The 72,089-nt window shown below is 43.0% G+C and overlaps 1 long non-coding RNA gene across 2 annotated transcripts; it reads right to left on the bottom strand.

The window, feature by feature from the left end:
* Positions 1-16,266: 16,266 nt before the first annotated feature.
* LOC137097609 (uncharacterized) lies at positions 16,267-58,647 on the bottom strand. Of its 2 annotated transcripts, none has more exons than XR_010910303.1 (4): positions 58,527-58,647; positions 49,796-49,973; positions 26,799-26,882; positions 16,267-17,807 (listed from the first exon to the last, which is right to left on the bottom strand). It is a non-coding gene; the product is annotated as an uncharacterized lncRNA (long non-coding RNA). The 2 variants fall into 2 exon arrangements; XR_010910302.1 differs by lacking the exon at positions 58,527-58,647 and adding an exon at positions 55,234-55,342.
* Between the last annotated feature and the right edge of the window lie 13,442 nt (positions 58,648-72,089).

Here is a 72,089-nt window from a genome sequence, read left to right as displayed (position 1 = left end):
TATGAATTCCCTTTCAATTGACCCAAATGGTTCATGTATTAATTACCTTTTTTAAAAAATGTACACAACATTTTTATCATCTATTGTGCTTACATATAGTTGCAGACACTTTTAGCTTTCTGATTATAAGAAGGTACAGAGCATTTATTTATGAGAATTAATCTCTCCAACATCATAAAAGTCACAAACACAGCATACATTCTTGGTAATGAAATTGGGCTTTAAAAACAAAACAAAAACCTTCCTGGTCTGGAAAGTCAATATTATGTTAACTTTTCTTGCAATACGTAAGTGATGCAAAAACCTATTACAGTTGTAGTAAATTTTGATTACCAGAGTTGTTTGTTATTTTATGTCTTGAAGATAATATTGAGAATGCCTCCCCACTCCTTCCTTTCTCCTGTATAAATTACGTCCATAAAATACGATATTTTGAAAACACAACAATTACAGGAGAAGGGGGCAGGGAGAGAAATGGTTTTATAGGAGGACAAACCCGATCTACGCTTAAAGCACGATCCCATACATCAGGGTTTTAAAACAATGAGTCCATCTTGAGCTGGTTTTGGTTCTTGTCCTTGTGTTCATTCATAAGCTGATATCATTCCTCTTCTATATCAATGTGCTTTTTTTAAAAAAAAACCTTCACTAAATGGGTGCAAAATATTATTTTAAAATTCAAATTTCAGGCATATTTCTCACGTACACATTTTTTAATGCATTTCATTCAAATGAAAACTTTAAAAAATATTTTTGGTGTGTGTCATTTTTCTCCTTTTATTTCCTGGTCAGGAACGGCACTGAAAGATTCAACAAATTACAACTGAATTGGACATTAATCCTGGAGATGGGGATCAGAAATTGCTCATTATAATCCATAACAGCTAAATTCCTCACATTTCCCTACCTCTGGTTCAACAGACACTGGACAAAATGAGCAATTGCACGTCTTGTTCTTCTCTTCCTCGCCAGACCATCTGGTACGACTTACTGCTTGTTGTGATGTCACAGCATCTCATATTTCCATGCTCCTGATCTAAATCACTATCTGTTGCTAGCAGTGTGGGTGGGTAGACAGAGATGGTGGCAGAGAAACATGACAGATTCTGGACCAGTTTCCAGCCATAACCATAAGAGACAATGATGAGCCATGTGGTGCAGTGGTTGGATTTTCAGAGTGGGACTTAAGCAATCCAAGTTCCAGTCCTCACTAAGACATGAAGTTTGCCTGGGAACCTTTGACAAGGAACTTCATTGAGCTCCTAGAAAGATAACAGTTGTATGAGACTGCAAAGGACATCCAACCCCATTCTGCCACTGAAGAACACACAAGCTTGGCAGAAGGCTATCCATCAATGGTTTAAAAAGAAGAAGGTGACTACCCTGGACTACAAGGCAGCAGCATTTTCCACTGCTGAATAGCTTTTGTCATCAGGACATTCTTCCTTATGTATAATCCCTTTCCCTGTAGTTTGAATCCATGACTCCATGACTCCATGTCCCATCTGCAACAGTAGAAAACACGCTGGCTCCATCTTCAACATGACATCCTTTCAGACCTCTAAATATGGCTATTACCAGAGTTGTTTGTTAGCTGCGACCGTACCTCGCGAAGGCTGATCTGGCCGGGGTGGTCCATTGGATTACTGCAATGCGCTCTATGTAGGGTTGCCCTTGAAAATGGCTCGGAAATTCCAACTGGTCCAACGGGCAGCAGCCAGGATGCTAACCGGGGCTTATTACAGAGAGAGGTCAACCCTCCTGTTCAAGGAGCTCCACTGGCTGCCATTTATTTTCCGAGCCCAATTTAAGGTGCAGGTGCTTACCTACAAAGCCCTGAACGGTTTGGGACCACCCTACCTGCGTGACCGCATCTCTGTCTACGAACCCACACGCTCACTTAGGTCATCTGGAGAGGCCCTGCTCGTGATCCCGCCCGCGTCGCAAGCGCGCTTGGTGGGGATGCAAGACAGGGCCTTTTCTGTGGTGGCCCCCCGACTTTGGAACGCCCTCCCAAAAGATCTTAGACAGGCCCCTACATTGGCAGTCTTCAGAAAGAATTTGAAAACCTGGCTGTTCCGATGTGCTTTCTCAGATTAGGAACCCCAATACCAAGTCCTAGAAGCACTTTAGTAGAAGTAAGATCACTGCACACCGCACACTGCACTTACTTTATAATCCTACATTCCTCCTGCCATTTCAGCACTTTTAATCTTGTACCCACTACTCTGGCCGGCCCAGTTTTAAAGTGTCTTGACGTATTGTTATTGCTGTTGTTTTGCTGCTTAACTGTTTTTAATTTGCTTTAGGTATTGTTTTGTTATACTGTGTTTTGTTGTACTGTGTTTTGAGGCTTCGGCCTGTGTAAGCCGCATCGAGTCCTGCGGGAGATGCTAGCGGAGTACAAATAAAGTTATAATAATAATATTATGTTCCCTCTCAACCTTCTCTTCTCCAGGCTGAACATGCTCAGTTCCCTAAGCTTCTACATGGTTTCTAGACCTGTGACTGTTTTGGCCATACTCCTCTGGGCACATTTGTCCATATCCTTCTTGAATTGTGATGGACATAGTGTTTCAAGTGAGGTCTGACCAAAGCAGAATAAAGTAATGCTATCACTTAACTTTACTTCGTCACTTAGACAATCTGCTCCTTAGCTTTCACACGGATCAGAACATCTTCTATAATCACCTCCATTCATATCTATTTCGAGCACGAGTTGTCCAGTTTACCATTGTATGACCATGTTCGTCTTTCACATTATATGCCATACAGAAGAAATAATAATAATAATAATAATAATAATAATAATAATAATAATATCTTTATTTATATGCCATTTTTCTCCCACAGTGGGGACATCAGATGGGAGGACAATCTAGAGGCCTCGACCATCCCTGCAGGTATCATGCTATCATTTCCCTCCTAACTTGATGTCTTCTGAAAATGTAATAATCATGCCCTCTATTCCATCATGAAAGTCATTTATAAAGATGTTGAGTAGCATTGCACCCAAGACTGGACCTCGTGTCTCCCCGCTACAGTATAGGGAAAGGGTGATGGCAGCAGTGTTCATCTGGATAATAATAATAATAATAATAATAATCCTTTATTTATACCCTGCTACCATCTCCCGAGGGACTCGGTGCAGCTTACAAGAGGCCGAGCCCAAATACATCAATAAAAAAGCAACAACAATACAGACAATAAATAAACTCATAACAAAGCAATAAACAGTAACAATAACACCACGACGCATTAAAACCTATGGCGGGCAAATTGTAATAATTAAAATTTTAAAAATGCTGGGCATGACAAGGTGACATATAACTAGGGTAGGTATTTGGAGAGAGATGGGGCGAGCAGACAATCCTAGATCATTGGTAAAGTGTGATTAGGGACATGTTGCTTGGGTTTCCTTATTCTGGGAAGGCACACTGGAACAACCACGTTTTCAGGCTCCTCTTAAAGACTGCCAAAGTTGGGGCATGCCTAATGTCCTTGGGGAGCAAGTTCCAGAGTCGAGGGGCCACCACCGAGAAGGCCCTATCCCTCGTCCCCACCAATCGCACTTGCGATGGAGGTGGGATCGTGAGTAGGGCCTCTCCAGATGAACTGAGAGATCGTGTGGGTTCGTACACAGAGATGTGGTCACGCAGGTAGGCGGGTCCCAAACTGTTTAGGGCTTTGTAGGTAAGCACCTGCACCTTGAATTGGGACCGGAAAATGAACGGCGGCCAATGGAGCTCCTTAAACAGGAGGGTTGACTTCTCCCTGTAAGGAGCACCAGTTAACAACCTGGCCACCACTCATTGGACCAGTTGAAATTTCTGGGCCGTTTTCAAGGGTAGTCCCACGTAGAGTGCATTATAGTAATCCAATCTGAAGGTGACTAAGGCATGGGATCAGGTAGGATAGGGGATCAGGCAGGATCAGACTCAGTTCAGCTGTCCATGCTGTCCTAAAGTCTTGGGATAGTACATTGTTGTTGTTCATTCATTCAGTCGTCTCTGACTCTTCGTGACCTCATGGACCAGCCCACGCCAGAGCTCCCTGTCAGCCGTCACCACCCCCAGCTCCTTCAAGGTCAGTCCAGTCACTTCAAGGATGCCATCCATCCATCTTGCCCTTGGTCGGTCCCTCTTCCTTTTGCCTTCCACTTTCCCCAACATAATTGTCTTCTCCAGGCTTTGTTGTCTCCTCATGATGTGGCCAAAGTACTTCAACTTTATCTCTAGTATCCTTCCCTCCAATGAGCAGTCGGGCTTTATTTCCTGGAGGATGGACTGGTTGGATCTTCTCGCAGTCCAAAGCACTCTCAGCACTTTCCTCCAGCACCACAGCTCAAAAGCATCTATCTTCCTTCGCTCAGCCTTCCCTAAGGTCCAGCTCTCACATCCGTAGGTGACTACAGGGAATACCATGGCTTTGACTAGGCGGATCTTTGTTGCCAGTCTGATGTCTCTACTCTTTACTATTTTATCGAGACTGGACATTGCTCTCCTCCCAAGAAGTAAGCGTCTTCTGATTTCCTGACCACAGTCTGCATCTGCAGTAATCTTTGCACCTAGAAATACAAAGTCTGTCACGGCCTCTACATTTTCTCCCTCTATTTTCCAGTTGTCAATCATTCTTGTTGCCATAATCTTGGTTTTTTTTACGTTTAGCTGCAAACTAGTACATACTAGTCCAGATAGTACATACTTTCAAATAAACTCCTGCCTAAAGCAAGGCAAAGTTAGTTTACAGCCCAAAAAAGGGGGCTAGACACTCACAGAAGGCCAACGTGCATCATGAAGACTGAAAGCTGACCATTTGCACTGAATACTAGATTTTTGGGCTGTATAGACATGCCCTTCCTATTCTTTTGAATCTTTCCCTCTACCCAAAGAGTTACCTCATCTATTTCTGTGCTTGGGGCCAGCTCTGGCCAGGCCACTGACACTAGAAAGTGATCTGTGCAATGTCAGTAAGTCATTTTTATGCAAAAATTGCTTAATAAGTAACTTCATAGCTTGCAGATGTGCCATTTTCTACAAATGTTCCAAATCTGTCTTCTGAAACTTACCAATAGTCCCTTCCAGAATACAGGATGTTGTCCACGAAAATCTGAAAGCCAAAGTGTTCCCAATGCTTCCAATACGTTGCCAAGCATGAAGACTTTTCCATAAGTGCAAAGCAATAGCAGGACATTTCTGCAGGGCGTGTGCAGGCGGGTTGGAATAAAAGGAAGATTGATAAAGCAAAGCAATTGGAGTTATTTCCTATGCATGAAATTGATTAAATGCTTCACTAAATGGCTTATAAATTTCCCTCTCATATTTCTGTCACCCACTGAAAAAGATTACAGTGAGGCCCGTGATGACTGTGTTGTATACAATACCAAATTACAAAGGGTTGTAAAAACTAATGTTTTGTTTAAAGTTTTGAGCAGGACCATATGCCTCCAGTGACCTTGAGTAAGCTATTCTAATTCAAAACATTTCAAAGAGATGAAGGGGTGGAGGGAGAAGAGTGTGGAATCCATCTGCATAATAAGCCTCAACCCGTACAGTAGTTTTCATCATGAGGTAGAACTTTTCTGAACTTCCATGGCATGGCGCTGGGGAATGAATGCTGTGTGTTTACCCAACTCGGTGTAAGGCATGAATATAACATTTCAAAGGCTGTGGGACTTTATATCTACAATATAGGTGGGTGAGAGGCTGATAGATAGAAACTTTTCACTAAGAAACTCATAAATGCTTTAAAATGAGGTATGTGGAGGGAAAGGGATAGTATTACAAGGGATAGGGGAACATGAAGTCCTGGGTACAAAGATTTGAATGATTCAAGAAGAATTTGGCCATTAGTGCAAGTAGGCAACAGTGGTAGGAAAAATACAATATGGAAGCAGCTAGAAAGAGACTTGTTTTAAATGTCTCTACACTAATGCACAGAGCATGAGAAATAAATAAGATGATCTTGAAATCTTAGCATAGGAATGCAGATATGACTTATTATTTATTTATTATTATGATTTTTTTTACCCTTCCCTTCTCAACCCCTGGGGGGACTCAGGGCGGCTTCCAATTGGCAACAATTCAATGCCGCTTCATAAAATACAAATATCAAATACAAAAATTGAAATCATGAACATTAAAATAAAAATTAAACAGTATACTTATGATCCATTCAGCTATTGCCAGACTGGTGGCTATTTATCTAGCCATATACTAATGATTACTCCGCTTCACTTATTCAATTTCACTTCCAAGCCATAGTCAAATATTATCCACTGTCCTTTAACTTGATTGCCTGAATGTCTGTTCCCACAACCACAATTTTACCTTCTTTCTGAAGGTGAGGAGGGATGACAATGATCTAATTTCCCCAGGAAGTGAATTCCACAGGCAGGGGGCTACCACCAAGAAGGCCCCGTCCCTCGTCCCCGCCAAACATGTTTGAGACAAAGGTGGGGCCAAGAGCAGAGCCTCCCCAGAGGACCTTAAGGTCCAAGGTGGGATGTAGAAGGAGATACGTTCGGACAGGTATGCATCATAGGCATCATTGTATCCTCAAGGGATGAATCACATGATTGGAACTTAGCAATAGAGGAATATACTAGGCCTGGGTGGTTTCGTTCGTTAATTTCGTAATTTGTTATTAATTCGTATTTAAATTAGCTTACGATCCAATATTGAGCCATGCAGGAATAGTGTGAGGAGTAAATTAGATTCGAAACAATTTTTTCAATTTATTTCTTAATTGTTTCGTAATTGTTTCATAATTATTTTGAAATTATTTCGTAATTATTTCGTAATTATTTTCGCATGTCTGGTGCAAGTTTTATAGTTGTTGTTTGTTTTATCACACCAACAGTCAACAACAGAGGGAGAGGGAAGCTTCAGAAGTCCCCCCTGTCCCATTTGGAGGTGTTTATTTTTTTAGCATATTGCGCAATCACATCCACCATTAACAAATCGATTCGTAATATTACGAAATTTTGTAAATTTCGAAATTTTTAAAAGGAAAATTTCGGAATTCTTTAAAAAAACGAAATGCAATGGACCCCTAAAAACGAAACGAGTTTAGAAACAAATTTTTCCGTTGTTACACCCAGGCCTAGAATATCCCCTTTTCCAAAAAAATAGGTCAAATAGGAAAGGAGGAAGAAATGCATTATATGTTAGAGATATTTACATTTGTGAGGAGAGCCATGGATGAAACCAGATTAAAAGTGGTTGGGAGAAACATAAATGAGAAGGATACAACAGTGAAATCATGTTTAATATAATCTCCAGAACAAACTGAATCTACTATCTGTGTTTTTCTTGTGCTCAAAAGTGGTCACTCTAGTGTCTTTGGGAAGCCTATAAAGACCCACGAATGCAACTTATTAGAGAGAGCCACACAACTCTTCAAGTATTTGGAAGATTGCAAGAGTGGGTTGTTGTGTTTTTTCATTATGGTCTAAGTACAAATGCTAGTCCTGACTATAGTAACTCCATATGATAAATGGAATTTAACTCTCAAGGTTCTCCGGGATCCATTAGGTTGTCCGCAACGGGGACTAATATTTTTGTCACTAGCCTCAGCATTAGTGCCAGTGCATCTGGCCAGGGTTGGTGCAAAACAGGGTTGGTGAAATTCTAAGCTATGCCAGTTTTAATAGACTCCAAAACATTATCAAAACGTTTTGTTGTTGTTGTTGTAACCATTATGTAAATGGGTTGTTGTAGTTTTTTTCGGGCTGTATGGCCATGGTCTAGAGGCATTCTCTCCTGATGTTTCGCCTGCATCTATGGCAAGCATCCTCAGAGGTAGTGAGGTCTGTTGGAACTAGGGACCTCTGAGGACCTCACTACATCTGAGGATGCTTGCCATAGATGCAGGCAAAACGTCAGGAGAGAATGCCTCTAGACCAGTGGTTCTCAACCTTCTGAACACCTTGACCCCTTAATACAGTTCCTCATGTTGTGGTGACCCCCAACCATAAAATTATATTCGTTGTTACTTCATAACTGTAATGTTGCTACTGTTATGAATCATATTGTGGGGTTGGGTGGTGGGATTGATTTTGTCATTTGGGAGTTGTAGTTGCTGGGATTTATAGTTAACCTATAATCAAAGAGCATTCTGAACTTCACCAACAATGGAATTGAATCAAACTTGGCACACAGAACTCCCGTGACCAACAGAAATTACTGGAAAGATTTGGTGTGCATTGACCTTGAGTTTTGGAGTTGTAGTTCACCTACATCCAGAGAGCACTGCGGACAATGATGAATCTAGACCAAACTTGGCACCAATACTCAACATGCCCAAATGTGAACACTGGTGGAGTTTGGGGAAAATAGATCTTGACATTTGGAAGTTGTGGTTGCTGGGATTTCTAGTTCACCTACAATCAAAGAACCTTCTATACTCCACCAATGATAGAATTGGGTGAAACTTCCCACACAGAACACCCATGACCAACAGAAAATATTGTGCTTTCTGATGGTCTTTGGCGACCCTTCTGACACCCCCTCGCGACCCACCCAGGGGTCCCGACCCCCAGATTGAGAAACGCTGCTCTAGACCATGGCCATACAGCCCGAAAAAACCTACAACAACCCAGTGATTCCGGCCATGAAAGCCTTCGACAGTACATTATGTAAATGTTGAAATTTAGTAGTGGGAATGAATGTGTTGACCAGGATTATGGAAGCTGCTCTGTTGGAAATTGTGCTAAACTTTCATAAATAGTTAGTTGTTATTGTAATCCAGAATATGTGTTTTGAATAAATGTTGTGCTTTGCCATTATTCAGAAACTACACCACTTTGGCAGCAAAAAAAAGAGAGAGAGAGATCTGTCTCCTCTCTTTTCCCCTCATTTCCTTTCCTCATCTTTGAGATGAAGCTGTAAGTGGGAGAACTTAAGAGATGCCAGTCTTCCAGGTTGTGACAGAGATTTGACTACGACAAGAGTTTTTAACTGACATAATTGATATTTTTTGTAGGAGCCATTGACACTGTAAAGCTCTGTACACAGTCTTTACCTTTTCAACAGGCACAGTTAATGCTCTGTGACAAAGTATATTATTTCTTGCCTGTAATCCATTCATGAAAAGGTCAATCTCTTACCATTATTTTGTCAACGGAGAAGTGTTACCTTTAGGCAACAAGTTAATTTTCAAATTAAAGAAGGAGTTCCTAAGTTGTCGGATATTTTTTTAAAAAGAAAACCTTACACTTTAACAACCCTCTTCATTATAAAATGAATAGCCCAACTCTAGTAAAAGGATTTGCATTGAAAGGAAGTATATGTTCTGCTGAAAAATGCCCAAGATAAATTCAGTTTTAAATGTTCAAAGGAATACATGTGTGCAGAGGGGGGAAGTCTATGAAGACGTGACTTAGCTGTAAAGTAGATGGGCTTGAAATATATATATGAAGTTTTTACGCAATCCTAGAGCCCTGTCTACCATTTCCATCTTCTATGATTTTTCGGACTTTTGGAACATGCACTTAAATAGAAGTGGAGCATCCCTTATCCAAAATTGTTTGGGATTTCAAGTTTTTGAAGAGGGATTTTGGAATACCTGCATTTGCAGTTGTGTCCCTAATGAGATATACTAGAGAGTAGGCTTGGGTAACCACGGAAAAATTTGGTTCTAAACTCGTTTTGTTTTAAGGGGGCCCTTGCGTTTCGTTTTTTTAAAGAATTCCGAAATTTTCCTTTAAAAAAATTTGAAATATACGAAATTTCGTAAAATTACGAATTGATTCGTTAATGGCAAACACGATTGCGCAATATGCTAAAAAACCCTCCAAATGGGACAGGGGGAACTCCTGAAGCTTCCCTCTCCCTCTGTTGTGGACTGTTGGTGTGATAAAACAAACAACAACTATAAAACTTGCACCAGACATACGGAAATAATTACGAAACAATTTTGAAACAATTTCGAAACAATTTTGAAACAATTACGAAACAATTACGAAACAATACGAAATAAATTGGAAAAATTGTTTCAATTTTTAATTACTCCTCACAGTAGTCCTGCATGGCTCAATATTGGATCGTAAGCTAATTTAAATACGAATTAATAACGAATTACGAAATTAACGAACGAAACCGCCCAAGCCTACTGTCTACCATTTCCATCTTCTATGATTTTTTGGACTTTTGGAACATACCCTTAAATAGAAGTGGTGCATCCTTTATCCAAAATTGTTTGGGATTTCAAGTTTTTGAAGAGGGATTTTGGAATACCTGCATTTGCAGTTGTGTCCCTAATGAGATATACTGGAGAGGGGTCTTGATCTAAACATTAAGTTCGTTTGTGTTTCGTATAGGGTTACAAACATCCCGAAAATAATTTTATGCAGTATTTTTTAATAATTTTGTGCAAGAGGCAAAATTGATATGCATTAAACCATAGGAAAGCAGACATCCCACTATCTCACCACCGATGGAGACAATTGTGGATTTTGGAGTTTTTCGGATTTCGGAATTCCGGATAAGAAAAACTCAACCTTATCCAACATAAACAGACAATCCTAGAGCCCTGTCTACCATTTCCATCTTCTATGATTTTTCGGACTTTTGGAACATGCCCTTAAATTAAAGTGTTGCATCCCTTATCCAAAATTGTTTGGGATTTCAAGTTTTTGAAGAGGGATTTTGGAATACCTGCATTTGCAGTTGTGTCCCTAATGAGATATACTAGAGAGTAGGCTTGGGTAACCACGGAAAAATTTGGTTCTAAACTCGTTTTGTTTTTAGGGTGCCCTTGCGTTTCGTTTTTTTTAATAATTCCAAAATTTTCCTTTTAAAAATTTCAAAATATACGAAATTTTGTATAATTATGAATCGATTCGTTAATGGCGGACGCGATTGCGCAATATGCTAAAAAAAACCTCCAAATGGGACAGGGGAACTTCTGAAGCTTTCCTCTCCCTCTGTTGTTGACTGTTGGTGTGATAAAACAAACAACTATAAAACTTGCACCAGGCATGCGAAAATAATTACAAAATAATTACGAAATAATTACGAAATAATTACGAAATAAATTGAAAAAATTGTTTCGAATCTAATTTACTCCTCACACTATTCCTGCATGGCTCAATATTGGATCATAAGCTAATTTAAATACGAATTAATAACGAATTACGACATTAACGAACGAAACCGCCCAAGCCTACTGGAGAGGGGTCTTGGTCTAAACATTAAGTTCGTTTGTGTTTCGTATAGGGTTACACACAGCCTGAAAATAATTTTATGCAGTATTTTTTAATAATTTTGTGCAAGAGGCAAAATTGGTATGCATTAAACCATAGGAAAGCAGACATCCCACTATCTTACCACCGATGGAGACAATTGTGGATTTTGGCGTTTTTCGGATTTCAGATTTCCGGATAAGAAAAACTCAACCTTATCCAACATAAACAGACTGGCAGAACGTTGGATAAACAAAAATGTTGGATAATAAGGAGGGATTAAGGAAAAGCCTATTAAAGGTCAAATTGCATTATGGGTTTACAAATTAAGCACCAACACATCATGTTTTACAACCAGTCAACAGAAAAAACAGTTCAATACACGATAACATTTTGTAGTATTTATGAACTTAGCACTAAAACATTGCAGTGTATTGAAACAGCTGTGGATCCAGGCAGGAGGCAGACTACATTGGATAATACAGAATGTTGGATGAGTGAAGGTTGGATAAGAAGACTCTACTATATGACTAAATTTAGAAAAGTGAGAGAGAGGAAGGAAAATTCTGACTTTGAATTCTATGTTTGCCTCATTTGATTGAAGAATCCAGATAGTTTTGAGTTTTGTCATTGAATATGGACTGTATTTCGAAGGTATGCAATAACACAAGAGGAAAAAAGTTGATCTTACCTGTGATACATTCATTTCCAGCAAGTACAAGAAACATCCTGTACATTGGGTTGGTCCTCCCACAAGATGTTTGCTTCTCATCTGTTGGGAAATCATTTCTCTTGAACTGTTGTCACTGAGAAGCATCTCTTCCATTCCTTTCAATGTCCCAAGTGGGTTGCATTGTCAAGGCGGGCCAGGATATTTTGCAGTGAGAGAAATGGAATGAGAAATAGAATGATACCCTATTGGGTCTCATTCCATATTCACAAGCTCTTTCTGTGGTTCATTCCATCAGTCATTTCCGACTCTTCGTGACCACATGGACCAGCCTACGCCAGAGCTCCCTGTCAGCTGTCACCACCCCCAGCTCCTTCAAGGTCAAGCCAATCACTTCAAGGATGCCATCCATCCATCTTGCCCTTGGTTGGCCCCTCTTCCTTTTTCCTTCCATTTTCCCCAGCATCATTGTCTTCTCTAAGCTTTCCTTTCTTCTCATGATGTGGCCAAAGAACTTCATTTTGGCCTCTACTATCCTTCCCTCCAATGAGCAGTCGGGCTTTATTTCCTGAAGTATGGACTGGTTGGATCTTCTCACAGTCCAAGGCACTCACAGAACTTTCCTCCAACACCACAAGTTCTTTCTACTGATAATCAAATCTTATTTCAGATCTCTACTTCCCAGAAGACACCATGCTTTACCTACGGAAGGTCTCTGAGACATTTCAAAATCTTGCCCACAATAAATCCAAAATGGAAATACTACTAAGCCTACCTGTGCTAAACATTGCACAATCAGAGCTGTGGATTCCTCAACTGTGTCTACCTACCTGTAATTTGGCTTTCTTCTTTCCCTGCTGCCTTACCATCTTTTCAATGAGTCACATTGTCTCGTGATATGACCAAAATATGACCAAAATGTTGACATGTTGACCTCAGAACTTATGAACCCTTTTTGCCTGTGTACTTTTGGCCGAAATCTGCATCAGGCACCTTGCCACATCTACCCATGCTCTGTCTTAGGTGGTAGAAAGGAGACCTATAGAAATATCAATTCATCGAGTCCAATGCAACCCAAAGCTAAGAAACCGAATGAAGAGACCCTTGGGATTTCATATTTGCCAGGAAACAACTCAATGTTGGCAGTGTTGGGTTCTTTTTGTGGGAGACAAGTAAATCATGCAGTTCCAGATCAAAGTCTCACCCCACTCCTTGTCCTTACCCAACTGTTTGAAGGTTTCAGATTTGCAAAGTTCTCCCATGATTGCTGGGCTGATGTTCAAAGCTGCCCCGTGCACCAATAACTTGTCTGGCAACTGATCTACTGATTGCTCATGTCATTGCATTTTGGTATATATAACCCCCCTCCCTTTGCACTCTCACCCTGCCACCAACAAGAATGGAGAAGCCCTCCTTTATTCATTGTTAAGTCCCAAACTGGCCTGTGTCAGGTTGTGCTCGAGGCCCTGCTGATAAGCATCAGCAGATGATTGGACACACACATTCTTAACATGGCTGACCCATGGCATCTTAGGAGGCAACAGGGAACCTGTCATTATGTGTACAATGCGCTTCTTTCTTTCCCCTTATCTCGGCCCCAGATGAGGTTGAGATCCTTATTAACTCCTTAATGACTGAAGATGTCAGGATAGGCTGGGGCAGTGGGGAGTGAAAAGCAAAGCAGCTGCCTTTACTTGTTTATTTGACATTTGGTGAAAGAAAGGAATCCCGTCCTCATGGCCTCCAAGAAAAAAAAAAGGAAAAGCAGCAAGTGGAGCCAAGAATAACTTATTTTTATTTATTTATTTCAGATGTACCATGCTAATTGAGAAGAGAGTGTGGAATAAATAAACACTGGGGCAGAAAACTTTAGATACAAACAGAAAAAGAGAGAGAAAGATGGGTTGTTGTAGGTTTTTCCGGGCTATATGGCCATGTTCTGGAGGCAATTTTTCTCCTGACGTTTCGCCTGCATCTATGGCAAGCATCCTCAGAGGTAGTGAGGTCTGTTGGAAGTAGGAAAAATGGGTTTATATATCTGTGGAATGACCAGGGTAATGTTTCAGCTGATCACCTTGATGTGCCTGATTGTTTACTCTCTGTTGTTTTGCTGTTGTAATTTGTATGTTGTGTTTCCTCATCAGCTTCCCTATGCGGTCAGTGGTTCAGACTACACAGAGAAGCCATTGAAATCCACAAGCATGTGGACAATTTCAACAGAAAGGAGGAAACCATGAAGATGAACAAAATCTGGCTACCAGTATTAAAAAAAACTCAAAAATTACAACAGCAAAACAACAGAGAGTAAACAATCAGGCACATCAATTCACTCTCAACAAGAGATTCCCCCCAGGCACTTCCAGGCCATTGAATGCAAATCAAGGTGATCAGCTGAAACATTACCCTGGTCATTCCACAGATATATAAACCCATTTTCCTACTTCCAACAGACCTCACTACCTCTGAGGATGCTTGCCATAGATGCAGGCGAAACGTCAGGAGAAAAATTGCCTCTAGAACATGGCCATATAGCCCGGAAAAACCTACAACAACCCAGTGATCCCGGCCATGAAAGCCTTCGACAATACAGAGAGAAAGATGCTAGGCAGATTACTGAATTTTAAGGAGGAAGGGAAGATCTAAATGTAGAAAGAAACACCCTTGACTCTTCAGACAAAGGTGGGGTGTATTTTCAACAAAAAAATACATGAAATGATGCAAGTATATGAATCTTCACATCGCTAGCCAACAAGTTCTACCAACATGGTGCATAGGAAACAAATCTTGATCTTTCTGGATGAAACTAGATTCGCTTCAAGGCTATGAAAGTTGAGCTGCATTTTAGTGATGTGTGAATTTGGGCCAAAAGGCATGCTCTTTTCAGGTCAATTGCCATCTAACCCCTCATTTTGTTCACCAGGAAGTTACTCAAAAGGGGAGGGGTGTTTTCTGATTCATTCGGCAGAGATTCGGCCCATTGGCTAAAATGGGAATCTTTAAAGGCTCAATCATCCACCGGTGGCACAGTGGATTAAACCCCTGTGCTGGCAGGACTGAAGACCGACAGGTCGCAGGTTCGAATCCGGGGAGAGTGTGGATGAGCTCCCTCTGTCAGCTCCAGCTCCTCATGCGGGGGACATGAGAAAAGCCTCCCACAAGGATGGTAAAAGATCAAAACATCCTGGCATCCCCTAGGCAACGTCCTTGCTGATGGCCAATTCTCTCACACCAGAAGCGACTTGCAGTTTCTCAAGTCACTCTGACATGACAAAAAAAATCAACCATGTTAAGGCCTATCTGAATGAAATCTACCTCAGCTGTAGACCCAATTTACAACTGCAGGCTTGCCAAGTTTCAAAACGATTCACCAATCTACTGAATTTTAAAGAATTATTTTAAGTTTTAACCATAACATTTGGAATGGTAGTCGCTGGTTGTGTTCATTCTCAGCCAATTCGAGCATGGACACCACCAAGCTTTTTATTGGCTGAGAAACACAGCCAAAAAGGTTCCGAGAGGAACTTTCAATGGCCACCCTATGCTAATACCACTGGAAAAAAGCAAATTTCCAGGGCTTTCTCTGGAGGAGGTAACTTTCCAAGAAAAAGTGGAGGACTCTTCTTCTGCCGGGAGAGAAAAAGACACCGCAGAGTCCCCTGTCTCAGATATTTTGTGGACCTAACTCTTTGTGAAAAGATCATCTCTCTGAATCTGCTTTGTGGGTCTTTTCGTATCTCTCTCTTCCACTTTCTGTTCTCAGAAATTAAATGAAAATGGCCCTCAGTAAACTACAAACCCTTTCGTTAACAGTGATTCGGGTCCAGCTCTACTGGATAGTATGAAAGCATAGTTGTGCACTGAGCTAATGCATTGTCACACACTTTACAGTGGCTGCCCAGGCACATTTGGTTGGATATTTAATTGCACATCATAGTTCACTAACAAAGGTTAGTAATGTAGCCTGGCCCTAGTACAATGGCTATATAACTACATAAGAATACAATTATGCTTCATCTCTATGTGTGCAGTTCAAATCCAGATACAAAACCAAAAATCTCAACAGGTTCCTCAGTTTGGCCCAAGGAAACATTGTGCCTAGGAAACAAATCCCAAGACTCTGATGTAGCTTTGCTGACTTTATACAGTACTTGATGACTGCTTCTCAGCTGCTTTCCTTCCTTCAAAAATGTATCATATGTGTGATAAACAGATTTTCCTTGCCAGATCACTATATTCTGAAGTACAGTTGGTCCTCCACTTCCAGATCACTATATTCTGAAGTACAGTTGGTCCTCCACTTCCAAAGAGTCAGCATCCACAGGTCCAATCACCTTCAGCTTGAAAATACCAAAATCTATGGAAGCTAAAGTCCCACTTATACAACAATAATATAGTAAAGTGGTATCCCTTATATAAAATTGCAACATCAATGTTTGCCTATTGGAATATTTTCAAACCATCCATGGTAAAATCCATGGATGCAAAACTGATGATTATGGAGGACTTGTACATGGTCAGTGGGCTGTGCTTTATCTTTGTGAACCATTCCAAAGACAAACGTTGGGGGTCATGCTGTGTGGCAGACTTGATGTCCAAAAAAGTAACCTTCCTGAGCTATCTCAGCAGCTTCCTTGTTCTTTCATCTCATCTGTGGACTCTACAACCCATAACTACGTAATAAGACTGTCTGCTATGAAAGGTTTGGGCGGGAAACCTGTACCCACTTCTACATCTGGTCCTTCCATCATGGAGATGTCACAATGACTTTGTGTGTGCTTTGTGTGGACTCTACAACCCATAACTATGTAATGAGACTGTCTGCTATGAAAGGTCTAGGTGGGAAACCTGTACCCACTTCATCACCTGGTCCTTCCATCATGGAGATGTCACAATGACTTTGTGCGTGCTTTGTGTGGACTCTACAACCCATAACTACGTAATGAGACTGTCTGCTACGAAAGGTCTGGGTGGGAAACCTGTACCCACCTCTTCACCTGGTCCTTCCATCATGGAGATGTCACAATGACTTTGTGTGTGCTTTGTGTGGACTCTACAACCCATAACTACATAATGAGACTGTCTGCTCTGAAAGGTCTGGGTGGGAAACCTGTACCCACCACTTCACCTGGTCCTTCCATCATGGAGATGTCACAATGACTTTGTGTGTGCTTTGTGTGGACTCTACAATCCATAACTACGTAATGAGACTGTCTGCTATGAAAGGTCTGGGTGGGAAACCTGTACCCACCTCTTCACCTGGTCCTTCCATCATGGAGATGTCACAATGACTTTGTGTGTGCTTTGTGTGGACTCTACAACCCATAACTACGTAATGAGACTGTCTGCTATGAAAGGTCTGGGTGGGAAACCTGTACCCACCTCTTCACCTGGTCCTTCCATCATGGAGATGTCACAATGACTTTGTGTGGACTCTACAACCCATAATTACATAATGAGACTATCTGCTATGAAAGGTCTGGGTGGGAAACCTGTGCCCACTTCTTCACCTGGTCCTTCCATCATGGAGATGTCACAATGACTTTGTGTGTGCTTTGTGTGAACTCTACAACCCATAACTATGTAATGAGACTGTCTGCTATGAAAGGTCTGGGTGGGAAACCTGTACCCACCTCTTCACCTGGTCCGTCCATCATGGAGATGTCACAATGACTTTGTGTGGGCTCTACAACCCATAACTACGTAATGAGACTGTCTGCTATGAAAGGTCTGAATGGGAAAGCTGTGCCCACTTCTTCACCTGGTCCTTCCATCATGGAGATATCACAATGATTTTGTGTGTGCTTTGTGTGGACTCTACAACCCATAACTACGTAACGAGACTGTCTGCTATGAAAGGTCTGGGTGGGAAACCTGTACCCACCTCTTCACCTGGTCCTTCCATCATGGAGATGTCACAATGACTTTGTGTGTGCTTCCGTCCTAGATTTCCCACTGCAAAGAGAATGAGGAGTCCAAATCAGCAAAGGGGGTCTGGAGAAAGGTGACGACGCATGTGGAATATACAGTAAAGAAGCCCATGACAAGTCATGATAAATGGGTCATTATAAAATTCATGTTTAGGCCGCACCGGTCTGGGGATAATGCCATTTGTCATGGCAACACAGGGGCACTAATGAGCCCTCATTGCATATTCATGGTTCTGTGTGTGTCCGTCCCTCCCTCCCTTTCTCTGTCCCTCCCTAACTTAAACCAATGGCTGGCAAATATCTCCACTTGAAGCTAGAACTCCGCGCTCCCTCTCTCTTCCTCTCTCTCTCTTTATTTGTGAGGTTGCAGCAATTACACTGTAAAAGTGCTGCTCAAGATTGATTGCTTGGATCTGTAGTTCAATTGTAAATTAGAATACACATCCTCCCTGGGGATCCATGGCCCCCTATTTGTGATTAAGAAAAAAGCCCCATAATAGACTAATAGCCAAAAGTTCTCTCTCTTTTACTTTCAGGCAATTAGCTTGATGAAATGGCCTCTTTCTGTGTACGCTGGAAGTGTAAACCGATATCATAATGAAGTATATGATGTTTATTCTATTATTTTCACCTCCTTGTGTACAGGGGGGAGAGATGTGGCAATGGGAGGAGGTGGGGAAAGGAGGGGGAAAGAATGCATAAGTAATGGGCTTCTTTGTCTGGTACTTTTATAAACCATAAAGTAAAACTCTTCCTTAAAGAGGCAGTGCAGTTCACCCATGGTCTCTAAATTAAAGCCAAGTGTGAAGAGCAAGTGTGAGTCTCTCTTTGGAGGACAGTGCTTTACTTAAGGAATGTTCCATTTGGTTTGGGGAAGAGTGAAACAAAACCAGCAGAACTAGTCCTACCACCCGATCTGGGCATAGTGGTCCACGCCCTAGTCACCTCTAGGTTGGATTACTGCAATGCGCTCTACATTGGGTTGCCCTTGAAGACGGCCTGGAAACTACAGTTGGTCCAAAGATCTGCAGCCAGACTAGTCACGGGAGCTGGTTATAGGGAGCGGTCTACCCCCCTCTTTAAACAGCTCCACTGGCTTCCAATAAGTTTTTGGTCCTAATTCAAAGTGCAGTTTATTACCTATAAAGGCCTAAACGGTTCGGGACCTGCTTATCCTTGTGATCGCCTCTTCCCCTATGAACCAGTGCATAGTATATCTTGAGATCATCTGGAGAGGCACTGCTCTCTCTCCCTCCGCCAGTTGGTAGGAACGAGGGAGAGGGCCTTCTCAGTGGTGGCCACCTGGCTCTGGAACCCCCTCTCTAGGGAGATTAGAGAGGCTCCTACTTTGTCCTCTTTCCGGAGATAACTAAAAACCTGGATGTTCCAGTGTGCTTTTGAATAAGCAGTCCACTATTTTCCTGCCCCTGGCGCAGTGGGTTAAAGCACTGAGCTCCTGAGCTTGTTGATTGAAAGGTAGCAGGTTCGATTCCAGGGAGCGGTGTGAGCTTCCGCTGTCAGCCCTAGCTTCTGCCAACCTAGCAGTTCGAAAACATGCAAATGTGAGTAGATCAATAGGTACCGCTTCGGCGGGAAGGTAACGGCGCTCCATGCAGTCATGCCGGCCACATGACCTTGGAGGTGTCTACGGACAACGCTGGCTCTTCGGCTTAGAAATGGAGATGAGCACCACACCCCAGAGTCAGACATGACTGGACTTAATGTCAGGGGAATACATTTTACCTTTACCTTTTTACTCTAAGTTTAGCACTTTACGTTGGCTCTCTTATCGTCCACCTTAGCACTTTTGATGACAGATTATTGGCTCATGTTTAACTTGTTGTCCATGAGGACCCCAAGATCTTTTTCACACGTACTGCTCTTGATATCGGATATCACCTAGTAAATATGGATTTAACAAATTTGATACAACTTACGAGGACTAAAAAAATGCACACCTCTCTTGCCTACTCTTATCATAAAGAAAAAGGATGGCATTGGGATACCGGGGTTTTCTGTAGAGCGCCTGTTGTTCATTTGTTCAGTCATCTCTGACTCTTCGTGACCTCATGGACCAGTCCACGCCAGAGCTCCCTGTCGGCCATCACCACCCCCAGCTCCTTCAAGGTCAGTCCAGTCACTTCAAGGATGCCATCCATCCATCTTGCCCTTGGTCAGCCCCTCTTCCTTTTGCCTTCCACTTCCCCCAGCATCATTGTCTTCTCTAGGCTTTGCTGTCTCCTCATGATGTGGCCAAAGTACTTCAACTTTGTCTCTAGTATCCTTCCCTCCAATGAGCAGTCGGGCTTTATTTCCTGGAGGATGGACTGGTTGGATCTTCTCGCAGTCCAAGGCACTCTCAGAACTTTCCTCCAACACCACAGTTCAAAAGCATCGATCTTCCTTTGCTCAGCCTTCCCTAAGGTCCAGCTCTCACATCCGTAGGTGACTACAGGGAATACCATGGCTTTGACTAGGTGGATCTTTGTTGCCAGTGTAATGTCTCTGCTCTTTACTATTTTATCGAGACTGGACATTGCTCTCCTCCCAAGAAGTAAGTGCCTAGGGGACTACATGTCACAAGTGAAACTTCAGCAAACAGTTCTTCTTTCCTCAGACCACCTTTGAGCCTCTCTTGAACTGTTAAGGTCTCTTCCTCATTACATACAGAAGACAAAAGTAGAAGAGCTCGCCTGGGCATTTGTAATGCAAATGAGCATTTTGAACAGAGCTGGTTTCCTATTTGCATGGCAAACCTTGCCAATGAAGAAGCGTCATGTGCAAAGACACCCGGCCGGTCACTGCATTTTGTATAAACTTGTTCATCATTGTCATTTTTGCCTGACAGTCACAGCATTTAAAATATGTTGGGGTGGGGGGGAAGGTGACACAATCCTTTCACGCAGTGCAGGCATAGATCACACAGAGGATGTTCTCATAAACAAAGCACTGCAGGCTGAGATCTTATCGTTCTCCTCTTCCTTCTTCTCGGCTCCTTTCAATGACAAACATGCATCTCTGCTCAACTTTGCTCCAGTTTCTGCTCAGGGGGCAGGAAGGAGGGGAATTGTGTTGCTTTAGGAGCAGCAAACTATGCTGCAAATCTGGACCGGCAGGTTGTGTGATGGCAAAGTGGGGACAGGAGCACCGCATCGTTGCCACAATGTTTTTTCTTGAAGGTGTGAACCAAAAGGTGAAATCAAACAACCTCTTTGTGGGAATATAAGATCACAATAATCTGTCTCATCCTATATCAGATCATTAGTCTATTTCACTTAGGGATGGGGAGGGTGTAGACCAGGGGTCCTCAAAACTTTTGAAGCCGAGGGCCGGTTCACGATCCCTCAGACTATAGAGGGGGGCAGACAGGCCCGTAGCCAAGATTTCGTTTCGGGGGGGGGGGGGCTAAAAAATTTTCAGGGGGGTTTCGGGGTGGCTGAGTTTGGGGGGGGGGCTGAGTCTGAGTGAAAGAGGGTCTAGCCTAGCAAACCTTTTGTATCATTCCCCCAATACCCCCATGCATATGGGATATATTGAGCATGGTGATCAGATCATGATATGAATAAACATAACAGTTTAAATAAGGCACCAGTAAGGCCTTTTCACGAACCACCTTGAGAATTTCGGGGGGGGGGGCTGAAGCCCCTCAACCCCCCCCCCCCCCCCCCCCCGGCTACATGCCTGGGGGCAGACTATAGCTTGGAAAAGAAATGAACAAATTCCTGCGCACACTGCACATATTTTACTTGTAGTTCAAAAAAAAAAAAAAAAGAACAATACAATATTTAAAATGAAGAACAATTTTCACCAACATAAGTATTTCAATGGGAAGTGTGGCCCTGTTTATGGCAGATGAGAGAATTAAGTTAAGTCACAGGTCCGCAGCCTGGGGGTCCTCCTGGACTCAGCGCTGACGTTTGATGCGCAGGTGTCGGCGGTGGCCGGGAGGGCCTTCGCATAGTTAAAACTCGTGCGCCAGCTGCGACCATACCTCATGAAGCCTGACTTGACCATAGTGGTCCATGTCTTAGTTGCCTCTAGACTGAACTACTGTAATGCACTCTACGTGGGGCTACCCTTGAAGACGGCCCGGAAACTACAACTGGTCCAACGCTCGGAAGCGAGATTAATAACTGGGTCTAGTTATAGGGAGCGTATGACTCCCATGCTTAAGGAGCTCCACTGGCTGCCATTTATTTTCCGGTCCCAATTCAAGGTACAGGTCATCACCTACAAAGCCCTAAATGATTTGGGACCGCCTACCTTCATGACTGCATCTCTCTCCATGTACCAACCTTTGGGGGAGGTCTTCCTTTCACCCCTACCAATCTCACAAGCCCGTCCTGTGGACACAAGGGAGAGAGCCTTCTCCTCTGTGGCTCCCCGACTTTAGAACTCTTTGCTTGGAGAGATCAGGAAAGCCCCTTCACTAGAAATGTTCAAAAAGAACCTTAAAACCTGGATCTTCCACTGCACCTTTGGTGAGTAGGTGCACATCATGACAAAGTACTGGTTTGCTACTGTAGCTCGCACCCCCCAAATTGGAAGTTTAGCCTCACAACTCTATGTGTTTTATGAGTTCCCCATTAATATCCTGCTCCTATTTTATCTCATTACAGTCTTTTAATTGTTTTATCCTGTATAGGTGGCCTGCCCATTGTTATCGTTATTGTGATTGTGCTTATTAGAATGTTATTTTATGACTTTTTTTCTCTTATGTAATTTTGGATGTTGTTGCTATTTGTCATTTATGCTCTGATTTTATTGCTGTAATATGTTGTCCGGGCTTGGCCCCATGTAAGCCGCTCCGAGTCCCCACTGGGGAGATGGTGGCGGGGTAGAAATAAAATGCATTATTATTATTATTATTATTATTATTATGGATTGTTGTTGTGGTGTGCCTTCAAGTCCTTTCAGATCTAGGGTGACCCTAAGGCTAAAGTTTAAAGTGAAGGTGGGCCATTACATTGGAGGCCACATCTGAGCCCCAGGCCTTAATTTGGGGATAGATATTCTAACGCTATTGGACTTCAAAGGCTCAACAGTCTCAGCAGTACGGTCGATGGCCAGCGTGATGGGAAAGGAACTGGAGACTGAATTGAAACAGCTTGCAAGATTATTTCACACAAAGAAACAAACCAAAAATGGCATTAAGGCCCAGGGCCTAGATCTGACCCTCCAAGATGTAGCCCTCCAAGAAACAAACCAAGTACGACGGGTCAATGACCTTAATTTGAAGACCCCTGGCATAGATGTTCCAATGCTATTGCATAGGCATGGTTAGGTTTGGTCGGAATCTTTGTAATTCAGAATAAATTTGGAAATATTTGCTTTTTGAAGCGATTTTGAAGTTTTTAAGGAAACCGGAAATCCCTTTGCCCTTCCGAAGCTTTTTCCGCCATTTCTGTTATGAAGCAGTAAGTGAGTCGGAAATTATTTAGCTTTTCCCCACTTCTGGTCTCAAGCCTGGGAAGCATTTTAAACCAGAGTGGATGGATTTTCTGCCTTTCCTCTCCCTTCGCTTCTGGCCTCAAGCCTGGGAAGCATTTTAAACCAGAGTAGATGGATTTCCTGCCTTTCCTCTCCCTTCGCTTCTGGTCTCAAGCCTGGGAAGCGTTTTAAACCAGAGTGGATGGATTTCCTGCCTTTCCTCTCCCTTCGCTTCTGGTCTTAAGCCTGGGAAGCGTTTTAAACCAGACTGGATGGATTTCCTGCCTTTCCTCTCCCTTCGCTTCTGGTCTCAAGCCTGGGAAGCGTTTTAAACCAGACTGGATGGATTTCCTGCCTTTGCTTCTGGAGTAAAACAACTACTTTCAAAGTAAAGACCACCCAATGAAACAGGAAATAACACTTTCAAACCATTAAGGAAGGATTCGGAAGTCTCAGAAGTTTTGAAAAGTTTTGGACTTTTTTTCTGTGAAAATCAGAATTGACTTCCGAATCGAACCACCAGTGCCCCCCAAATCCGAAATGAGTTTTGAACTTTTTTTTTTTTTGGACCAAACAAGCCTACTATTGGACTTCAAAGGTTCAACAGTCTCAGCAGCATGGTCAATGGTCAATGTGATGGGAAGGGAACTGGAGACCGAATTGAAACATCTTGTATGATGCAGGATTGTTTCACACAAAGAAATAAACCAAGTATGGCGTTACAATGGCTAATGAGATAAATATGGATGCTTCCCCATAACATTGCACATTATTTTCCATGCAAGACATGCTAATTGAAATATTGAAATGCTATTTCCTGTGCAAAATAACCACATGTGAAATTTCTGCAGAAAAAGTCCGGAATTGTGAATTCCATTCTAAAACAGAGTGGCTTTCAAGGGGTGAATCTACACAGTAAAATGATGGCACTGGGATTGTGGCGCAGCTGGCTCAGAGTCAGCTGCATTAAGATCACTACTGACTGAAAGGTCATGTTCAAAGTCAGCCCGGGTCGGAGTGAGCTTCTGACCAATTTGTGTAGCTTGCTGTCGACCTTTGCAGACTGAAAGGCAATTGTATCTGTCAAGTAGGAAATTCAGGTACCGCTTATGCAGGGAGGCTAATTTACAATGCCATAAAAATCTCCAGCAAGCATGCAAAGAATGAGGAAGTACTTCATCAGTGTCACAAACTGACAGTGAAGTGACAGCTCCCCTGGTGGCCAGAATATCCTCATGAAAAAGCTGGAATGTTAAATAGCCTCTGTGTGTCTCTCTGTATATGTTGTGTGTCTATGACATTGAATGTTTACCATGTATATGTACATTGTAATACGCCCTGAGTCCCCTGCGGGGTGAAAAGGGCGGAATATAAATATTGTAAACAAACAAACAAGTGTTATGGCTCAATGTTATGGAATCACAGGAGTTGTAGTTTTATAAGGTCTTTAGCTTTCTCTTTGATGCCTCACCAAACTAATCCCAGGCTCCCATAGCATTGAGTCATGGGACTTAAAGTGGTGCCAAACTGCATTAATTCTACATTGTAGATGCACTCAAAACTTTCTTATGGCAGGAAAAAATTGCTCAGATGACTCATCACTATCTTTCAAAAGAAACTTAGTGAAGAATTCATCTCTATTTTTCCCTCAAGGAAAGTATGTAATGATGAGAAAAGGAAGAGGTTCCTACTTTGTGGATTTGGCAATCTATTCCATTCCAATTGTTTCTCCAGCAATATCATAATTTAAAAAGCAGCTGTTAGCAGCAGCTTCCCTCTACCCCACACCCCCCTCCCATGCCGCCGCCTTACTAATGGTAGTAGTAACAGTGCTTTGCCAAAAGTTAATTCCTTACAATAAAATTAATCCCAGAGGTGTAAATATCTTCAAGATCTGCCAGGTCTTTTAAGATGTGCCAATGGCAAGATCACACAATTACAGTCATTCCCCATAAGTGCCGGAGTCTTACAACATTAATAGATCATTTTAATGGGGACAATTTTTAAAATTTGTATTTAATTTACATGATTATGATGCTGAGTGGGCTGTAGACAGCTGAGTCAGGGAGAGATATATTACAGCTGGGTGGTTGCATGCTGTCTCAAATGATCTGGGCTCAGAGCCTTAAATTGGGCACACACACCCATCTCATCTTGGTGACTTGAACTTTGGAAGCAGTTCTTGTTTACTGTGCCAGATATTTTATCATTATGAATGACAAGGGAAAGAGAATCTGAATGTTTCAGAAGTAACACTCTGCCAAAAAGTAGCAGAATGAGCATCATGACAGTATTAACCTCAAGTTCATCATAGGGCAATGGTGGGGAGAGTCTTAAGCCACCATATAATCCATATCAGTGATGCTGTCTGCATTGACAGGAAGTTGGAAGGCCCAGATGTCTGAAGAATCACAGATTTCCCAAATCTACAGTTGTTGTGTATTTTTTCATTTAAAAAGTATATTTCCCGGTTATGGAAATGCTTAAAACAGATTACTTAGGCGATCCCTCATAGTCTGAGGATGATGGTCCTCAAAGTGTGGTCCATAGGTGACTGTGGAGCCCTATTCTTGATCTGAATCTTCTCCCACAGTGAGGGCATCGGCTTCCAGGTGGAAGGTGGTTCCGGTCGGGGTTGGCTTGACGCACCTTCCTCTTGGTACATTTCTTCCTTTCGCCCTCCATTCGTGCTTCTTCAAATTCTGCAGCACTGCTGGTCACAGCTGACCTCCAACTGGAGCTCTCAATGGCTGGTGCTTCCCAGTTCTCAGTGTCTATGCCAGAGTTTTTAAGGTTGGCTTTGAGCCCATCTTTAAATCTCTTTTTCTGTCCACCAACATTCTATTTTCCATTCTTGAGTTTGAAATAGAGCAACTGCTTTGGGAGACGGTGGTCAGGCATCCAGACAACATGGCCAGTCCAGCGGAGTTGATGACGGAGGAGCATCACTTCAATGCTGGTAGTCTTTGCTTCTTCCAGGACGCTGACATTTGTCCGCTTGTCTTCCCAAGAGATTTGCAGGATTTTTTGGAGGCAGAGCTGATGGAATCGTTCCAGGAGTTGCATGTGACTTCTGTAGATCGTCCATGTTGCGCAGGCATATAGCAGGGTTGGGAGGACAATAGCTTTATAAACAAGCACCTTGGTATCCCTACAGATGTCCCGGTCCTCAAACACTCTCTGCTTCATTCGGAAAAATGCTGCACTTGCAGAGCTCAGGCAGTGTTGATTACAACCAGCATTTTAATTTATAGTGATTTAATAATGACCAAGATCCTAGATCAACTACGTAATGAAGTAGCGGCTCCTGACCCTTATTTTGCTTTCTGTGGCAGCAGCTTCTGCAAGTGCTGGAGGTCTGTTCTTATGTCAATCGGGATGTTTCCATCCACTTCGTTTAGTGATTTCCAATGTAACAGTCAGAAGTAGGATTCATGTTGGAATTCATTCTTGCACCAGAGATATATCAATATACTCTGACCGGAGTGATAGGTGAACAAACCACTTGTCACTTGCAGCAACTGCTGCTCCTTAATGCAGGATTGGGGGACTTTGACAATTATGGCAAATGTTCTGCTTGACTTACCATGTGAGGCAATTGTAGCTTGGGCAGGCATATCCAGCTTCCATTTTCAATCCCCATCATGGATCTTCCTCCTCGGCGCACACCCTGTATTCATGGAGGGAGGAGCGAAAAAAGGCAGCTAATTACATTCAGACTTGGAGGTTGATTTGAGTGTACCTGAAGGAAACCTTGTCCCTCAGGTCCATTGATCTAGCATAAATAGGGGGCTTCCTGGTCCTTGCTTCTCAGTTGCCTTGCAGGAAGGTGGTCAGTTGAAACATTGAGCTCCAGCAGAGAAGAGCTCTTTCCCCACTCCAGCCATTCCACAGATATATAAACCCATTGTCCTAATTCCAACAGACCTCACTACCTCTGAGGATGCTTGCCATAGATGCAGGCGAAACGTCAGGAGAAATGCCTCTAGAACATGGCCCTATAGCCCGAAAAAACCCACAAGAACCTAGTGATTCCAGCCATGAAAGCCTTCGACAATACATTCATCCCACCCTTCTTTGCTCAGTCTTGTTCCCTTGCAGCATACTTGTTATTGTCACAGCTTCAGGGGTGGTTGTCATGGCATGGGTCCTGGATCTGGAATCTCACATTCAATGCCCTTCTCTCTAGGGGCACAAATAACAAGAGAGTCCGGATAGGTCATGGATGGACACCTCAGCAACACACCCTTCCTACCCTCATGGGAACTGGAGTAGAGGCAATGGTAACATACTAGTAGAGCCCTCTACCAGTATCCAGGCCTACAACTCAAGTGTAGAGCAGAATGCTCATTGACCAACAGGCATCCAGGTCAATGCTGAGATCCAGGACCCAAGTGCAGTTGCTAATCCAGTCATGAATCATAGAATCATAGAATCAAAGAGTTGGAAGAGACCTCATGGGCCATCCAGTCCAACCCCATTCTGCCAAGAAGCAGGAATATTGCATTCAAATCACCCCTGACAGATGGCCATCCAGCCTCTGTTTAAAAGCTTCCAAAGAAGGAGCCTCCACCACACTCCGAGGCAGAGAGTTCCACTGCTGAACGGCTCTCACAGTCAGGAAGTTCTTCCTCATGTTCAGATGGAATCTCCTTTCTTGTAGTTTGAAGCCATTGTTCCGTGTCCTAGTCTCCAGGGAAGCAGAAAACAAGCTTGCTCCCTCCTCCCTGTGGCTTCCTCTCACATATTTATACATGGGTATCATATCCCCTCTCAGCCTTCTCTTCTTCAGGCTAAACATGCCCAGCTCTTTAAGCCGCTCCTCATAGGGCTTGTTCTCCAGACCCTTTATCATTTTAGTCGCTCTCCTCTGGACAGACACATTCCAGCTTGTCAATATCTCTCTTGAATTGTGGTGCCCAGAATTGGACACAATATTCCTTGTGACCCATAACCAATACAAGTTGTGGCCTTGTTAGCCCAAAGAACTGATGCCTTGTGTTGTTATTCCGGACATAGCACTCCCCCTATACATGGAATAGTGCCACAGTGATAAATACATAAGGACGATGAATATGAATCAGTTACAGATGGATAACTTTAGGTTATGCATATGTAAATGTCACAGTGAATTCTAGCTATCTTTTCTCAATCTGTTGGGAGATAAAATAGAACATGCATATTATGCATAAAACCCAGAAGAATCATTGCTATTAATAGAATTCTCACGTAAATCAGATTGATGTTAAGTCTTATACCTCGGTGTCCGTTAAGTGACCTGACTATGGCCTAAATGAATTGATTTTAGATGGGGTCTTAATCTATTGTTTAACTATGTTTGTGCTAGTTGTCAATTACATTGATGTTGAAGATATATATAGATATAGATATAGATATATATACCTTTTATTAGATATGGTTATGATGATGTTCTTCATTTTAACTGTAATATTTTTCTACTTTATACATGTTGTTTGCCACTTTGAGCCCCGACTCAGGAGAAAAGCAAGATAGAAAATAATAATAATAATAATAATAATAATAATAATAATAATAATAATAATAATAATCTGACACTTGATCCAATACAACAGCCAGCAGTGTGATCTTGTCTGTGGACTCATCTTGCTGTGTTCCTAATAATAATAATAATAATAATAATAATAATAATCTGACACTTGATCCAATACAACAGCCAGCAGTGATCTTGTCTGATGTGGACTCATCTTGCTGTGTTTATAATAATAATAATAATAATAATGATAATAATAATAATAATAATAATAATAATCTGATACTTGATCCAATACAACAGCCAGCAGTGATCTTGTCTGATGTGGACTCACCTTGCTGAGTTTCTAATAATAATAATAATAATAATAATAATAATAATAATAATAATAATCTGATACTTGATCCAATACAACAGCCAGCAGAGTGATCTTGTCTGCCGTGGACTCATCTTGCTGTGTTTTTAATAATAATAATAATAATAGAATAGGGAAGAATTCAAAATATGGTGTGCCACCATGAAAAAGGCTCTGAAAATGTGCACTATTGGGGGTTTTTTTGGAGCCAAGAAGAGCATCACCATATTTGGAGACATCAATCTCCAAATGTAGATGTCCATTGTCCTTGAGATATTCTCTGAATACGGGATCATTTTGCCAAGTATTTGTATGGAATCTGATAACTACCAGCAAGTGACATTCGCTGATATTTGATTTCAGTATTTGATATTAGACCGCTGGTATTTAATAGCCGAGAGGCAGGAGAACCATGAAAGCTGACATTATCAGGTGGCAAAATGGATAAGAGAGGCTGAACTATAAATCAGAACATCCTTTACCCAGCTCTTGCTTTCCAAATACATACAGCTGGATTTTTTTTCAGTTTGCAGCTCCGTACTCTCAACATGGGTCTACTCAGGGACCACAGGCTTATTTAACACAAATATCAGAGGAATGCAGTGACGGAAGCATCAAGTAGGGCATAAAATGGCTGGAGGAACAAATATGGTTGCTCCACCAGAGATATATTCCTTCCCTTGCCAGAGCTATGTCAGAGAAATGGGAGGGCTCTGGATCCAAAGAACCCAAAGTCACTCTATCTCCCCTAATAGACCTTTTTCATGCTGTCTAGCCAGAAGGGACAGAGAGTTTCATCTATGCTGATGATCGTGCCATTACCACTCAAGCAGGGAGCTTTGAGATGGTAGAACAGAAGCTCTCCGAAGCTCTAGGTGCTCTTACTGCCTATTACAGGGAAAACCAACTGATCCCTAATCCATCTAAAACACAGACATGCACCTTTCACCTTAAGAACAGACAAGCATCCCGAGCTCTGAAGATCACCTGGGAAGGAATCCCATTGGAGCATTGCAGCGCACCCAAATGCCTGGGAGTCACTTTGGACCATGCTCTGACCTACAAGAAGCACTGCCTGAACATCAAGCAAAAAGTGGGCACTAGAAACAACATCATACGAAAGCTGACTGGCACAACCTGGGGATCACAACCAGACACAGTGAAGACAACTGCCCTTGCGCTATGCTACTCTGCTGCTGAGTATGCATGCCCAGTGTGGAACACATCTCACCACACTAAAAAGTAGATGTGGCTCTTAATGAGACATGCCGCATTATCACAGGGTGTCTGCGCCCCACACCACTGGAGAAATTACACTGCTTAGCCGGTATTGCACCACCTGACATCCGCTGGGAAGTAGCAGCCAATAGTGAAAGGACCAAGGCAGAGACATCTCCAGCTCATCCCCTGTTTGGGTATCAGCCAGCATGTCAACGACTTAAATCTAGAAATAGTTTTCTTAGATCTACAGAGACACTCGCTGGAACACCCCAGCAAGCGAGAGTCCAAAAGTGGCAGGCCCAAACCCAGCACCTGAATCCATGGGTAATACCAGATGAGAGACTCCCCCCTGGGCACTCAGAAGACTGGGCGACTTGGAAGGCGCTGAACAGACTGTGCTCTGGCACCACGAGATGCAGAGCCAATCTTAAGAAATGGGGCTACAAAGTGGAATCCTCGGCATGCGAGTGTGGAGAAGAGCAAACCACTGACCACCTGCTGCAATGCACCCTGAGCCCTGCCACATGCACAAGGGAGGACCTTCTTGCAGCAACACCAGAGGCACTCCAAGTGGCCAGATACTGGTCAAAGGACATTTAACCAACTACCAAATTTGCAAAATCTCTGTGTTTTTTCTTTTCTTTTTAATCTGTGTGTTTGTTTTGCTCTGTTAGAATTGTAATACAATGGTTGCTGATGACACGATAAATAAATAAATGCTGTCTTGCCTCTCTTCACTCACAAAAGACGATACTCATCAATGTTGCTGTTACCACAATGAGAAGAATTTGGGAGGTAGACCACCTCCTCTACCTATGGACAACCTTCTCCAATTAGTTCTTCAGTGTCCTATTTCCCTCAACCATTTCTAAAAGATGGTATAATTTAATTAAGACTGTTTTACAGAAAACTAAGTATCTGTCTATCTTCTAGCTAGGTGAAATATGAAGCAGGGACCAGCAATGACATATAAAATATCAGTATTTAATTGGCCAAAAAAGATACCCCCTGCTAGATGGCAACCCCAAGGTGAAATAGTCATTGTTCAAGAGTGAGGGCTTCTTAAAATAGATCAAGAAATGACAGCACCAAGATAAGTACTAATTGCTCATACTGAAGAATTCTTTCCTAATTAACTCTACATATATCTAAGCTGGAACACTGGTGTCTCCCCTTGCCAAGAGACAGTGGGTATATGTCCAAGCAAGCATTCCCACTGATAGGCATTCAGTTATCGCTGCTTGAGAACATCATTCTCCAAGGTCCACTACCATTCCCAATTAAATTCCAGTCTTGCTCCTCTTAAACTACCATTGAATGCTCTCACAATATTACTTCTCTGGCCACAATTTTGACTGATTGCTTATTTGGTCTGCTAAAATAAGGTAGACTGTTTTGCAGTGGCTCCGGTCTTTCCTAAAGGGTCGATCTCAGAAGGTGTTATTGGGAGACACCTGTTCAACCCCACAACCGTTGTTTTGTGGGGTTCCTCAGGGCTCAATATTGTCTCCCATGTTGTTCAACATCTACATGAAGCCGCTGGGTGAGATCATCCAGAGTTTCAGGGTACGGTGTCATCTGTACGCAGATGATGTCCAACTCTGTCACTCCTTCCCACCTGCTACTAAGGAGGCTGTCGAGGTCCTGAACCGGTGCTTGGCCGCTGTGACGGTCTGGATGAGGGCGAACAAACTGAAATTGAATCCAGACAAGACAGAGGTACTCCTGGTCAGTCGCAAGGCCAAACAGGGCATAGGGTTACAACCTGTGTTGGATGGGTTCGCACTCCCCTTGAAGACACAGGTTCGCAGCTTGGGTGTGACCCTGGACTCATCACTGAGCCTGGAACCCCAGGTTTCGGCGGTGGTCAGGGGAGCATTCGCACAGTTAAAACTCGTGCGCCAGCTGCGACCGTACCTTGGGAAGTCTGACTTGGCCACAGTAGTCCACGCTCTGGTTACATCCCGCTTAGACTACTGCAACGCTCTCTACGTGGGGTTGCCCTTGAAGACTGCTCGGAAGCTTCAAATGGTCCAACGTTCGGCAGCCAGGTTGCTAACAGGAGCGGCACTCAGGGAACACAGCACTCCTTTGTTGCGCCAGCTCCACTGGCTGCCAATCTACCGGGCACAATTCAAGGTGCTGGCTTTAGCCTATAAAGCCCTAAACGGTTCTGGCCCTACTTACCTCTCCGAACGTATCTCCTCCTATGAACCGACTAGGACATTAAGATCGTCTGGGGAGGCCCTGCTCTCGGTCCCGCCCGCATCGCAGGCGCTGTTGGCGGGGACAAGAGACAGGGCCTTCTCAGTGGTGGCCCCCCAGCTGTGGAATGCCCTACCTGTGGACATCAGACAGGCCCCCTCACTGCTGGCATTCCGGAGGGTCAAGACTTGGCTTTATGAACAAGCGTTTGGCTAAATTGTGCAATGAAACATAGTAAGATGGTACAACTGAACATAGGAATTGGTATAAAGGATTATGATTACGGATTCTGATTTTGATTTGTTTGCTGAGGCGCACGTCTATGATAATGATTGCTTGATTTGATATGTTTTGTATAATGTGTTTTAACTGCTTTTTTGATGTTGTTGTGTTAACCTTTACTATGTAAACAGCCTTGAGTCGCCTTTTTGGCTGAGAAAGGCGGTATAGAAGTAAAGCAAATAAATAAATAGACCAACTACATTTATTCTTAATATTCTTCTATTTCTATATCTTGACCACAAATACTTGATTCTGGACGAATCTGAGTATATCCATTCCCTCTACTTTGGAGCATTGACATCTTCTTTCTCTGTCGTTGCTGCCTGCATTACATCATGTGAATAATTCCACCCAGTCATGCAGTCAGTCATGAAGTAAAGGAGATAAGGTCATTAATATTATGTCATCACTCAAATTTAGGTTTTGGGATGTTGTAAAAGGCAAATATGAATGTCTGTGAGTCAAAGCAAGAAGGGGAAAGAGATCATTAAGTGAAGATTTTTGATAAAAGCTGCTCTTGAGTAAATATTTCAGGAATGGACCAGGTAGGAACCTAGAAGATCTGTGGCTCAAATTCCTACAAAGCTATGGAAATAATAATAATAATAATAATAATAATAATAATAATAATGCTTTATTTATACCCCGCCACCATCTCCCCGAGGGGACTCAGGGCGGCTTACATGAGGCCAAGCCCAACAAATACAAATACAACAATACAACAACAAAGCAAACCTAATGGATGTCCTTGGACAAAGCAAAATTAATGAAGGCAATGGCAGACCATCACTGGATAAATCTTGCCAAGAAGATTATTAACCATGTGTGCAAAATTTGTTCCTACCGTTTCTTTCGTGGCTTTGATTTTTTTTGGAAGCACGAAACGGGAAGCCCCTTCCCCACACGAAAATCTGCTCAACAGGAAAGCCTGCTTTCATATGTATTTAAAGTTGCTTCCTTGCCTTGGAAAGAGAGTACATGTCTGATGAGGCAGGCAGGCCAGGAGCCTGGCTGCAGGCGCACTCCAGGCCTGCCTGCACACCCCACTACACACATACTCTCACAGAGTGTCACGGCGTGTGTGTGGTGGGGCATGTAGGATGGCCCGGAGCACACCTGCAGCTGAGCACCTCTTATTCTAGAGCATTGGTTCTCAACCTTCCTAATGCCGCGACCCCTTAGTACAAGTCCTCATGTCGTGGTGACCCACAACCATAACGTTATTTTTGTTGCTACTTCATAACTGTACTTTTGCTACTATTATGAATTGTTGTGTAAATATCTGATATGCAGGATGTATTTCCAGTCACTGGACCAAATTTGGCACAAATACCCGATACTCCCAAAATTTGAATACTGATGGGGTTGGGGGTGATTGATTTTGTCATTTGGTACATCTGGAGTTGCTGGGATTTATAGTTCACCTTAAATCAAAGAGCCTTCTGAACTCCATCAATGATGGAATTGAATCAAACATGGCACACAGAATTCCCATGACCAAGAGAAAATACAGGGAAGGTCTGGTGGACATGAAGTCACACCAAACCCATGACATGAAGTCTTTCACCTTCTCTATTGATGCAGGAATTCATATATATTCCATCCTGCTAAAATGAAATAATCCCTCTCCTGAAATGAGCCACAAGCCTGGAGAACAAAGATGGAGAACCTCAAGTGGTGGAGCCAAATTGACCTTGAATTTTTGGAGTTGTAGTTCACCTACATCCAGAGAACACTGTGGACTCAAGCAATGATGGATCTGGATCAAACTTGGCACAAATACTCAATATGCCCAAATGTGAACAGTGGTAGAGTTTGGAGAAAATAAGACCTTGCCATTTGGGAGCTGTAGTTGTTGGGATTTATAGTTCACCCACAATGAAATAGCATTCTGAACCCCACTAACGATAGAATTGGACCAAACTTTCCACACAAAACCCCCATGACCAACAGAAAATACTATGTTTTCTGATGGTCTTTGGAGCCCCTTCTGACACCCCCTCGCGACCCCCACAGGGGTCCCGACCCCCAGGTTGAGAAACACTGTTCTAGAGTAAGAGGCACTTGGCTGCAGGTACTGGCAGGCACATGTGCTTTCTGGGTCTGCCTGCATGCCCTGCCACACAAGCATTCTCTTTTTAAGGAGAGTGCATGTGTGGCGGGGCATGCAGGCAAGTCCAGAAAGCATGAGCTCCTTCCAGTGCCTACAGCCAAGCACCTCTTATTATAGAGTCGAAACAGCTGGTGCCAGGTAAGAAGAAAACACATGGGGAAGGGGAGCCAGTGGGTGGGACCCCCCCCCCCCTCCAAATGGTCTAATTTTCAGGTCGAAAGAATGGAATGGATGGTTCCAAAACGAAAGAACTGAAAGTTCCAGGAGGCTTCCAAAAATGGATCAGGGCCCCCAATGAAAGCCGGGACATAAAATGGGGCAACGTTTATTCCAAATGCATATGTCTAAAGATTACCATAAGTTTGTATTGACTCCAAGGTCCATAACAACAACATATGCATTTTTACAAGGAGCATTGAAAAATCATTGTAAAGAGAATTTCTCTCCCTCACAAAGTGAGGGAGAGAGAGGAATTTGCCTCACCTCCCCCGAAAGAATGGAATGGATGGTTCCAAATGGAACCATCCAGAAAAGGGGGCATGGCTAGCAAAGGCCTGGCCTGCCTCGTGGTCCTCATTCAGGACCTGAACTTCGACCCACTACACCCGCCCATTAACAGTATAATCGTTGGTTGCCTTTTGGGGACCGGGTAGGAATTTTTTCCCCTCTCATGTTCTGGGAGGGGTTTTGCCTACGCTGTACTGTTTAGGGGCTAGATAGTATGGTGGGGTTTTGTCTTAAATAGGCTTAGCGGAAAATAGTTAGGGAAACACAAAAGTTTCGGTTCACACAAGACACCCCCCTTTTAGGGGTGTGGGCCATTTGCTAAAACACTCACCAAGTTAAGTTATTCGGTGAGGTCAAATTGGATGGCCCAGAAATGGGAGAGTCTGGTCTCAACAAGTTTGAGAAAGACCCCTTTCACGTTTCCCTTAGAGCAGCATTTCTCAACCTGGGGGTCAGGACCCCTGGGGGGGTCATGAGGGGATTTCAGAGGGGTCGCCAAAGACCATCAGAAAACACAGTATTTTCTGTTGGTCATGGGGGTTCTGTGTGGGAGGTTTGGCCCAATTCTATCATTGGTGGGGTTCAGAATGCTCTTTGATTGTAGGTGAACTATAAGTCTCAGCAACTACAATTTCCAAATATCAAGGTTGATTTTCCCCAAACTTCATCTGTGTTCACATTCGGGCATATTGAGTATTCATGCCGGGTTTGGTCCAGATCCATCATTGTTTGAGACCACAGTGCTCTCTGGATGTGGTGAACTACAACTCCCAAACTTAAGGTCAATGCCCACAAAGTGTTCCAGTATTTTCTCTTGGTCATGGGAGTTCTGCGAACCAAGTTTGGTTCAATTCCATCATTGGTGGAGTTCAGAATACTCTCTGATTGTAGGTGAACTATAAATTCCAGCAACTACAACTCCCAAATGACAAAATAAATCTCCCCAACCCCGCTAGTCTTCAGATTTGGGCGTATTGAGTATTTGTGTCAAATTTGGTTCAGTAAATGAAAATACATCCTGCAGATCAGATATTTACATCATAACAGTAGCAAAGTTGCAGTTACGAAGAAGCAACAACAATAATGTTATGGTTGGGGGTCACCACAACAGGAGGAACTGTATTAGGGGGTCACAGCATTAAGAAGGTTGAGAACCACTGCCTTAGAGGTTGCCCGGGTATGGTTACCAGGGAACCTAGGTGTTCACCCCAGTTAGCCGAGGGTATACCCAGCTGGGATACCTCTTCAGCTTCGTACCCAAGTTCATTACCCCTGTTAGTTTAGGTTAAAACAAAAATTAAATGTTGTTGTTGTTCATTCGTTCAGTCATCTCCGATTCTTCGTGACCTCATGGACCAGCCCATGCCAGAGCTCCCTGTCGGCCGTCACCACCCCCAGCTCCTTCAAGGTCAGTCCAGTCACTTCAAGGATGCCATCCATCCATCTTGCCCTTGGTCGGCCCCTCTTCCTTTTGCCTTCCACTTTCCCCAGCATAATTGTCTTCTCTAGGCTTTGCTGTCTCTTCATGATGTGGCCAAAGTACTTCAACTTGTCTCTAGTATCCTTCCCTCCAATGAGCAGTCGGGCTTTATTTCCTGGAGGATGGACTGGTTGGATCTTCTCGCAGTCCAAGGCACTCTCAGAACTTTCCTCCAACACCACAGCTCAAAAGCATCTCTCTTCCTTCGCTCAGCCTTCCCTAAGGTCCAGCTCTCACATCCTTGGTTACTACAGGGAACATTTAAATAGGTAACATTTAAATAAAGTTGCCCATAATTTAATCCAAATTATGGTGTGTTGTCTCTTTATTTCAGGGATGGGCAGGCAAATGATATGCTCAATCCCGGTGACATGAGATGCTGAACATTCCTGAACATGTTCTCTCAAAATTACGAATAGTGTTAATTCATCTCTCTGGACTGAGAACACTTCATGGGTCAACAATGCTCAACAATATATGCTTTTAACAAATGGGGTGCTCTCCCCTTCCCCATTCCTCCCATTTTTCCCCTGAAAACAATTACCATCCAGTATTTAATTTTTTTAAAGAAGAAATAAGACCAATTGTTCAGAAGACTCATCTTTCAACAGAAGCTAATAATCCTGGTCATGCCCTGGTTGTTAATGCAAAAGATGACCTGGAAAAAAAAGACTTCAAAACACTTTGGCTTGCTCATTCATTCCCATGTCCTCCATTTATTCCTTACACAAGGTGCAAATGTATGGAGCCTTCTAATCTCGGGAAAGAAAATATCACATTTCCCCTCGACACACAAGTGTTCCTTTTCCTTTCCCGGATGAGTTTACTTTGCTTGCATTTTCACAGCCCAAGGAAACAAAATGCGATTTTTCTAATCTTGCTAATATAATGGAATTTGTTAGGATGAAACATGAGAACTTTGAACGCTGAATTTGTCGTGTCGCTTACCCCGGAGGAAATGACATTTCTTCTGTCTGTAGCTGCTTTCATGTCAGACACGATTGTTTGACTTCTGCCACACTTTCTCAGCTCTCCAGCCAACGGTTCTTCGGCTTTCCTCTCCATCTCCTTTCTAGTGTGAGCTGCTGTTTTTCATTTCCACCCCCAAATAAAAACGCTCTGAAGAAGATTAGAAATACGAGCGCTTTTTCTTTCTCCAAATGCCGTATCTGTAAATGACTCTCTAAGGAGGCACGTGTTTCAAGTTGCTGGGGCGGGAAACCCATTTGATATGTGGAAAAGCGCTCCGAGGTATGAATTCTGCCTCTGATGTTTCTCAACATTCGGTTTCTGATGTTTGTAGCCAATGAGCTCTCTGCAGACTAGGTTTCTCAAAAACAACACAAGCAGGGCTGCATCTGCACTGTAGAATTAATATAATTTGAAGCCACTTTAGCTGCTATGGCTCAGTGCTACGGAAACTTGGAGTTGTAGTTTGATGAGACACCAGCACTCTTTAGCATAGAAGGCCAAAGACTTTGTGAAACTACAACTCCTTAGTACCAAGCCAAAGCTGTTAAAACAGTCTCAAACTGCATTAATTCTACATTGTAGATGCACCCCAGGTCTTACTTTACTTACTTACTTAGGCGATCCCTCGTTGGACGAGTAAGATGGGTTTCCATTATGGGTTTCCTTGTGGTCCGCATGTGGCTGTGGAGCCCTATTCTTGCTCTGCATCTTCTTCCGCAGTGTGGGCATTGGTTTCCAGGTGGAAGGCGGTCCTGGTCGGGGTTGGCTTGACGCACCTTCCTCCTGGCATGTTTCTCTCTTTTGCCCTCCACTCGTGCCTCCTCAAATTCTGCAGCACTGCTGGTCACAGCTGACCTCCAGCTGGAGTGCTCAAGGGCCAGGGCTTCCCAGTTCTCAGTGTCTATGCCAGAGTTTTTAAGGCTGGCTTTGAGCTCATCTTTCAATCTCTTTTCCTGTCCACCAACATTCCATTTTCTGTTCTTAATTCAGAGTAGAGCAACTGCTTTGGGAGACGGTGGTCAGGCATCCGGACAACGTGGCCAGCCCAGCGGAATTGATGTTGGAGGACCATCGCTTCAATGCTGGTGGTCTTTGCTTCTTCCAGCACACTGACGTTTGTCCGCTTGTCTTCCCAGGTCATAGAATTATAGAATCCTAGAGTTGGAAGAGACCTGGTGGGCCATCCAGTCCAACCCCATTCTGCCAAGAAGCAGGAAAATTGCATTCAAAGCACCCCTGACAGATGGCCATCCAGCTTCTGTTTTAAAGCCTCCAAAGAAGGATCTAATCCGAGATGTTGAAGCTGGCGGAGTGTATTGTTATTCTGTTATAAAGATATCTGGTTGCCAGACAGAAGGAATAAAGATGACCAACAAGTTGATGTTGTGAAGGAGCTTCCTCACTTTGTCCATTTAAGCACCCATTCGACATTTGGCAGCCATTCTGTTATCTAACAAAATTATACCATGACGGACAAGGCAATTCTTCTGCAACAGATAGTATCCTATTAATGTTTTATGCACATCTATTGTTCAACGAGCCCCCGGTAGCACAGTGGGTTAAAGCACTGAGCTGATGAGCTTGTTGACCAAAAAGTCACAGGTTCAAATCCGGGGAGCGGCGTGAACTTCTGCTGCCAGCCCCAGCTTCTGCCAACCTAGCAGTTCAAAAACATGTAAATGTGAGTAGATCAATAGGTACCGCTCCAGCAGGAAGGTAACAGAGCTCCATGCAGTCATGCCGGCCACATGACCTTGGAGGTGTCTACGGACAACACGGGCTCTTCGGCTTAAAAATGGAGATGAGCACCACACTCCAGAGTTGGACACGACTGGACTACATGTCAGGGGGAAACCTTTACATTTATTCTTCAAGTGACTGACTTGACCTTGAAGGAGCTGGGGGTGGTGATGGCCAACAGTGAGCTCTGGCATGGGCTGGCTCATGAAGGCACAAAGATTCAGAAGCAACTGGATGAATAAACAACAACAGCATGTTCTTCAAAGGAGAAAGTTGTACCATTAGATTCTGTTCAAAGTAGAAGAAGCAGCGTTGTAGATCCAGTGATACTGAGCAGAGGCATGGCTTGTATTTGGGTCACATTGTGCATCACACCATCCGTTCCTTCAACTTGGGCACCAAAATATCTTGGGCTAGGGTGACCAAAGGAATACAAATCACTCAGACAGGAGGCTGGTGGCTCCAATAGTCATTTAGTTCCTTGTTCTAAAAGGTAAAGTAAGGGCACCTTGAAGGGCTCTTTTGAAAGTTCAGCCCAAATAGATGCAGCACCTCATGGACATTGGAGTCTCCTTGGGCTCCATCCTGGGGAGGATGTTCTTGAGACAACGCCCTTCACCTTTTTTCCTTGCCCCATGTCTGGGACACAGGGGACGTGTGTGATCGGTGTTGTCAAAAGGCCTGGAGCGACCATGCCGTCACTCTTCCAGGCGGCCATCGACAGAGATTTATCCCTGACTTACCAAGGGTGAATGTCGACTGTGCTGTTTTAAGCTGTAATGGTGATTAAATCATAGTACATTTGCTATTGTATGTCCCTCTGATTTTTATCTCCATCCTTTTCACATTTCTATTCACTAAGCGAAGGCAGGAGGCTTAATGTTGTATTTCTGAAAGGTCCCTGGACAGATTTAGTGCTGGAAAGGAATATATATAGACAGCTGGAATGAGGTACCCTGTTTTTACTACAGCAATGCCTTGTATTTTAATACGCTGTCCTAGCCAATGGTAAAACGCCTTCCCGGCTTGTTTCTCCTAAGGTCATTGGTGTTATTTGGAGGTTTGGTGCTGCTAAGATTTGGCAGATTATTCCCTAGGATTTAGTAGATCAACAAGGAAACCACAAGGCCACATTTTGCAGCTGATTATATCTGGAGATGTTGGCCATGCACTTGGAACCTTTTCACAAGAAATCTGGGGTTAAGGCTACAGAATCTTCTGCTTTCCTTCAAACATGAAAGCAGTGTCCAAGCCCTCATGGGAAAAACATGTGAGCGCTTTCTGCAAGAGTAAAAAAGAAGTCTGGTTTGAAGGGGAAAGGGCCAGACTGATCTGCTGGATCCGAAATAGTTTCTTTGGCAATATGGTGTGCAAATGGTTTGCCGTAATGACTTGGAAATGCTCCAGGAACAGGAAGGGATGTAAATCCTTGCTTTTGCCAGGCTCACACTTTAGTACAGGGGTCCTCAAACTACGGCCCGGGGCTGAATACGGCCCTCCAAGGTCATTTACCCGGCCCCCACTCAGGGTCAACCTAAGTCTGAAACGACTTGAAAACACACAACAACAACAACAACAATCCTATCTCATCAGCCAAAAGCAGGCCCACACTTCCCATTGAAATACTAATATAGCCCGGGGGCCGAATACAGCCCTCCAAGGTCATTTACCCGGCCCTCTCCCAGGGTCAACCTAAGTCTGAAACGACTTGAAAGCACACAACAACAACAACAATCCTATCTCATCAGCCAAAAGCAGGCCCACACTTCCCATTGAAATACTAATATGGCCCGGGGGCCGAATACAGCCCTCCAAGGTCATTTACCCGGCCCTCTCCCAGGGTCAACCTAAGTCTGAAACGACTTGAAAGCACACAACAACAACAACAATCCTATCTCATCAGCCAAAAGCAGGCCCACACTTCCCATTGAAATACTAATATGGCCCGGGGGCCGAATACAGCCCTCCAAGGTCATTTACCCGGCCCTCTCCCAGGGTCAACCTGTCTGAAACGACTTGAAAGCACACAACAACAACAACAACAATCCTATCTCATCAGCCAAAAGCAGGCCCACACTTCCCATTGAAATACTAATATGGCCCGGGGGCCGAATACAGCCCTCCAAGGTCATTTACCCGGCCCCCACTCAGGGTCAACCTAAGTCTGAAACGACTTGAAAGCACACAACAACAACAACAACAACAATCCTATCTCATCAGCCAAAAGCAGGCCCACACTTCCCATTGAAATACTAATATGGCCCGGGGGCCGAATACAGCCCTCCAAGGTCATTTACCCGGCCCTCTCCCAGGGTCAACCTAAGTCTGAAACGACTTGAAAGCACACAACAACAACAACAACAACAATCCTATCTCATCAGCCAAAAGCAGGCCCACACTTCCCTTTGCAATACTAATAAGTTTATATTTGTTAAAATTGTTCTTCATTTTAATTATTGTGTTGTTTTAAAGTGTTTTTTGCACTACAAATAAGATATGTGCGGTGTACATAGGAATTCATTCATGGTTGGGTTTTTTTTTCAAATTATAATCCGGCCCTCCAACAGTTTGAGGGACTGTTTAAAAAATTTTAGGACCCCTGTTTCAGTAGCACATTTTTTAAAAAAAATCCTTATTTGATGAAAAATGCCACAAAATGGCAAGTAAAATGCGGGTTGGTGATCATCTTCATGCCTAAGTCAAAGAGTCGGCATTGTCCGTAAATGCCTCCAAGGTCATGTGGCCGGCATAACGTCATGAAGCATCAATACCTTCCTGCCAAAGCGTTACCTATTAATCTATTCACATTTGCATGTTTTTGAACTGCTAGGTTGGCAGAAGCAGGGGCTAGCATCAGAAGCTCACCCCGTCAGCGGATTCAAACCACCAACCTTCTGGTCAGCAAGTTATGCAGCTTAGCTGTTTAACCCACTGCACCTCCACAGCCCCATCCATATTCTGGATGTCTAATCTGAATAATCTCCCCTTTCCTTTATCCTTCATCAAGTCGTCCATCTAGAACAGGGGTCCTCAAACTACGGCCCAGGGGCTGGATACGGCCCTCCAAGGTCATTTACCCGGCCCCCACTCAGGGTCAACCTAAGTCTGAAACGACTTGAAAGCACACAACAACAACAACAACAACAATCCTATCTCATTAGCCAAAAGCAGGCCCACACTTCCCATTGCAATACTAATAAGTTTATATTTGTTAAAATTGTTCTTCATTTTAGTTATTGTATTGTTTTAAAGTGTTTTTTTGCACTGCAAATAAGATATGTGTGGTGTACATAGGAATTTATTCATGTTTTGTTTAGTTTTTCGAATTATAATCTGGCCCTCCAACTGTTTGAGGGACTGTGACCTGGCCCTCTGTTTAAAAAGTTTGAGGACCCCTATTTTAGTAGCACACTTTTTTTAAAAAAATCCTTATTTGATGCAAAATGCCACAAAATGGCAAGCTTTATTTAAGTCTTGAAAAAATGGGCACATTTCAATCAGGGTTTGAGCATTTCTATAAAATGTGTGATACTGGAAACTATGATGCCCACTGTTGGGTGAGTTGCTTGTGCCTTTGTGATGATTTGTGCAACTGCAGTTGTGAAGTTTTCTGTGCACCCAATAAATTAGCAAAGAAGAAATAAGGCTTTCTGTTTCCTGAGTATTTCTCATGTTTTTTGGTCTTATTGTCTAGCTTATAGATCAAAACCAAGTTATTAATCCCAACTAAAGACAAATAAATTGGAACTGGGACTGTGGCACAGCTGGTTGGGAGTCAGCTGCATTAAGATCACTACTGACCGAAAGGTCATGAGTTCAAAGCCAGCCCGGGTCAGAGTGAGCTTCTGACCATTCTGTGTAGCTTGCTGTCAACCTTTGCAGCCCGAAAGACAGTTTCATCTATCAAGTAGGAAATTTAGGTACTGTTTATGCAGGGAGGCTAATTCGCAGCTTGGGTGTGATCCTGGATTCATCGCTGAGCCTGGAACCCCAAGTCTCGGCGGTGACCAGGGGAGCATTTGCACAGTTAAAGCTTGTGCGCCAGCTGTGCCTGTACCTTGGGAAGCCTGACTTTGCCACGGTAGTCCACGCTCTGGTTACATCCCGTATAGACTACTGCAACGCACTCTACGTGGGATTGCCTTTGAAGATGGTCCGGAAGCTTCAATTAGTCCAATGAACAGCAGCCAGGTTGCTGTGGATGGATCTGGACCAAACTTGGCATGAATATTCCATATGTCCAAATATGAACACAGGTGGAGTTTGGGGAAAATAGACTTTGATATTTGGGAGTTGTATTTACTGGGATTTATAGTTCATCTACAATCAAAGAGAATTTTGAATTCCACCAACGACAGAATTGGAGTAAACTTCCCACACAGAACCCTCATGACCAACAGAAAATACTTAAGGCTATCCAGTCCAACTCCCTTCATCAGGGCAAGAAAATGTCATCAACGCCCTCCTGACAAAGAGCCATCCAGCCATAGATATAGATAGATAGATATGATTCACACAGAGAGAGAGATTTAGTATCCTAGATTTGAAAGGGACTCCTAAAGAATGACAATGATATGTTGCCTGTTCCAGAGTAGGAAAACCAGACACTCTCCACATCAACACTGACAAAGAAACAGCAAGAAATACTGTTTACTCACAATCATTAAGACATTACATATATTAGAAACTGTGCTGGTATGGCTGTACCAGGAGCTCCAACTTTATTTTCTTTCTGTTATCTGTTTGCAGTCATAGGGCAGGCCTCCTGTCTATCATAATTAAGCTTTGGTTCCGCCCCTTGTTCAGGGCTCTCGGAAGGAAAGGAGCCATTTTTTTGGGCAGTCTCACACAAGGAAGCTAAACTATAGGACGTAGACCAGCTCGTCCCGTAGAAAAGCTTCTTTTCTCAAGAGCATCCAGGGGAAAAGAGCATCCAGGGGGAAAAAACATCCAGGGAAACAGAAACAGAAATTCCAGGGAAAAGGTCCCAAGGCTCTGGCTGAGAGCTCACAGCCTCTCAGCCTCACAGCAAACAGAGGGAAAACAGCCCTGAAGTTCTCAAAGAATTCTCTGAGGGAGGACAGCACTACAGATCCACGGAACTCCATCTGAAATATCTACAAGCCTCGGCTGGTAAGTCTACTCGATATCCAGATGCATTTGGAATAGGTAGTAGGACCCACACCAATGAGGCATAGATAGTAAACAGCCTAGGAGAGGTTAAAAATGGTTTTTCCTACAGAGAAGGTTCAGTTAATTAAAGTCAGGTGCCAGCCCATTGAGAACTAGACTAAGAAAGCTTTGAAGTGTTGTTTGAACCATTGTTTGCTCCATAATGAAGACTTTGTTGTATCATTAAAGACTCTAAAAACCATCACTTCAGAAAAATCCCTGAGAACCTCTCTTTGAGGCACCCCTGGCTTCCCGCTGGGCTTAAAGTATATGTCCTATAGAAAAGTACAGCTATTACAGACCCAGCGCGCGACAGAACAGAAACCAATACTTTCTCGTTCCTTTATTTTCCAGATCACCAGCAACGCCTGGCAAGGGATAGCTAGTAGAGAGATATAATCCAAGCTGCTAGTCCTCATGGTAGAGAAAATAAGCTGATTCATCTTTCATGGGCATCCTCTATCACACACATGGGGCATCTATAGCAATCACTGACAGTGGAAAATGCCAAAGTTGAGGGTTTTTCTTTCCATCAAATCAACATTACAGACTTATAATGCATTCTTTAATTAGACGCTGCTATTAACTGGACTGCGGTGTGATTTAAATCTAGCTGTTAATCTCCGTCATTCTACGCTGCCATAGTTTTTATGACATCGAGCAAGTGACTCCTTTATGTAGTAATCTATCTGAAAACCACCTTATTTTCTTCTTGCTTTCTTTTTTTTATAGAAGAATAAAAGGACATGAGATTGAAATGAAAGCCTTTTCTTGAGTCTGCCCATTAGTAATTTTCTGCTTAGTATTTGAAAAATGGCTCATTTTAATTGCTTCACAGAGGAGAAAGCTATCAAAGCTAATGCTCTTTCTTTCCAAACTTTTGTAATTATTTCTCTTGGACTCTCATTTGAAATGGCTTGAAAATATTTTCATTAAAATGGAGATTTTCCTTTCCTCTCTCTCTCTCACTTTCAAATGGACTTCTATTCCCCAGTGCCCCCCTCCTCCTCAACTTCTTTCTCTTTGTTTGCTTATTCGCTCAGTACTATGTATAGCCCAATATTCAAACACAGCAGATATTAGCATTGCTATTATCCTCTGAAACCTCATCAGGTTTGAATTTCATATCAAAGTGCATCCTTTCCAAGGAAAATAAATGTTTATGGGGATATATTTGTCTATTCCCTTGTCCCTATGATTCCAAGTATTAAATGAAACGCTTAGATCTCAATGTCTCCTTTCTTGGGCTTTGGGGTATATGAATGTTGAATGTGTCCTGGATGCTACAATCACAAGCTCATCGGATACAGGATATTCTTTCCCACAGTTGCCAACTAGATACCCTTGAAAAGCCCACAAGCAGGGCGGTAGCCAGAAAACAATTTCAGGAGGGGTTGAAATTTTTTGGGGGCGTGAAAATTTCACAGGGGGGGGGGTTGAAACCTGCCTCCTAGCTCACGCTGAAGCAAAGAGCATAGCAGGGGGCAGAGCAGCCTTCAATAGCCTGCAGCTCCGCCCTTGCCAACCACCTCCACCAAGTCTGGCCTCCTTAATGAGAGCATTCAACATCCCCCCCCCCCCAACTTGGTTGCTTCACTACTGTTCTGTTGCACACTGGGCCTGTAAATAATTGTCTTTAGAACAGGATGTGCAACCTTTGCCCAGCGGGAAGCCAGGGGGCCTAAAGAGAGGTTCTCAGAGGTTTCCACTACAAACAGTCTTTAGATGCCTTGAGAAGTACAACAAAGCCTTTTATTAATGAACAATCAAACAGAAACTTCTCTTGTCTTCAGTAAAGTTAAGCAAATGATTCCAAGCTTTTAGGCAACTGGTGAATTCCTAATCTTGCCCACGAAGGACAGGCAACTGTCTTCAATAACTTCTTCTTTAAAGGAAAATCCCCGTTTTAACTTCTCCCAGGCTGACTGTAATCTAACCCTTCACTGATGTGGGCTCCGCTACCGGGTCAAACTGCATCTCGAACGCTGAGTGGACCTACCAGCAAGGCAGTAGATGTTCTCCAGCTGGAGTTCTTTGATCTTTAGGGCTGTTTTCCTGGAAATTCTTTGGAGACTTTTAAGACCTTTCTCCCCCGGAAGGTCTTAAGGGTTGAAGCTTTTGTACTGGGGAAGCTTGCACACATCCTATACATAAGCTTACCTTGCTAAGACTAACTAAAAATGGCTCCCTTCCCTTCCCAATTGCCCTGAGCAAGGGGCGGGACCAAAACTTAACAATGATGGACAGGTGACTTGCCCTATGACTGCAACCAAAGAAGCCACCTATCTGCAGAGTCCCTGAAACCTAGGACTGCAAACAAACATTTAATACAAAGCAAATAAAGTTGGAGCTCCTGGTACAGCTGTACCAGAACAACTACATTGGCTATTGCTGCAAGTAAGGACAGTGTGAATAAATTTCTAATATTTGCTTGAGATAGTGCTTGCAGTTCTGGAGGGACTCTTGATTTTTTGCATCTCATAGACTTAGCATGGGGATTTGGTTAACCAGTTAAAATTCTTGAGTAAACCAGGTTTTTAAAAAAAATCTGAAACATTTCGGGGGGATTGAACCCCTAACCCCCCCCCCCCCCCCCGGGCCTGCCCACAAGCAGGAATCAGATGTGTTCACTTTTTCCTTCGTTTTTCCTCCAGTTCATAGGCATGCTCTCTAAGATAGGGTTAGTCAGTCTAAACCAGGCATTGACCAACTTCAGTGCTCCCTCCAGGTGTTTAGGACTTCAACTCACACAATTTCTAACAGCCTGCAGGCTGTTAGGAATTGTGGGAGTTGAAGTCCAAAATACCTGGAGGGCCAAAGTTTGCCAATGCCTGGCCTAGAATATAACATTTGAATCCTCCTCTCTCTTTCCAGTAGTACTACTACCACAATTATTACTAATTCTTGAGAATACAAGGAACAGCAGTAATAAAAACGTGATGATAGATAGTCCAGGAGCCATTCCAAACAGACTGACAACACATTTAAATAAGATAACGGTGACAACGAGAAAAAGGAGCCTGTTCTTGGACCAGGCAAGATTATCTGATCATACCTCCCCTGGTCACAGCCGAAACCTTGGTTCCAGGCTTAGTGATGAGTCCGGGATCCCACCCAAGCTGCGAACCTGCATCTTCAGGGGGAGTGTAACCCCATCCAACATATATATATTCATGTCAGGAGAAATTTGAGAAACTGCAAGTCACTTCTAGTGTGAGAGAATTAGCTATCTAAGTTCTTGTGGTTTTTTTCGGGCTATATGGCCATGTTCTAGAGGCATTTCTCCTGACGTTTCGCCTGCATCTATGGCAAGCATCCTCAGAGGTGAGGTCTGTTGGAACTGGGAACAGACCTCACCTCTGAGGATGCTTGCCATAGATGCAGGCGAAACGTCAGGAGAAATGCCTCTAGAACATGGCCATATAGCCCAAAAAACCCACAAGAACTTAGTGATTCCAGCCATGAAAGCCTTCGACAATACAATTAGCTATCTGCAAGGATGTTGCCCAGCGTATGCATGGATGTTTGGTGTTTCACCATCCTTATGAGAGGCTTATCTCATGTCCCTGCACGAGAAGCTGGAGCTGACAGAGGGAGCTCAATCTGCTCTCCCCAGATTCAAACCGCTGACTTCTCAGGGAGCAGTCCTACTGGCACAAGGGTTTAACCCACTGCACCACTGGGGGCAGCTATCTAAACTGCACTTTATGAGTCTACACTGATGATATAACACAGTTATAAACTACATTATGTGGCAGTGTAGATCCAACCTGGGAATACCAATAAACCAATGCAATTGTCACCTATCTCTTACTGTAGTCAACCTAAGAAAAGATGAAAGATCCCAGTAGTTCTTCCTCGTTTACTTTTGTCTCCGTTTTGGCAGGTGTGAGAGCCATCATCACATGCCACAAGGCTCCTACAAATGCCTCGAACTCAATCCTCCAAGACCAAATAAATGAAGAAAGCATCCCAGCCTGGTCTGGGGCGATGCACCCCCCTGAAAGCCATAACGAACACCTCGCTAATTATAATTCCACGGCTAGCTGCCCTCCTTTGGCTTGCATGCTCAGCAGATATGCCTCCTCGAGGACATATCAGGGAGCTAAGTAATTCAGGGAAGGAATGTAGGGGGATGCTGTTGGGTGTTCTTTTTTTTAATTATCAAGAAAACATTTTGGCCCTTAAGTGCCCTACAGCAACAGCGATCCCATCCCAGCAGCCATTTCTAGTGTTTCCTTTCAGAGACAGCTGTTGTAGATAAGTATCTACAATTATAGATTCTGTTTCCTTTGTGTGTGTGTTTTTAAAAAAGCAGAGAAATAGAGGAAAAATCTCTGTTATGTTTAGTTGGCAGGTGTGTTTTTATTGCAGTAGGCATGGGCGGAATAAACCCTGCAAAGTGAGGAACAATCAACTTAAACATTGTTTGGTCTTATTTCTTCTGTTGATTGAGTTTTGGTTTGGTTGGCACTATTTCTTTGACTTAGGAAGCTCCATCTAAGGTCAATGTTAGGGGTCCCCATTTCCAAAAAAGTATGTGGAAAGCATTCTACCCTATGTTGTTGTTCATTCGTTCAGTCGTCTCCGACTCTTCGTGACCTCATGGACCAGCCCACGCCAGAGCTCCCTGTCGGCTGTCACCACCCCCAGCTCCTTCAAGGTCAGTCCAGTCACTTCAAGGATGCCATCCATCCATCTTGCCCTTGGTCGGCCCCTCTTCCTTTTGCCTTCCACTTTCCCCAGCATAATTGTCTTCTCCAGGCTTTGCTGTCTCCTCATGATTTGGCCAAAGTACTTCAACTTTGTCTCTAGTATCCTTCCCTCCAATGAGCAGTCGGGCTTTATTTCCTGGAGGATGGACTGGTTGGATCTTCTCGCAGTCCAAGGCACTCTCAGCACTTTCCTCCAACACCACAGCTCAAAAATTCTACCCTATAAATGGGAGGAAAAAGTGTATCTGGCATCTTCCTCAGCCATAGAAATTAACCACAACTGTTGACAAGCTATTGTTGCTGAATTACCTTTGGTGGAAACTTTGATGGTTTCTGGTGGCTTCTGGAAGGTCCAACATGGTCGTCACTAACTTGTGGAAGTTGTCCTATCTTTAGCCTAAATTATCCTGGTCAACTGAGATGTTCAAAGCTCATCTGTATGAATGGTGGCCCATCAGAGATTGGATGAAACTTCTGTGTGTTCAATCTACATGAGAGTTTAAAAATAAAATGGGTGAATAAGCATTCGGCAGGCCACACTGCATGCTGATAGTATTGTCCAATACACATTTAAAAACTTGCTTCAGTAGTAAAAGTAAAAGTAAAATGAGGGGTTGGTGCTCATCTCCATGTCTAAGTCAAAGAGCCAACATTGTCCGTAGACACCTCCAAGGTCATGTGGCTGGCATAACTGCGTGGAGTATCATTACCTTCCTGCCAAAGCGTTACCTATTGATCTATTCACATTTGCACATTTTTGAACTGCTAGGTTGACAGAAGCTGGGGCGAGCATCAGAAGCTCACCCCGTCAGTGGATTCAAACCACCAACCTCCCAGTCAGCAAGTTATGTAGCTTAGCAGTTTAACCCGCTGCTCCTCCACAGCCCCATCCATATTCTGGATGTCTAATCTGAATAATTTCCCCTTCCCTTTATCCTTCATCACAGATGTCCATCTAGAATCTCAACTGCCGAATGTCAGAAGACCATTTTTGAAATTTTGCAAGCATGAATCCAAGAACAGTAAGATGGCTTGATAGGTCCTACTGGTCCTACTGGTCAGTCACAAGGCTGAACAGGGTATAAGGTCGCAACCTGAGCTGGATGGGGTCACACTCCCCTTGAAGGCATAGGTTCGCAGCTTGGGAGTTCTCCTGGATTCATCACTGAGCCTGGAATCCCAGGTTGCAGCAGTGTCAAGGGGAGCGTTCGCACAATTAAAACTTGTGTGCCAGCTACGCCCATACCTTGGGAAGTCAGACTTGGCCATGGTGGTCCACGCTCTCGGTACATCTACGATAGACTACTGCAACGCACTCTACATGTGGTTGCCTTTGAAGGCTGCTCGGAAGCTTCAAATAGTCCAATGAGAGGCAGCCAGGTTAATAACTGGAGCAGCATACAGGGAGCATACAACTCCCATGTTACGCCAGCTTCACTGGCTGCAAGTTTGCTACCGGGTACAATTCAAAGTGCTGGATTTAGCCTATAAAGCCCTAAACGGCCCTGGCCCAAATTACCTGTCCGAACGCATCTCCCCCTATGAACCATCATGGAGATTAAGATCCTCTAGGGAGGCCCTGCTTTCCGTCCCGCAATTGTCACAGGCACGATTGGTGGGGACGAGAGACAGGGCCTTCTCGGTGATTGCTCCCCGGCTATGGAACTCCTTTCTTGGTGAGATCATGTCGGCCCCCTCCCTCCTGTCCTTTAGAAGGATGGTAAAAACTTGGCTGTGGGACCAAGCTTTCAGGACAGGGCAATGAAGCAGCAATGGGAAAGATGACAGGGCCAATTGGATTTGATGCGGATGGCTAGGACGGTTTTAAATGGTGTATTTCAATATTTTGAAAAATGTTTCTTAATGTTTATGTATTGTATGTGAATTTGTGTCCCAGCATTTAATGTTTGCCGTGTATATGCTGTGCTCCGCCTTGAGTCCCCTTCGGGGTGAGAAGGGCGGAATATAAATATTCTAAATAAATAAATAAATAAATAATAGCTCACTTTAAGACTAGGCTTCCAAAATAACCTGACATCATTGGACCATCAAGACCTTTATGGAGTTGAGACTTCATTGGAATTATCTCTCAGAAAAGGACTAAATGATTAAACACTAAGAAATATTTCCCATGCTATTGCCAGCGAGCCCTCCCAAGGATAATGAAGGCAATCAATCCTGTGCACAGTTATTTAGGAATATTATGCACTGAAGACATCTCTAACTAAACAATGTATTTGTATTGAAGGATGTCTCAATGATAACGGATGGGAAAAGTAATCTGTCCTCCCCCACAAATACCTGCAAGTAGGCAAAATGAATAGCAACCCTCCTTCTATGATTCCGCTGTTGAGTCCCCATCTTACAAACAGTTCTAAGGTCCTAACAGGCAGCAAAGGCAGGGCTGCCAATTGCTTCAAGTGACATTTCCAGGCACCACAACTTCCTTCCAGTGACATTTTAGGGCAGTGTTTCTCAACCTGGGGGTCGAGACCCCTGAGGGGGTCGCAAGGGGGTGTCAGAGGGGTCACCAAAGACCATCAGAAAACACAGTATTTTCTGTTGGTTAGGGGGGTTCTCTGTGGGAAGTTTGGCCCAATTCTATCATTGGTGGGGTTCAGAATGCTCCTTGATTGTAGGTGAACTATAAATCCCATTATCTACAACTCCCAAATGTCAAAGTCTATTTTCCCCAAACCCCACCAGTGTTCACATTTAGGCATTAGGGCTGGGCGGTTTCGTTCGTTAATTTCGTAATTCATTATTAATTCGTTATTTTTTTTTATAACGAAGCGATATTGAACCATTCAGGAGCAATGGGAGAGGGAAGCTTCAGAAGTTCCCCCTGTCCCATTTGGAGGTTTTTTTTAGCGTATTGCGCGATCGCGTCCGCCATTAACGAATCGATTCGTAATTGTTTCGTAATTGTTTCGTAATTTCCGAAATTTCGTAAATTTCGAAGTTTTTTAAAGAAAAAAATTGAAATTCTTTTAAAAATCAAAACGCAAAACCCCCCTAAAAACGAATCGAGTTTAGAAACAATTTTTTCCGTGGTTGCCCAACCCTATTAGGCATATTGAGTATCCGTGCCAAGTTTGGTCCAGATCCATCATTGTTTGAGCCCACAGTGCTCTCTGGATGTAGGCAAACTACAACTCCCGAAATCAAGGTCAATGCCCACCAAACCCTTCCAGTATTTTCTGTCATGGGAGTTCTCTGTGCCAATTTTGGTTCAATTCCATTGTTTGTGGGGTTCAGAATGCTTTTTGTTTACATGTTAACTATAAATCCCAGCAACTACAACTGCCAAATGACAAAATCAACCCCCCCCTCCCCCCCGCCAACCCCACCGGTATACAAATTTGGCCATACTGGGTATTGTGCCAAATTTGCTCCAGTGAATGAAAATACATCCTGCAGATCATTATTTACATGGTGATTCATAATGTTAGGGTTATGGTTGGGGGTCACCACAACATGAGGAACTGTATTAACGGGTCGCGGATATTAGGAAGGTTGAGAACCACTGTTTTAGGGCCATTTATGCTTTCCACAAATCAGCATTGATGGGCAAAACTGCATCTCCCAAAGTGGTAGGATATGTGGGCCTATTTTCAATGGCTTTTGGCCATTCTTGGCTTTTGGATGATATGTGCATCGGGTAGAACCACTGGGCCACAGAGGAACACACACACACACACACAATCACTGATTTTATGGAACCCAATTCCAATCTCTGCCTTATAATGGAACTTAGTACTCCAATGTCCTAATTTTTCCTCCAGAAGAAAAGCATGAAAAGTTTTCCCTGTTTTTTCTTCCCATTTGTGGGGAGAGGGACATAATATTTTGGTGCTTTGGAAAATAATCCTAGATTTGTTTCGCATAGAACTGAGAACGAAAGCTGCCACCCTAAGCATATTTACTAGACAGTAAACACCATTAAATGCAATGGAAGAAGCAGTACAAGAATTGTTAATCATAGAATCAAAGAGTTGGAAGAGACCTCATGGGCCATCATGTCCAACCCCATTCTGCGAAGAAGCAGGAAAATCAAATTCAAAGCACCCCCGAAAGATGGTCATCCAGCCTCTGTTTAAAAGCCTCCAGAGAAGGAGCCTCCACCACACTCTGGGACAGAGAGTTCCACTGCTGAACAGCTCTCACAGTCAGGAAATTCTTCCTCATGTTCAGATGGCATCTCCTTTCTTGTAGTTTGAAGCCATTGTTCCACATCCTAGTGTCCAGGGCAGTGGAAAAAAAGCTTGCTCTCTCCTCCCTATGGCTTCCTCCCACGTATTTATACATGGCTATCATGTCTCCTCGCAGCCTTCTCTTCTTCAGGCTAAACATGCCCAGCTCTTTAAGCCACTCCTCATAGGGCTTGTTCTCCAGACCCTTGATCATTTTAGTTGCCATCCTCTGGACACATTCCAGCTTGTCGATATCTCTCTTCAATTGTGGTGCCCAGAATTGGACACAATATTCCAGATGTTGTCTAACCAAGGCAGAATAGAGGGATTGCATGATTTCCCTGGATCCAGACACTAGAATCCTATTGATTCAGGCCAAAACCTCGTTGGCTTTTTTTGCCACCGCATGGCTCATGTTTAACTTGGTGTCCGCGAGGACTCCAAGATCTTTTGCGCCAACTCCCTGTTGCGCCAACTCCACTGGCTACCGATTTGCTCCCCGTCTCAATTCAATTCAAACTGTTTGACCTTTAAAGCCCTAAACGGTTCCGGCCCAAGCTACCTATCCAACCACATCTCTGCCTATGAACCCACCAGGACTTTGAGATCTTCCGGGGAGGCCCTGCTCTTGATCCCGCAGGCCTCACAGGCACGGCTGGCGGGGACAAGGGATAGGACCTTCTCGGTGGTGGCCCCTCGGCTGTGGAACGCCCTTCCCACGGATATTAGACTAGCTCCATCATTAATGGTATTCCGCAAAAAAGTGAAGACCTGGTTGTTTGAGCAGGCGTTCGAATAGTCAGTGCAATGAGTGTAATGAACATAGGAATGGAACAATGGATGACGGACCTGGATCATGTTTTTAGTGATGAGATGCTAGTGAATGGTTATTGTTGTTAATCGTATATTATTGTATAATGTGTTTGATGTTAACTGTTTTTATACCGTGTTGTTGTGGCATTGAATTTTTGCTGTTCTGTTGTTAACCGCGGTGAGTCGCCTAAGGGCTGAGAACAGCGGTATACAAATAAAGTAAATAAATAATAAATAAATCATTTTTTCACACATAATGCTCTCGACCCACGCGTCCCCCATTCTGATCTTAGACCAAAGTTGGAAGGAAACTTTGCCATCATGAATGATCTTCCTATGGATGCAAAGCATTTGTGGTCCAGCAGACATTTTCCTCCATAGGAAGATCATTCATCCATATTCCCTGGAAAACTTGGAAATCCTGTGCTAGGAGAAAGATATATTTGAGAGAGAGCAAGGGAGAGATTGCCTAGCCACAATGCACAGCATTAATGAATAGTTGTGCCAACAGGCAAGCCAAATTCTGCGGCCGACAAAACAAAACATTCTCTCCGTCTGAATAAAAGCACTGCATTTCCTGGCTAATATTTGCCCAAGCTTGTTCTTGCCTGCAGTAACAAAGTCACTCAAATGGTTTTCTTGGAGCTATTCTTCGCCGCCCTCCTGGTAACATTTTCATTGTCAGCCCTGAGTTACTGTTTAATCCATAATCGCTTGATAAATGGAGTTCAATTGGAATACCTGTGTTAATTAAACCAAAGATGGCAGAGACAGCTTTCATTTCTCACTGATAATTTCCCAAGGCTTTTCTTTCTTTCTTTCCTTCTTTTTTTTAAAAAATATATTATTATTGGATCTGGAAAAAAAAAGAAAGAGAGAATGGAAAGAGTTCATATATCTTCTCTTTTTTAAAAAAACTGCAATGTTTAATAATGGCTGCATGTGATAAAGCTTTCAATTGTTCGATATCGCTTGGCTCGCACATGAACTCTTGACACTGATTCCTTGCTTTTGCAAGTCACAATGACTGTTTCTTGAAAAACGTCGCCTTTGAAAAGGCAGAGGGACAACCAAAGGTGTTTAGCCCTTGATGTAAAGATGGATGAGTGATTTTTATTTTGGACTCACTTTTGTGAACCTCTCTATGTTCCTTGGTTATGGAACTCCCTCCCTGGCAAGATTAGATCAACCCCCTCCCTCCTGTCCTTCAGAAAGAAGGTAAAAACTTGGCTGTGGGACCAAGCCTTTGGGACAGTGCAATAAGGCAGCAATAGGATCTGGCAAAGCTGGGGTGAAAATTGCTGGAAGAAACATTAACAACCTCAGATATGCAGATGACACCACTCTGATGGCCGAAAGCGAGGAGGAGCTGAGGAGCCTTCTAATCAAGGTGAAAGAAGAAAGCGCAAAAGCCGGGTTGCAGCTAAACATAAAAAAAACCAAGATTATGGCAACAAGAATGATTGACAACTGGAAAATAGAGGGAGAAAATGTGGAGGCCGTGACAGACTTTGTATTTCTAGGTGCAAAGATTACGGCAGATGCAGACTGTGGCCAGGAAATTAGAAGAGGCTTACTTCTTGGGAGGAGAACAATGACCAATCTCAATAAAATAGTAGAGAACAGAGACATCAGACTGGCAACAAAGATCCATTGCCTAGTCAAAGCCATGGTATTCCCTGTAGTAACCTATGGATGTGAGAGCTGGACCTTAGGGAAGGCTGAGCGAAGGAAGATAGATGCTTTTGAACTGTGGTGTTGGAGGAAAGTTCTGAGAGTGCTTTGGACTGCGAGAAGATCCAACCAGTCCATCCTCCAGGAAATAAAGCCCGACTGCTCATTGGAGGGAAGGATACTACAGACAAAGTTGAAGTACTTTGGCCACATCATGAGGAGACAGCAAAGCCTAGAGAAGACAATTATGCTGGGGAAAGTAGAAGGTAAAAGGAAGAGGGGCCGACTAAGGGCAAGATAGATGGATGGCATCCTTGAAGTGACTGGAATGACCTTGAAGGAGCTGGGGGTGGTGACAGCCAACAGGGAGCTCTGGCGTGGGCTGGTCCATGAGGTCACGAAGAGTCGGAGACGACTGAACAAATGAACAACAACAAGGATCTGGTATTACTGCTTCTTGGCAGAATGGGGTTGGACTGGATGGCCCATGAGGTCTCTTCCAACTCAGTGATTCTATGATTCTATGGCTGATCTGAGATGGGTTTGAACAATTGTTTTTAAAAATCAGCCATAGCAGAGAAATCAGACATAGCAGAGCACCTGATGAACCAACCTGGGCACAGCATTTTATTTGAGAACACAGAAATGCTGGACCACTCTCACAACCACCATGTCAGACTACACAGAGAAGCCATTGAAATCTACAAGCATGTGGACAGTTTCAACAGAAAGGAGGAAACCATGAAAATGAACAAAATCTGGCTACCAGTATTAAAAAAACTCTTACATTACAACAGCAAAACAACAGACAGGAAAGAATCGGGGACATCTAATCACCTCTCAACAAAAGTTTGCTCTAGGCAATGTCAGGCCATTATATGCTAATCAAGGTGGCCAGTTGAATCCTAGCTCCAGCAGACAAGAGCCCTTTGTCTCACCCTGGTCATTCCACAGATATATTTTTCCTAGTTCCAACAGACCTCACTACCTCTGAGGATGCTTACCATAGATGCAGGCGAAACGTCGGGAAAGAATGCCTCTAGACCATGGCCATATAGCCCAAAAAAACCTACAACAACCCAGTGGGGGAGATGGAGCGGGGTATAAATAAAGTATTATTATTATTATTATTATTATTATTATTATTATTATTATTTTATTTTCCAGCATTGAATGATTGCCATAAATATGTTATGCTCTGCCCTGAGTCCCCTTCGGGGTGAGAAGGAATATAAATGTAAGAAAGAAAGAAAGAAAGAAAGAAAGAAAGAAAGAAAGAAAGAAAATGTGTTTGTGATGGAAGGAATCTGAGGTTTTAAAAATAATAATAATCCATATAAATAAAAATGTAATGTTCGTTTGTGGGATTAACAGAACTCAAAAACCACTGGATGAATTGACACCAAATTTGGACACAAGGCACCGAACAGCCCAATGTATGTCCTTCGCTCAAAAAAATTGATTTTGTCATTTGGGAGTTGTAGTTGCTGGGATTTATAGTTCACCTACAATCAAAGAGCATTCTGAACCCCACCAATGATGGAATTGAACCAAACTTGGCACAGAATTCTCCAATGACCAACAGAAAATACTGGAAGAGTTTGGTGGCAGTGTCCTTTGGTTTTGGAGGTGCAGTTCACCCACATCCAGAGAGCACTGTGGACTCAAACAATGTTGGATCTGGACCAAACTCTACACAAATACTCAATATGCCCAAATGTGAACAGTGGTAGAGTTTGGGGAAAATATAATCTTGACATTCGGAAGTTGCGGTTGCTGGGATTGATAGTTCACCTACAATCACAGAGCATTCTGAATCCCACCAACAATAGAATTGGGCCAAACCTCCCACACAGAACCCCCATGTGGGCCACAGCAACGCGTAGCAGGGGACGGTTAGTAATAATAATAATAATTTTAAAATCTCATATTCCTTCCATTCAAAACATCAGCAGCAGCAGCATGACACAAAACCACAGTATGTCACAGATATATATACTGGATTTCATATTGCAAAATCAGAAGTCGGACACTTCCCAAGCATTTAGGACTGTATGATATATTTTCAAATTATGCATGCAGATCCAAGTAAGGTGGCCTTTTGCCATTCACCGATCATGATTTTTTCCATGTTTATTGTTTCCAAATGCTGGCTGAGGTCTTTGCAAAGGGTTATGTTTTCAGGAGCTTTCTAAACTGGTTGGCAAGTGACTTTATTTGCAACTTATCCAGATAGAGATGAGCAAAATGGCCAATTCTGTCATGTGATTGTATTCATTATTCTCAGCTTTAAAAGGATATGGTTAGGCGATTTTTGGGATGAGGTAAAATGCACCTTTGAGTAAAAACTCCACCATTACCTTGTGCTCACAGAGGAGAGAATATCAGGAAGATGTTGTGTTCCTTTCTGTCTCAGGCACATTCTGGGGTCCTTCCTTAAACCGCTGAGCTGCTAAGCTTGTTGGCCGAAAGGTCACAGGTTTGAATCCAGGGAGTGGAGTAAGCTTCCGTTGTCAGCCCCAGCTTCTGCCAACCTAGCAGTTCGAAAACATGCAAATATGAGTAGATCAATAGGTAACACCGTTCCATGCAGTCATGCCAGTGGCCACAAGACATTGGAGGTGTCTACAGACAACGCCGGCTCTTCAGCTTAGAATTGGAAATGAGTCAATTGGAGATGACTCCTCCAGAGTCAGAAACGACTGGACTTAATGTCAGGGGAAAACCTTTACCTTTACCTTAATAATTTGTTGTTGTTTTTCATTCATTCAGTTGTTTCCAACTCTTCGTGACCTCATGGACCAGCCCACGCCAGAGCTCCCTGTCGGCCATCACCACCCCCAGCTCCTTCAAGGTCAATCCAGTCCCTTCAAGGCTGCCATCCATCCATCTTGCCCATGGTTGGCCCCTCTTCCTTTTTCCTTCCATTTTCCCCAACATAATTGTCTTTTCTAAGCTTTCCTTTCTTCTCATGATGTGGCCAAAGTACTTTATCTTTGCCTCTACTATCCTTCCCTCCAATGAGCAGTCAGGCTTTATCTCCTGAAGTATGGACTGGTCGGATCTTCTCGAGGTCCAAGGCACTCATGATGTGACCAAATAATAATAATAACCTTAATAATAATAATCTTTATTTATATCCCACCCCCACCCCCACCCACCCTCTCCAAACAGGACTCGAGGTGGCTTACAGAATGCAACCATTTTTAAATGCCAAGATATCTCTACCCTACACTTGAAGCTTATGTCATGTGATGAACACAGTAGGTTGCTGTTTCTTAAGTGGGTGGCTCAGTAGTATTTAGTGAATGCGATGAAGTGGTAATACAATAGGATTCCATTGCTATAGTGACATCCTACGGAATCCTGGGAATTGAAGTTTAGGGACGACTACTTAGAATTCTCAGTTGGATAGCTTTAGTGTCTAAGCAAATTACAAACCCCAGCATCCCTTATTCCGCATGTATTGATGATGTTACTTGGAAACCGCTCTGAGTCCCCTTGGGGAGATGGAGCGGTATATAAATAAAGTATTATTTTTATTATCGCTTCTGGTCGCTTTGTTTGTTTTGTTAAAAATGTAATACAAATGTCTGGTTGCTCCTGACATGATAAATAAAATAAATTATTATTATTATTATTATTATTATTATTATTATTGCACCCATAATTCCATAGCACTGAAGCATGGCAGTCAAAGTGATGTCAAACTGCATAATTATTATTATTATTATTATTAACTTTATTTGTACCCCGCGAGCATCTCCCGAAGGACTCGATGTGTAAGGACTCGATGCGGCTTACACATAACTGCATTCATTCTACAATGTAAATGCACCCCAAGATTCATTCCTTTGTCCCTCCCCATATTTGGCAGCTTATAAATCATCCCTACCCACTTGCTGTGAGCAAAATGTCAGGAGTCTGTAGCTCTCCTTCACCTTGACCTGTCTCATAGGGGTGTTGTAAGGCAGAAAACGGGGAGAAGAGAGGCTGTGTACTATACCTTGAACTCATTGGTGAGATATAAACCCAACTTATATTATTTCATATTCAATATGATTGATTAAAGACTATACAGTGACCTGCATTCTACTGGTAGTCCCAACCAAAGGAGACTCATCGAATCAATTGTGGAATGAGGAGTCAATAGCTATACAAACTAATTGTTGAATTAAAGGATTCCTACTTTATTTTCAGGTGCTAATGTGATTCAAATCATTATAATTGTAATATGGATGGATGGGTGAATGGGTAGATTTGTAGATTAGATAGATAGATAGATAGATAGATAGATAGATAGACAGACAGATAGATAGATAGATAGATTATAATATCAGATAGATAGATAGATAGATAGATAGTTAGATAGATGATAGATAGATAGATAGATAGATAGATAGATAGATAGATAGATAGATAGATAGTAGGGCTGGGCGGTTTTGTTCGTTAATTTCGTAATTCGTTATTAATTCGTTTTTTTTATAACGAAGCAATATTGAACCATTCAGGAGCAACTAAAAATCGAAACGAATTTTTCAATTCGTTTCGTAATTGTTTCGTAATCGTTTCGAAATCGTTTCGTTATTATTTAAGCATGTCTGGTGCAAGTTTTATAGTTGTTGTTTGTTTTATCAGTGAAAAAAAATATAATTATCACACCAACAGTCAACAACAGAGGGAGAGGGAAGCTTCAGAAGTTCCCCCTGCCCCATTTGGAGGTTTTTTTAGCGTATTGCGCGGTCGCGTCCGCCATTAACGAATCGATTCATAATTGTTTCGTTATTGTTTCGTAATTTCCGAAATTTTGTAAATTTTGAACTTTTTTAAAGAAAAATTTCAGAATTCTTTTAAAAATCGAAACGCAAAAACCCCCTAAAAACAAATTGAGTTTAGAAACAAATTTTTCCGTGGTTGCCCAGCCCTAATAGATAGATAGATAGATGAGATATATATATTATAATGTCAGATAGATAGATAGATAGATAGATAGAAGATAGATGGATGGATAGATAGATAGATAAATAAATAGATAGAAGACTTGTGCACAGATTTGGATTGGACAGTTCCCTTTGGCCAATCCAGCTTATTTGGCTTGGTCCGGTAGCCATTACAGCAAGAGACCAGCCACCATGTTTTCTCGGTCCCAACAGAACAGTAGATGGTGAATACTGGCTGCTTGGCTGCTTTCGGTGGACTGCAGGAGAGATGCAGCTACTAGAAGGAAAAGTGTGTCATGGAAAAGAGTGTACACCTTTAAACCCTGGTCTCCTTTGCAAACCAAGAGGAAAGCATCACAGGAAGACCTCACTGCCTCTGAGGATGCTTGCCATAGATGCAGGTGAAACGTCAGGAGAGAATGCCTCTAGACCATGGCCATATAGCCCGAAAAAACCTACAACAACCCATCACAGGAAGAGCTGTATCTTAACCTCACAACTTCTGAGGATGCCTGCCATAGATGCAGGTGAAACATCAGGAGAGAATGCTTCTAGAACATGGCCATACAGCCTGAAAAACCTACAGCTACCCAGGTATCTTAAGCCCTTTCTTTTCTGCAGACCAAGAGGAAAGCATCACCGAAAGAGTGGTATCTTAACTCTGATGTTTTTAATCCAGGTCTTAATGAAAGATATAAGGACAAATGATGCCATTGCTTAAAATGATGGAAAGGGGAGGGGAATTCTCCCCATTGCTGCCAATGGGCCAGATCTAGCCTCATTTTTTGGCAGCGGATCAAAAATAACGGTTTGGTGGTACGCCCATTTTTGGAAGGCATGCAAAACTGATCTGGGGGGCTTCCAAAAATCGGGCATCAGAAACAGATCAAAGTTCAGCCAAAATACACAAGTCTAATAGATAGATATAGATATAATAATGAGAGATAGAAAATAATGTTCGAATATATCTCCCTCTACGTTCCACCTCATAGTTTAAGATCCACCAGGGAGGCCCTGCTCTCGGTCCCACCGGCCTCGCAAACGTGTCTGGTGGGGACAAGGGACATGGCCTTCTCAGTGGTGACCCCCTGCTTGTGGAATTCGCTCCCCAGTGAGATTAGATCGGCATCCTCCCTCCTTTCCTTTAGGAAAAAAACTGAAATCCAAAATACACAAGTCTAATAGATAGATTGATATAATAATGAGAGATAGAAAATAATGTTCGGATGTATCTCCCTCCATGTTCCACCTCATAGTTTAAGATCCACCAAGGAGGCCCTGCTCTCGATCCCACTGGCCTAGCAAACACGTCTGGTGGAGACAAGGGACAGGGCCTTCTCAGTAGTGACCCCCTACTTGTGGAATTCGCTCCCCAGTGAAATTAGATAGGCATCCTCCCTCCTTTCCTTTAGGAAAAAACTGACATCGTGGTTTTGGAACCAGGCTATTGGCTAGCATGCACAACGACACTTTGAACATTGAATTGGACCATATGATGATTGTTATGATAATGGAAATGGCTATGATTGTATAATTAATTGTTATTGTTTTAATCTATTGTGTTTTTATGGTTTTATAGTGCCATTTTATTGTGATATTGCGGCATTGGATTGTTGCTGTGTTAGCTGCTCTGAGTCCCCCCTCGGGGGTTGAGAAGGGCGGGGTAGAAATGTTGTAAAGAAGAAGAAGAAGAAGCCAGAATTGGAAAAGTCGACAACAGATCCCAAATGTAGACTCTGCAAGGAAGCAGATGAAACAATAGATCACATCCTGAGCTTCTGCAAGAAGATCGCGCAGACAGACTACAAGCAGAGGCACAACACCATTGCCAGATGATTCACTGAAACTTGTGCCACAAATACCATCTGCCTGAGATGGTTTCCTTCGCTTTGGAAACCATGTTATGAAAGAGGGAAATAGATTAGGAGAATTGGTGGGATCACAAGCCAGAAAAAGTTACAGAACACACCAAGCTCCTCTGAGACTTCCAGATTCAGACAGACAGAGTTTTGGAGCATAATACTCCTGACCTCACAATCGTGTTAAAAAACAAAGTATGGATTGTTGATATCGCAATCCCAGGTGACAGCAGAATTGCAGAGAAACAACTAGAAAAGCTGACACGATATGAGGATTTAAAAATCGAACTGCAAAGACTCTGGCACAAACCAGTGAAGGTGGTCCCAGTGGTGATCAGCACACTGGGTGCAGTGCCTAAAGACCTTGGCCTGCACTTAAACACAATCGGTGCTGACAAAGCTACAGAGGGCCCCCTTACTGGAATCTAGACACTTGGGAAGTGTCCGATGTGTGATCCAATTCAACAAGCAACAGAGTGTCTGTTGTGGACTCATCTTGTTGTGTTTCTAATAATAATAATAATAATAATAATAATAATAATAATAGAAAGAGGGGGGAATGAGAGATGGAGGGAGATCTTTCAAAAATTTTGTTGAATACTGAAAGTATTTCTGCCTCTTACTAATGGTCAATGACTGGTTCAACGTCCAGCAATGCCTGATGAAAAATTCTTTTGGGTAGGAAAAGAGAGATAAAACCACAGATTATTCGTATCTTTACCAGGTACTCCCTTCATTATCTAACATTTGCAAGTAAATAAAACACCCACCAACATCAACAACATACTCATGGTGTTCCTCGGGTCCCTTGATCTCTTGCTCATTTCGACATAATAACGCAAGAGCTGGAAAGTACCTTCATTTAGACGATTCTCAAACAGGAGGTGGGACGCTTTTAAACACACTGTGTGCAATTTGCAATGGTCATGTTTAAAAATGCAGCTCCATTATCTTCTCTCCCCCCCCCCTCTCTCCCTCTCCATTTGGAATGAATGAGGCTAATTAATTTCAGGCCATACTTGATGAGGTCAGCACCATGCGAGGGGCTGCGTGCTAGACATTGCTAATCTCTTTCAGCTGAGAGTGATGAATTAAAGATGAAGCATGCCTCCACAAGCCTAATTTAGAATGTATATTTTTGCAAAAAATAAAAATAAAATAACTACAGCACATAATGTTATGCCCTCCATGACAAAGAAAACCTATTCTTGTGGGCGCCTGAGCAGTGTTAATTTCCGAAGACATCATTCCTTCGCTTTGGAAGCCGTGTTATGAAAGAGGGAAATAGATTAGGAAAGTGCAACCTGTTTGGGGAGGTTTTGATGCTCACCTAGTTGCCCTCCTCTGGACACTTTCCAGCTTGTCAATATCTCTCTTGAATTGTGGTGCCCAGAATTGGACACAATATTCCAGGTGTGGTCTAACCAAGGCAGAGTAGAGCATGGGTAGCATTACTTCCCTGGATCTAGACACTAGACTCCTATTGATGCAGGCCAAAATCCCATTGGCTTTTTTTTGCCACCGCATCACATTGTTGGCTCATGTTTAACTTGTTGTCCATGAGGACAACAAGGTCTTTTTCAAATGTACTGCTCTCGAGGAAAATTGCATTCAAAGAACCCCCGACAGATGGCCATCCAGCCTCTGTTCTAAAGCCTCCAAAGACACACAACTCTACTACTCTTTTCCACCTAATTCCAAGGATGCCTCTCGGGTGCTGGACGAGTGCCTGGCCACTGTGTCTATCTGGATGAGGAGGAACAAGCTGAAGATCAATCCCGACAAGACAGAGGTCCTCCTGGTCGATCGCAAACCGACCAGGTATAGGGTGGCAACCTGTGCTGGACGGGGTTACACACCCCCTGAAGCCACAGGTCCACAGTTTGGGAGTCCTCTTGGACTCATCGCTCACGCTTGAGGCTCAGGCGTCAGCGGTGTCCGGGAGGGCTTTTGCACAATTGAGACTCGTGCGCCAACTGCGACTGTACCTCGCGAAGGCTGATCTGGCCGGGGTGGTCCATGCCTTGGTCACTTCTAGATTGGACTACTGCAATGCGCTCTATGTGGGGCTGCCCTTGAAAACGGCTCGGAAATTCCAACTGGTCCAACGGGCAGCAGCCAGGATGTTAACCGGGGCTCCTTACAGAGAGAGGTCAACCCTCCTGTTTAAGGAGCTCCACTGGCTGCCATTTATTTTCCAAGCCCAATTTAAGATGCAGGTGCTTACCTACAAAGCCCTGAACGGTTTGGGACCACCCTACCTGCATGACCGCATCTCCATTTACGAACCCACACGTTCACTCCGGTCATCTGGAGAGGCCCTGCTCGTGATCCCGCCTGCGTCGCAAGCGCGCTTGGTGGGGACTTGAGACAGGGCCTTTTCTGTGGTGGCCCCCCGACTCTGGAACGCCCTCCCAAAAGATCTTAGACAGGCCCCTTCGCTGGCAGTCTTCAGAAAGAACTTGAAGACCTGGCTATTCCGATGTGCCTTTTCAGATTAGGAACCCCCAATACCAAGTCCTAGAAGCACTTTAGTAGAACCAAGATCACTGCACACCGCACACTGCACTTACTTTATAATCCTACATACCTCCTGCCACATCAGCACTTTTAATCTTGTACCCATTACTCTGGCCTGGCCCAGTCTTATAGTGTCTTGATGTCTCAATGTATTATTATTGCTGTTGTTTATACTGCTTAACTGTTTTGAATTTGCTCTAGGTATTGTATTGTTGTACTGTGTTTTGAAGCCTTGGCCTATGTAAGCCGCATCGAGTCCTTCGGGAGATGCTAGTGAGGTACAAATAAAGTTATAATAATATAATAATAAAGAAGGAGCCTCCACCACACTCCGGGGCAGGGAGTTCCACTACTGAACAGCTCTCACAGTCAGGAAGTTCTTCCTAATGTTCCTAAAGCTTTGTTCAAATCTGAAAGTATTTCTGCCTCTTAATAATAGACAATGACTCATTCAATGTCCAGCAATGCCTGACCAACAAAGGATTCTTTTGGGTAGGAAAAGAGAGATAAAGCCACAGATTAGTCTTATCATGGAGACATTTGAGCATATAAATCTGGCTATTTGGGCAGTAGATGCGTCAGATGATGACTGTAATAAAAGCAGATGTTTTGTGATTCCTTGAATGAAGATTTGAAGGCCATTAAAGTTCTGAATGGAGCATTATTCCGCTTTGAGATCTACCTCTCAGCCCTAAGCATCAAAGGCCTGCTGAAACAACCTGGCTTTTTGAAATAAATCAAAACCTCTCCCTCCCTCCTTCCCGACTTTCATTTTCAGAGAACATTCCCAGCTTTCCAAGAATTGAATCCATCAGATGAAATCAAAGGTGATTGACTCCTGGCAGTCGTCCCTGACAGTATGGGCTGCAATTTGGTGGGACCATCCAGAAACTGAAAAAAGACAAACAAGGAAACACCTGGATGCATTTAAGCCAGGAAAAACCAGGGCCAAATGTCAATGGATGCACCTCGCCAGCCAGATGTTTCGACCAAAGAGAGACAACTGTCAATTGTGCAGGCTGGATCTAGACTCCCAAAGCAATGAACCATTTGCTTGCTTATTAAAACCATTTATAGCCTACTTTTCAAACTCAATATGAACTCTCCTACTAGTCTGCATGAGTTTGAAAGCAGAGAAATCTATATATACAGAGGAATCTGCTCTCAAAGCTGTTACAGGGTTATCTGCCTCTCTCTGGAATTGACCTCTTGATAGGAGCTGAAACAGTGTATACATCTATATAAATAAAAATGCAATGTTCGTTTGTGGGATTAAAAGGTAAAGGTAAAGGTAGTCCCCTGACATTAAGTCCAGTCATGTCTGACTCTGGGGTGTTGTGTTCATCTCCATTTCTAAGCCGAAGAGCCAGCGTTGTCCATAGACACCTCCAAGGTCATGTGGCCGGCATGACTGCATGGAGCGCTGTTACCTTCTACTCACATTTGCATGTTTTCAAACTGCTAGGTTGGCAGAAGCTAGGGCTGACAGTGGAAGCTCACGCCGCTCCCCGGAATCGAACCTGCGCCTTTGTGGGATTAACAGGACTCAAAACCCACTGGACGTATTGACACCAAATTTGGACACAAGACACCTAACAACCCAATCGATGCCCTTCACTCAAAAAAAACATTGATTTTGTCATTTGGGAGTTGTAGTTTCTGGGATTTATAGTTCACCTCCAATCAACGAGCATTCTGAACTCAACCAATGATGGAATTGAATCAAACTTGGCACACAGGACTCTCATGACCAACAGAAAACACTAGAAGGGTTTAGTGGGCATTGATGTTGAGTTTGGGAGTTGTAGTTCACCTACATCCAGAGAACACTGTGGACACAAACAATGATGGATCTGGACCAAACTCTACACCAATACTCAATATGCCCAAATGTGAACAATGGTGGAGTTTGGGGAAAACAGACTTTGACATTTGGGAGTTGCAGTTGCTGGGATTTATAGTACACCTAGAATCACAGATCATTCTGAACCCCACCAATGATAGAATTGGGCCAAAGCTCCCACACAGAACCCCCATGTGGGCCACAGCAACGCATGGCAGGGGACGGCTAGTTTATATAAATAAAAATGTAATGTTTGTTTGTGGGATTAACAGAACTCAAAAACCAGTTGGCCAATTGTCACCAAATTAGGACACAAGACACCTAACAACCCAAGGTATGTCCTTCACTAAAAAAAATGATTTTGTCATTTGGGAGTTGTAGTTGCTAGGATTTATAGTTCACCTACAATCAAAGAGCATTCTGAACTCCACCAATTATGGCATTGAACCAAACGTGGCCTACAGGACTCCCATGACCAACACAAAACACTAGAGGGGTTTGGTGGGCATTGACCTTAAGTTTGGGAGTTGTAGTTTGCCTACATCCAGAGAGCACTGTGGACTCAATGATGGATCTGAACCAAACTAGGAATGAATACACAATATGCCCAAATGTGAACACTGGCGGAGTTTGGGGAAAATAGACCTTGACATTTGGGATTTGTAGTTACTGGGATTTATAGTTCACCTACAATCAAAGAGCATCCTGAATCTCATGAACAATAGAATTGGGCAAACTTCCCACACAGAACCCCCATGACCAATAGAAAATACTTAAGTCCATCCATTCCAACTCTCTTCACCAGGGCAAGAAAACGTAATCAAATGCTGTTTACCCACAAGCATAAATAAATTACAAATATTAAACCAACACTTTCTCATTACTTTATTTTCCAGATCACCAGACTGGGCCACAGCAAAGCGTGGCAGGGGACGTCTAGTGGTCCAATAAAATACCATGATCAATGGTATCAAAAGCCACCAAGAGATCCAAGAAGATCAACTGAGTAATGCCCCATGTATTCCCTTCAGAATAAGTCATTAATTAGAGCAGTTAAGACTGTTTCAGTGCCATACCCTGGTGTGAAACTAAACTGAAATTAATCCATATAATTCAGTTCTTGTGGGTTTTTTTGGGCTATATGGCCATGTTCTAGAGGCATTTCTCCTGACGTTTCGCCTGCATCTATGGCAAGCATCCTCAGAGGTGAGGATGCTTGCCATAGATGCAGGCGAAACGTCAGGAGAAATGCCTCTAGAACATGGCCATATAGCCCGAAAAAACCCACAAGAACTGAGTGATTCCAGCCATGAAAGCCTTCAACAATACATTGATCCATATAATGTTTCCCTCAAAGATATCTGAAGTTGTCCACCACATGTTCAAGCAACTTGCTCAGAATGGAGAAATTTGCAACAGGGCAGTCATCTTCATGTATCTCTAGTAACTGTGGTCTCTAGTGTTCTGCTGTATTGAAACTGTATGGGTTTGGACCTCAGTCTGGATCGAGCAAATGGACAGTAGAATCAATAAACAAACAATACTCCCTCCTTTAATTATGAGTTATGTGCATAGCACCTGCCCTGTCTATCAAGACCTTACCCTGAGTTCCTGTGAGGAAAGGTAGATTATATATCAAATCAATCTAATCAAGTCCAGATTAGTTTTTTCAGGCTCATTTATCTATCCCAGCTGTTCTGAATTATCTGCCATTGGTCCATGTCCTCTAAGAAATCATGGGTTCTATTATCCCTGATTTTAAAAGAATGTTTTAAAGTTTATAGAGCTGGAGGAAGGACTGTAAAATAAAGCTCTTTTCCGTTATTCCTTCATAGGCTTTCTTAGACTACAAGTCCAATCATCCACAGTGATCTCACTGGGCTAGCTCAGGTTGATGGCAACTGTGGTCCAGATCTGGCCCTATTTACCTGTCTGAACGGATTCTCCCCTATGAACCATCAAGGTTGTTAAGATCTTCTGGAGGGGCCCTGCTCTCAGTCCCACTGCCTTCGCAATCGCGTTTGGTGGGGACGAGGGACAGGGCCTAGGGGTGGGCGGTTTCGTTCGTTAATTTCGTAATTCGTTATTAATTCATATCTAAATTAGCTTACGATCCGATATTGAGCCATGCAGGAATAGTGTGAGGAGTAATTAAAAATCGAAACAATTTTTCCAATTTATTTCGTAATTGTTTCGTAATTGTTTTGTAATTGGTTCAAAATTGTTTCGAAATTGTTTCGTAATTGTTTCGTAATTATTTCCGTATGTCTGGTGCAAGTTTTATAGTTGTTGTTTGTTTTATCAGTGATAAAAAAAATAAATTATCACACCAACAGTCAACAACAGAGGGAGAGGGAAGCTTCAGAAGTTCCCCCTGTCCCATTTGGAGGGTTTTTTAGCATATTGCACAATCGCGTCCGCCATTAACGAATCGATTCGAAATTAACGAAATTTCGTAAATAACGACATTTTGAGATCTCAAAATTTCAGAAGTATTTAGAATTTGGAAATGCTAGCGTCCCCTGGAAATGAATCAAGTTTAGAAACAAATTTTTCCGTGGTTACCCAGCCTTTTCGGTGGTGGCCCCTCGGCTTTGGAACTCCCTCCCGATGGAGATTAGATCTGCCTCTTCCCTCCTGACATTTAGAAAGCTGGTAAAACATGGCTTTGGGATACTGCATTTGCAGAATGATGACTGAGTCAACTGCTGACCTTTCTGGTGGATGGCGATGAATTTGTGATTCTTTTTGACGAACTGATTTTTGCTGTAACTTGTATGAATTGTATGAATTGCATTTTAATGTATTTTATATTGATGATTTATAATGTTTTTCTTATTGTATTTAATCTTATGTTGTTAGCCGGCCTGAGTCCCTCCTCGGAGGGCGAGAAGACCGGGTTATAAAAACTCTAAATAAATAAATAAATAAATATTGGGAGGGTTTCTAGTTGTGGCTGGAATGAGGGACAAGACCTTCTCAGCAGTGGCCCCTCAGCTATGGAACGCCCTCCCTAGGGATATCAGATTGGCCCCCACCCTCCTAACTTTTCTGGAAAAAAACTTAAAACCTGCCTTTTTGAGCAAGCTTTCCCAAATGCAGTGTAGCAGACAAACTCTGATCTTTGGAATGACTGGACAATGCAATTGGGTAATGATTTTAGTAATGAGATTCTGTGGATTTATACTTTTATCGGTTTTATTTTATTTTATCAAATGTTATTTATGCTAAATGTTTTCATTGTTCTTTGTTATTGTAGGCATTGAATTGTGCCATTTGTAAACCGCCCTGAGTCGCCTTCGGGCTGAGAAAGGCGGCATATAAATATGGTTAATAAATCTATATAAATAAAAATGTAATGTTCGTTTGTGGTATTCACAGAACTCAAAAACCCCTGGACGAATTGGCACCAAATTTGGACACAAGACACCTAACAACCCAATCTATGTCCTTCATTCAAAAAACATTAATTTTGTCATTTGGGTGTTGTAGTTGCTGGGATTTATAGTTCACCTCCAATCAAAGAGCATTCTGAACTCAACCAATGATGGAATTGAATCAAACTTGGCACACGGGACTCCCATGACCAACAGAAAACACTAGAAGGGTTTAGTAGGCATTGATGTTGAGTTTGGTAGTTGTAGTTCACCTACATCCGGAGAACACTGTGGACACAAACAATGATGGATCTGGACCAAACTCTACACAAATACTCAATATGCCCAAATGTGAACACTGGTGGAGTTTGGGGAAAATAGAGTCTTGACATTTGGGAGTTGCAGTTACTGGTATTTATAGTACACCTAGAATCACAGAGCATTTTGAACCCCACCAATGATAGAATTGGGCCAAACCTCCCACACAGAACCCCCGTGACCACCAAAGTGGGCCACAGTAACGTGTGGCAGGGGACGGCTAGTAAATAAATAAATAATCTGCCCTAGAAATAAAAGTCGTTGTTGAGATGAAATGGCAACAGAATTCAGGGCAGAAAAGAAAAGAAGTGCATTTCAAGACACAGATGGATTATTGACTTGCAAAATGTGCTGGTACAAGTAACAATGACTAATTGTTTAAATAGCTTTGAAAGAGAGCAAATTGAACCCATGAAAATGAGTGTGCTATTGGAAAAAAAAACTTGGAAGAGTTATTCAGGGAGGTTATTCCAGCTAACATAGTCAGAGGCTTCTAGAAGTCATAATCCAATTAAGCAACTTTTCCAACGTCTTCTACTCCACAAGACAGCAAAATGGAACGTTCTGGCTCAGATTCACTCCACTTTTTGATACAAGTATGCCAAAATATGCTGGCTGATCTTGGAAGATAAACAGGACCAGGTCTTGTTAATAGCTGTTTGGAGGCCACCAAGAAAGGTGAGGTGCTGTAGACTCTATTTCAGAGGAAGGAAGTGGTGAAACCACCTATGAGATTTCGTTGACTAAGAAAATTCTATGGAAGTCATGGGGTAACCACTAGGGCTGGGTAACAACGGAAAAAATTGTTTCTAAACTCGTTTCGTTTTTAGGGGGTCCATTGCGTTTCGTTTTTTAAAAGAATTCCGATTTTTTCTTTAAAAGAATTTCGTTATTTACGAAATTTCGTAAATTTTGAATTGATTCGTTAATGGCGGACGCGATTGCGCAATACGCTAAAAAAACCTCCAAATGGGACAGGGGGAACTTCCGAAGCTTCCCTTTCCCTCTGTTGTTGACTGTTGGTGTGATAATTTATTTTTTTTATCACTGATAAAACAAACAACAA

The sequence above is a fragment of the Anolis sagrei genome, chromosome 9 (genome assembly GCF_037176765.1).
Source record: "Anolis sagrei isolate rAnoSag1 chromosome 9, rAnoSag1.mat, whole genome shotgun sequence".
NCBI classification, from domain to species: domain Eukaryota; kingdom Metazoa; phylum Chordata; class Lepidosauria; order Squamata; family Dactyloidae; genus Anolis; species Anolis sagrei.
Note: the sequence above shows the minus strand (reverse complement) of the source record. Positions and strands in the feature narration are given on the sequence as shown.